The 72089-nt window shown below is 31.7% G+C and overlaps 4 protein-coding genes across 4 annotated transcripts; 2 read left to right on the plus strand and 2 right to left on the minus strand.

Annotated features, from left to right (window-relative positions):
• Positions 1–35140: 35140 nt before the first annotated feature.
• Positions 35141–36772, minus strand: LOC129919240 (uncharacterized). Its single transcript, XM_056000094.1, has one exon. The coding sequence runs from the start codon at positions 36770–36772 to the stop codon at positions 35141–35143; it is 1632 nt and encodes a 543-aa protein (XP_055856069.1).
• A 597-nt stretch (positions 36773–37369) lies between these two features.
• On the plus strand, positions 37370–48362 carry LOC129919241 (uncharacterized). The gene is made up of 3 exons (XM_056000095.1): positions 37370–38488; positions 48040–48144; positions 48207–48362. Exons 1-3 carry the CDS (start codon positions 37370–37372, stop codon positions 48360–48362), a joined length of 1380 nt encoding a protein of 459 aa, XP_055856070.1.
• A 3217-nt stretch (positions 48363–51579) lies between these two features.
• LOC129919242 (uncharacterized) lies at positions 51580–56714 on the minus strand. The gene is made up of 4 exons (XM_056000097.1): positions 55340–56714; positions 54807–55282; positions 52149–52498; positions 51580–51745 (listed from the first exon to the last, which is right to left on the minus strand). Exons 1-4 carry the CDS (start codon positions 56712–56714, stop codon positions 51580–51582), a joined length of 2367 nt encoding a protein of 788 aa, XP_055856072.1.
• Positions 56715–69518: 12804 nt separating this feature from the next.
• LOC129919642 (plasma kallikrein-like) lies at positions 69519–70694 on the plus strand. The gene is made up of 2 exons (XM_056000595.1): positions 69519–69782; positions 69842–70694. The coding sequence occupies exon 2, from the start codon at positions 69895–69897 to the stop codon at positions 70633–70635; it is 741 nt and encodes a 246-aa protein (XP_055856570.1). The 5' UTR covers positions 69519–69782; positions 69842–69894; the 3' UTR covers positions 70636–70694.
• Positions 70695–72089: the final 1395 nt, after the last annotated feature.

Genomic DNA, 72089 nt, shown 5'->3' on the forward strand with positions numbered 1-72089 from the left:
TATCCTTTGCACTATAGAAAATATAGTGTGTTGTATTTTTTGTTTATTTACTTTATGTACGTATTCCTGTTTTTTTTTTCTTAGTTTGACGATAACCGAAAATGAATTGCCTCACTCATCACGCGTATCTATTAGTACGGTTCAATTACCTTACAAAAGATATTTATCTTATATTTTTTTTTTATTTATTTTTTTTTTTTTATTTTTACCCTCGACCACGGTTATAGATGAAAGGGACACGCATAGAACCATAAAACATGTGTGCATATGTGCATTTGTGCATGTGTGTATGTTTAGAAGAGAAGGGCTAGATAAATTTATATAGAAATTAAAAAGTACTCCAACAATTCACTTGACAAAGGTTCTCGGTTCTCGTATTCAGAATTAGCTCTAGTGCCAATATAAACTGTGAACTATAAATAATGCAAACAAAGACAAATAACAGTAAAAAAAACCGCGCGCGATTCGTCAGACACGAAGAGCGAACGCGAAAAAAAGAATGAATGATGCAGTAGCGGCAGGGATTGAGAGGATGAGTCGCATCAATTAATGCGAATCAACTTGCCGGCTTTTGGATATAAAATACCGCCACGGCCGGCCATAAAGTTGATTAAGATTGTTTATCTTTTTTATATAGCTCTCTCATTCGAAGTTAAACTCACTCGAATGGACAAAGTTTATTGATGTTTGACCAGGTAAAAAATTATCTGATCTATCAGATTATTTATTTCTTGATAAATTCCAAAAAAATATATATTTTTGATTGAAACCGCAACTAAACTCTCATATGACCAACCGTATCCGTGAACCGACTCAAAACAACTAAAAGATTGGGATTTGAGATTCTTGTAAAACGGGAAGAGTATAACAATATTTCGAGTTGAATTTTTGTATCCCCATACAAAAAAAAATTCCCTGTTTTCCTTGTATTTGTGTGTTGGGAATTGGAAAAGTGAGTGAATATAGCGAAGGGAATGCATGCGTTCCCGATATACCTTACCTATTCCCTGCTTCTGTTTTTTTTGTAGATTGGTATTAGTGTTGACTTTCTGGTTTTTGATTTGTATTAGTTTAAGTCTGTTGTGAGTGAGTTCAATGGGTCTATTATATGAGTTCTTGCTTGGGTGTTGGGTTTAGAAGCGAGTGAAATGGAATGAGGATTCAAATTGAGTAGGTATTTTTTTATATTTTTCTTTTATTGTTTTGATTTTTATGCAATGCATATTGAGTTGTTTATTTTTATGTTTACATTTTTTTTTGTATCCGAGTGAAAATGGATAAAAACAGAAATGAGTGTTTTTTTTTTTTTTTTAAATATGGATGCATATTTGCATTTTTAGATTTTATTATAGAAGTTGAAGATGCACTTCAACTTGAGTGAGTTTGATTGCGTTGCCGTTGTGTTGTTAGGGTAGGTCTTTTACTATGATTTATGTCGAAGGTAGGTAAAAAAAAAAACATTGTTAAAATATTTCCGATGGTCATCAAGAATAAAAAAGGATGGGTGAAAGGTGTTTTTTTGTCTATTTAACTGAATTTATATTGGATTTTATGGGTGGATAAAAACGCCTTGTCACTATGTTGCCATGTCGCTATGTCGCCATGTCACTATGTAGGCATGGCGCTATGTCGCCATGTCGCTATGATGCCATGTCGCCATGCCTCCATGTCGCTATATAGCTATGTCGCCATGTCGCTATGTCACCATGTCGCCATTTCGCCAAGTCGCTATGTCGCGGTGTCGCTATGCTGCCGTCATGTCGCTATGTCGTCAAAGCTCAGCGCACAAAAAACCATTAGAAAAATATACTTTGATTTCTATAAAAAAAAACTTTTTGACTAGTGAAATCGAATAGGGCAGAAAAAATCGAATGCCTTCTTCAATTTCAATAGTCAAAAAGTTTTTTTTTTATAGAAATCAAAGTATATTTTTCTAATGGTTTTTTGTGCGCTGAGCTCGAATCTGAAGTCAGAAAAATTCTATCACATCACGTTTTTGACATATTACCATGCCAAAAATCAGAAAAATAGTATTTGCGACGTTCAAGATTTAATATCTCAAAAACTTTGCACGTTAGAGCTATTCTAGTGCTTGATTCAAATTAAAAAGGTCATAACCATTAAAAAAGTATAATTTGGTTTCTATGGGAAATTATTTCTCACCAATATTACTGTCATTTACGGAAAAATCAATTTTAAAAATCGTTTTTTTTTGTTTTTTTTTTCAATTTTTCTCAATATTTTCTAAAACAAAAGTATAGTTTTTCAATACAATCTTTAAAAAACGGTTTTAAGCTAAATAATTGCATTCCAAACTTTTCAAAAATCAAAAATTTTTTCGGTAACTTTTTTGATTGAAAAATAGGCTATTTTTTCAAATTAAATTCGTCAATAATCCAAAAATTAACTTTTTGCTCAAAAAACATTTTTAATAGATAGAAAACATAACAAAGTAATTTTTAAAAAAGTTTTGTTAAAATCCAACTATTTTTGTAAAAGATAAAAATAAAAAATAAAAAAATCGTATTTTTGCATTTTTTTTCAATATTTTTGAGGTTATAGAAAAAAATTGTTTGATTAAAAGTTGTAGACATTTATACTACCTACAACTTTTGCATTCGACTTTTTTCGATAGGACGTCTAATTTTGACAGAAATCGTAAAAAACCATGATTTTTGACACCCACCCCACTTTTTCGCCCACCCACCCCCTTTCCCCAATTTTTTTGTGGGCAATTTATTTTTCCCCTTTCATATACCATTTATCCTAAATTTTCCCACCACCCATATGCTGCTAATAATTTTTTTTATTTTCAAAAATTATTGGCACTGGTCTATTAGGAATTTGTGTGTGTATAAAAATGACTTTTCTCCCAAAAGTCCTTTGAAGTGGACCACTGAAATTCTTAGGTTTTAACATGAAGACTTATTGGGACAATAATTTTGCTCAAGATTTTGGTTCTTCAATAAATTAATGAAAAGTAATAAATCTTGACAAGAAATACATAAATTTATTTTATTAAAATTCATATACATATATTATAAATTATTTAAAAACAAAGTAAAATTTTTTTTTAAGGATTAATAGTATAAATGACACTCTCAATCCATGGCAAATACTCGGCAATATTTGTATAAACTGCAGGTTTAGAACTACTACAATCATTCAACAAAACTGAGTAAATTCCAATTAATTTAGAATCACCTGGCCATCCAACAATCAAGCCACTTCCATAATTTTTACAAGAAATACTATCATAATTCGAGGGAATCCAATCCTCGGTACAAATTTGTAGAAATTCATCGAATTCGTTATTATTAGATTTGCATTTGTTATTTGATAGAACTCGAAACATTCCATAGATAAGTTGTTTTTGTTGTTGAGGGGGATCAAATGAATAAGGAGATTTTCGTGAACTAACATCACGTTGAAATCTCGCAGGAACTGGCGTTGTATCTTCAGTGGTGGACCATTCAGTTGTTGTTGGGGATGTTGAGTCATCTTCAGTAAACCATTCGGTTGTAGATTTAGATGTTATGCTGGTTGTTTCAGTACTGCTCCATTCATGAGTTGTATTTGTGTCACTTACTGTTCCCTCAGGTTCTGACGTAGTTGTTGTTGTAGTTGTAATTGTCGTTGTTGTAGAAATTGGTTTCCTTCGAACATCAAACCCTGGAACCACAGCCAGTCGGCCTTCTAATAGATTCACAGGACTCGATGAAATACTGACCGGTTTCAAGGTATCGGAGAATATTAATATTATCGGTAACCGAATCAATGCAATGTCATAGTAGAAAGTCGGATGCATATGAATCTCATCTTTATTCACCACAATTGTAAACGAACCATTATAAGAATGATAATAGAGCTTCTCAAAATGTAATTGCAATCGATCACTTCCGGTAATGCAAAAAGCTGACGTCACAACCCATTGCTCATTCAAAATCGATCCACCACATATTCGATTTTCATCTTCATTCCAATTGAAATCATCGGTTTCGATTGTAACATGATGTGGAAATCGTTTTAAGGAATCAACCAAATGACCATTATAAGATTGTGCCGACACCAATGCACTCACAAAAATAAGGGAAAAAACCAAAGGTATCATTTTGAATTCAAGAGGTATTAGTTCTTGTTGAAATTCGTTCACAAACTAAAGTTGTTGGCTTGAAAAATTATACGTTTATAGGTAATTTTGTTTATTTGTTTCTATTTTTTGTTTGAATTTCTTATCAGAGTGCAATTAATTTGCAATCAAAACTGATTTGCTAAACTTCAAAAGAATTTAGATAAGATTTTTAAATCAAGTCTATGAATATACGGGAAATTTTCAGTACACGGAGAAAAAGACCACCTAAAATTAAGCGGATTTCTACATTGTTTTTTGCTTAAATGACTTCCACCTTAAATTAAGCCGAAACTCAATTAATTTATAATAAAAATTGTCTTATTATCATAAAAATAAAAATATTTTCATCTTAAATTAAGTGGATTTCCGCTTAATTTAAGACGGAGAGTATCTTGGCAAAAAAAACTTATAGAAAACGAGATTTTTATCCTAAATTAAGTGGATTTCCGCTTAATTTAAGACAGGAGTTTTTTGGGCAAAAAACAATGCAGAAATCCTCTTATAAAGACAACCTAATTTAGGGGATTGGTTATTGCTTAGATGACTTCCGCCTTAAATAAAGCAGAAATCCCATTAATTAAGAATAAAAATCTTCTTATTGTCATTAAAATAAGCTTAATTTAAGACGGAGGACATCTTGACAAAAAACATGCAAAAATCCGATAAATTTCAAGTGGTCTTTTTCTGTGTAGTTGCTGACAAAATCAATGAAACACAGCCCTTAGGCTACATTTGAGCCTTAAACTATCTATCGGAGAAAGAGACCATCTAAAACTGTGCTAATATCTGCAATCTTTTTTGCTTAGATGACTTCCGCCTAAATTAAGCAGAAATTCCATTAATTTACGATAAAAATCTTCTTATTGTCATAAAAATTAGAAGAATTTCATCTTAGTTTCCGCTTAATTTAAGACGGATGGCAAAAATTCCGCCAAATTTAAGGTGGTCTCTTTAACCGAATTTTTGCCTTATTATTTGCGAAGAAGACTTCCGTCTTAAATTAAGAGGAAATCCACTTAGTTTAAGATGAAAATCTTCTTATTTTTATTATAACAGTAAGTCGATTTCCGCTAAATTTAACGCGAAAATCATCTTGTCAAAAAACCATGCAGAAATCCGCTAAATTTAAGGTGTTTTTTAAACAGGTTTCTGCATTGTTTTCTGTCTTCAATTAAACGGAAATCCTCTTAATTTAAGTTGAAAACCAACTTATTTTGATGATAATAAAAAGTTTTTATTCTAAATTAAATAGATTTCCGCTTAAGGCGGACAAAAAACAATGCAGAAATCCGCTTGATTTAAAGTGGTCTTTTTCTCTGATGGAAAAAGAAATTCAATTACCAAAGAATACAATCAATTTAATCAAATGTACAACTCGGTCGCTCGTACTCGTTTATAAAATTAAGGCTGCTTTTAGTACTTTAAAAATAGTATTTAAGGTCCTGTTTTTTTGCTGCTACATAATAACAATTACTTCCTTAACTCGCGCTAACAGAAGAGAGAAAATTTCTCTTTCAAACATTTCTAATCTCTCATTACAAGTTTCTATGTAAAATGAGTTTGTTTTTCATCTGTACAACTCACTCAAATTCTGCTCATATCCTTTCAAAAAAAAAAAATATTGCGCATGTCCGCAAAACAAATATAAAAGCAAAAAACACCATTCTTCTGAATTTCAACCCGGCTTAACAATTATAAACTCCCCCCAAAAAATGTGGAAACCCCAAAAACAAGCGAAACCTTATACACCATGTTGCTACAGTAGGATTACATTTATCCTGGATGTCCTGGTTCCTAGATACTTTTTTTTGTCTGTTTGGTACTTTGAACAAGATAAAATGTTGGTTTTATTCACACAAAAACAAAGAAACAAAAAAAAAATATGCATGATAAAAATAAACTGACACTGAGTATCTTTTATCCATATAACAGACACATACAGAAACTGTATTTTATTTTTGAGTATGTATATTGTTTAAAGAGGATGCATTTTGAAAGTAGTATAGGACCTTGACTTTTGATGATGTTGCTCTTGCTATGATGTTTGGTGGTAGACTTTGATTAAATTAAATAAATATATCTATCACACAATGCAGTAATTTTCATAATGCAAAAAGGGGTGCATTCAGAAATATCATAGAATGTAAAACGTTCTTTGTTTTTATCAAGTTGGAGCAGTGTTTACAAGTAGATAATAATTTATAACAAACTGATAGATCATAGAAAATATTCATTATCAGTATTATTATTTTGATGATAGTAGAGTAACTAAAGCAAATTATTAGGGAACCCGGCCGAACAGCTCTGATTTTGACGATTTTTTTTTTCAAACGAAGGTAATTAAAAATACTTTAAAGTCTATAGATTAAAAATTGCCGGTGTTGCCGTATTGTTTTTTAAAATTAAAATAAAATTTTTTTTTAACAAAACCATTTTTTTTGCTTAAATTTCATAAAACAAATGATAGCAAAAGATTCTCTAGGTAATTTAAGGAAAATATATAAAAGGCAGTAAGGGACAATCTTCCATCGTTTAAGCGATAAATGCAATTTTCTAACATTCTGACCTCAAACACAAAAAAAAATATTTTGAAAACAACGGCAACACCTACAATATTTTAAAATACATTTTTAAAAAGCCAGAAGCTCATTCTTATCTCTTAAATTTAAATCCACTAAATTTAATCAAGACTTTTTGAAAAAATGGTCCTCAAACTCAGAATTAAAAAAAAAAATGTTATATTAGAAAAATTTAAAATGACTTTTTCCCAAACTTTTTCTAATAAAATATGAATTTATTTAAAAAAAATTTTTGGCCATAAATATTATCAGTTGAATTTCGAAGCAAAAAAGGTAAAATATATCACACTTTTGAAAATAAAAATGAAAAATTACTTCAATTTCAATGGTTTTTTTTTTTATTAAAACTGAATTTTTGCATTGAAATAATTAATTTTCTCAAAGACTGTGGTAAATAGGAACTTTAAATTTTTGGTATTTAACTTTCAACAGTAAGGGTTGTTAAATGAATAAAAAATAATTTTATGTTTAGATGTTGAACTTTAAAAAAAAAATAAGTTACATTTTTTTTCAAAACTTTTATTAAATAAAATGAACGACTGGGGTCGCACGTACTTGCTCTTATGCTTTAAGTTACTCTAATGTTAAAGCTTTTTATTCAGGAAAATTAAGAAATTTTAAAATTTGATATTTTCAAGAAATTAAAAAAAAAAAAATAAAATGTTTTTTATAATTAATTAAATATCGTTTTAAATGATCTTTCACAAAAAACCAAGTATGCCAGTTTACTTCTTGTATCAAAGGGAATTTTTAGAAAAAAATTTTCGAAAATCGTTAGAGCGTTAGAGAGATTTTCTATAACATTTTTCAAAAAAAAGTTGGTATGCCATTTTGAAGTAATAATTTATTTACGCATAAAAACGAAATTTCAAAATTTTTCAAAAAATTGATTTTTCAAAAAAAAATTTTGAAATATTTTTTAAAAATCCAAAAATGAGTTTTTTTTAAATTTTCTAAATTCTTAACATTACCTTTACCTAACCAATTTTGTATATAAATTTTCGTTAAAATCGGGATATTCTTGAACGAGATATTCATAAATCAAAAAAACCGTTATATGACAGGTACCGTTAATAACGGTAAAAAAAACATTTTTTTTATTTAGAAAGTTGGCTCTTATGTGTACTACTACACTCAAAAATTTTAATGAAAATCTTTAGAGCCGTTTTTAAAAAAAAAATTTACTTTTCTATTTCCGTTATATGACAGGTACCGTTAGTTTTGGTCCTAAAAAAAAAATTCAATTTGTCCTTTAGGGAATCACCCAAAATTCTTTACTACCAAGTTTGAACAAAATCACTCGAATAGTTTAGGCTGTAGCTCGAGGTACATACAGACAGACAGACAGACGGACAGACAGACAGACAGAATTGCCGGACCCACTTTTTTGGCATTCTCCATCATCGTAATGTCATGTAAAATTGTTATATCGAGTTCGATTTTTTTTACGAACCCTAAACTTGCCCTATAGTACCTATATCCGAAGTAAAAAAGTTCTTCGAAAATGAAATACTTTTTAATTTTTTTCATAAACCGTAATACTAATTGACATTTCCTTTTATAATTTGAAATCATAATAAATGCGGCCAAAAAAATTTGAAAATAAATGCATTTTATATTACGACCAAGTTTAAAAAACGACATGTTAAAATTTTTTCAAATTTTTTTTTTTTTCAAAAATCTGAGTTCAATTATTACCATTCTTTCAAAAGCCGTTCATTAAATTAACTTAATTTTAATTTTACATATATGACTAAGCTTCTAGCTTTTAAAAAATGTATATTTGAATATTGTAGGTGTTGCCGCTGTGTTCAAATATTTTTTTTTGTGTTTTAAGTCAATTAATAAGAAAATTGCATCTATCGCTTGAACTATGGAAGATTGTCCCTCACTCCCATATATTTTTTTTCCTTGAATTTCCTAGACAATATTTTGGCATCAATTAATTTATGAAATTTCAATATAAGCATGTAAGTTCGAAAAATCAATAAATAAAAGGAATTTCAAAGGAATTTCAGAGTGATTGGCATAAGATGTTGTAAAAAGCTCTAAGAGTAGCTTGGGTTGAGACAAGAAAAAAATCGCATAGAAAGAGGGGGTCTATTCCCCCCGTTTAGCCAAGGAGGGGCAATTCTCTAGAAAAATTGACTTAATTTGGGAAAACAAAGTTTTAAATCAACGGTTACACTTACAATAACGTGCTATAGCTTTTTGTGAAGCCAAAACCGTCGTCTTGTATCTTGAATTAAAAAAAAAGCTGTTTTATGAAAAATTAATTTTCAAAATCAAAATTTTGAAAAAAATGAGAAAAAAAATTCAAACGATTTCTTTTTTCAAAAAAAAAATACCATCAAAAATTAAAAAAAACTAAATTGAGATGTTTAAATTTCCTATTATGTATAGTTCCACAAAGGTTCCAAACCAAAACCAACCTAATTCAAAGTACCAACTTATTTTACAAAATAAAAATAATAATAATGACTCAATACATTATCGTGCTATAGCTTCTGCCTATGCACATAATTTTAAAATGATTTTGCAACTCAATCTGGCTTTTAATTTACCAACCGCAAAAAAATCACTACGTATAAAAACCACCATCACGCAAAGGATGCATCACGTGATCATAAAGCTTTTTAATAATCAACTCTTCTGTATTTAAAACCCACAATGTGTATTAAAGGTTTACATTATACAAGTATTATATGAGCACATAATAGAGGTAGAGATATTTCGAGTTTTAATATTGTATATGTATTTTTGTTTTTGAAGTTTTACTTCTTTTCCGGCGGTGGACTGTGAAAATTTACTTTTTGACAAGAACTGTCAAAAGGATTAGCAAGTAGCGCCACCTAGCTCTATTACAAGTACCAATCTTAAATAACTTAGCAGCTACATGGGCATAATTATTGCGCACATTATAATAATTAATGTTCACACGGTAGAAAGTGAATTTCTGGCCAAAAGTCCAGTATACAAATCGCGCTTTACTAAATTTTATCTCTACAATTGTAAATCGGAAATGCAAACAATTTAAAGATGATAATTTCGTTCAATTTTCTCAATTATATTTAACAATTAGATATTTCTTTATTTTTTAAATGAATTCAAAATTTGTTTAAGTTTGTGCTATTTGGTGTGCTTTTTTGTTTTTCTATACCTATAGAGTTTTGCTCAAAAAAACGAAATCGAGACATTTGAAATCAAGACAATTTACGCATTAAAAACAACAACAACAACTTTAATTGTATAAATATTTGAAAAATCCAGATCATTATCCAGATTTTACTATTATCTCGATGAAAACAGTAGTGCCAAGATACTTTATTTTTTGTTACACAATACCCAACTAAAATTTCAGCTTCGGTTAAGATATTACAAAAGCTACATTTCAGCTTCTTTTAAACTTTAGTAAGGTTGTTGGGCATGGAAAAAGGAGAACGTTATACAAGTTTGAAACTCTTTAAGAAGTTTAAATGAAGCTTTACCGAAGCTGTGAGATTTGACAGATAGCTTCGGAAGAACTTGTATAGCTCTTTAATACATGTCTTATCGAAATTAAAAAAAAAAAAAACAACTACAAAAACAAAAAAGAATTCTTTTTTACTTTCGGCCATCCTAGTATATTCATTAATGAAATCAAAAACTTAATCAGTTCAAATATCAGAAATTTCAAAAAAAAATGTCTGAGCTAAGTTATTCAATGTCAAAACCAAAAAGTGTCCGAACTAGATTATTCAATATCAAAACCAAAAATCAATTACTAAACTTGGTAATTTCTGTAAAGCTTGTATAAATTCATTAAGCAGGCTTTTCCGACAACAATTTTTTTTTTCGTTTAAGTTTCTTTAACAGTATTTTAACAACTTATTAGAAGTTGTTAAACAAGTTCGAACTTCTATAAGAAATTAAATTCTGAAGCAAGCTCAATACAAGCTGTATAAAAAGTAGTATTAGTAGTAGAGATCTCAATTTATAGAAGCTGTTGTGCTAGTTGGGCCTAGCTCCTCAGATAAACTTTATAAAAATAAATTAATACTTAAATAAAAATCAACATAAATGCAACACAATTTAATTTCTTTTTATTTCTCCTCGTTTTATTTCCACTCCTTTTATATCCTCACTCACCTTTTATTTCTCCTCCACTTGCGTTTGTTGATGACAAACTTTACAGTAGTCTTACAGTGTACTTCTTCCCACACTTATAGGATCGAATACCACTTTCGGCTACTGATGAGAAACTTTACAGGAGTATTTCATTGCACTTCTCATAAGTTTAATAGGAGTGAAAAAGGGGGCCTTTTTGATGATAAACAGGGTTATATGAGTCTTTTAGGTGTGAAATTAGTCATGACGAGAAGCTTCTCACGATCGTTATAACATCGAAATAGTTAGTTGGGTGGCCTTCGGATGTGTGTTCCCATTATCAAAATACTATCCGATCAGACCAAATGGCAGCTAGTCTGTCCGGTAAGTTGGTCAATGTGAACCCCCCTATTATGACATTTTTTTCATAAGTTGTCAAAAAAGAAAATGAGTGCGTTCAGCACATCAAAATCTGTGTGTTTGGGTATGTTTGATTTCCTCATTTTCGATTTCGATTATAAGGCCGTGTGTGAATTGGGTTAAATATTTAACCTCTGTTAAATTTTTGACACTATTGAGGTGAATAAAAAAATTTTCAGTTGTATAGCTTATTGTTTAATATTTTTCTCTGCCTCTTTCTACCATGATACTACTCCTTTTCAATAAAAAAAAAAAACATCTGCCAACAAAATTTAACCTGGTCCCAGAGCCCATTAAATTTTTAACAACTTAACATTTTTATTCACCACAATAGTGTCAAAAATTTAACAGAGGTTAAGTATTTAACCCAATTCAAAAACGGCCTAAATCTTGTTTTGGGGAGATTTAAAGGCTTGGCCACACCGAAGGGTACATGCGGTAGCGGTACGGGTATTTGTATGAAAGAAATTCCACATCTGAACGTTGATGTGTCAGTTTGGAATTTTGTTCATACAAATACCCGTACAGCTACCGCATGTACCCTCCGGTGTGGCCAAGCCTATTCCCCCTATTCTGGCAAACCTCACAAGTCACAAAAACCTCACAAGGTGATCATAACTCGATTTTGTAAAAATTTATTTCTCACAAACTTCTTACTAGCAAAAATCCAACTTGTGAGTTGTGACCTCCTTCAGAGCAGATCACAAATTCGAAAGTTTTTGTGACGCGAAAACCTCACAAAATCAAAATCAGCTCACCTTGTGAGGTCCTCATAACTTGTGAGGTTTGCCAGAATAGGGCCATTAGAGGCCGTAGGCAAATCACCCAATTTTTTAAGATTTTTTCGGAAAAATAAATTTTTTAACTCACCACAGCTGTAAACCAAAATCGAAAAAGTGAATACGGTGGCACTACGGTAGGGAAAAATTCCAAGCCGGAACAGTTCCACACGGGAAATTGTATGAAAAAAAAATCCAAACCGGTGATTTACGTCAACGTTCACGTAAGGAAAAATTCCAAGCTGGAACGGCGACGACCGACGTTTACATGAGAAACTTTTCCACACGTGAACTTTGACTTTCTGGTTTGGAATTTTTTCATACAACTACCCGTTCCCGTAGGTACGCATCTCTTTCTGGTGTCGTCATTCCATTACTACTATTTGCCAAAAGAGAAAAGTGCAAATTTACAAAGTCATTTTGTGACAAAATTTTAAACAAAGATGCAAAAAACATAAAATTGGTTTCAAAACCATTTTTATATTTTTCTTTAAACATAAAATGAAAAACAAAATACGCAGAAGTAATTCTTCACGTATGATAACCCTAGACGTTCTTCACGTGTGAACAGGCACAATAATGCACACAAAAATAATGCACATGTAGCTGCTGAGTTATCTACGCTATAGGAAAATGTCATTTTGACTTTTCCAGTAGTGTTTTTTTTTATTTGAATTTTGACATAAGATTCTTGTTTCTTGTATGTCGTTTTCCAAAATTATGGGAGTGAATCACTCCTTTTTCGTGCAATTTTGGAATTTGTTCACGCAGAATTTGACAAGTGGAGTGATTTGACGTTTGCTTTGCATGTGTTTGTAATACGAAATAATGAATAAAATAATAACACAATCTTTTAAATTCACTTTTAGTGATTTTTTACAATACTTTATTGAATTTTTTTTGTAAATAAATATAATTTCCTTCACAAAAAAAAGTTAAAACAACCACCCAACAATTTGACAAGCAGTCCATGAAGTCAAATGTAGAAGTATTGGTAATCACTCCGTCACTCCTTCAAAATTTTGGGAGTGAAGAATTCACTCCAAAACTTCACTCCTTTTTCAATTTTGGAATTTGAAATCACTCCTTTTGGAGTGATTATATAGCTAGGAGTGTCACTCCTTGAATTTTGGAAAACGACAGTAGTTTATTTGAAAGTACACACAAGTTGTTGTTGTTCACTCAAAACCTTCAATATAAATTGATTACATAGGCAGCTTCCCTGCAAGAATGAAAAGCCATATGGGTAATTCCATGAAAAAGTGGACACGAATTTTGAACAAATTATGCAGTCATTTTTACTTTTTTTATTAGAAAATTACTATTTATAAATAGCAACATAAAAATTCAGGGAGTTTAATAATCTTAACTGGTAGACCAGAATGTGTGTCTGTGGCTTGTGTCTTGTGTCGCTGTCAAAGTTAAAAAGTATGAAATTAGTATATTGGTGCCAGAATACGTAGCTGTGGCTGTGGCAAGGAAATTCGCTGTGGTACAAGTCGAGTCGACTTTTACTTCAAGCTACAAGCGGAATGACTTTTGACGTTTCTAATGTGGTTACTCAGTTAAAATTATTTTTTTTCAAGGCAATAGGGGGGTTCACATTGACTAACTTACCGGACAGACCAGCCGCCATTTGGTCTGATCTGATGCTGTTTTGATAATGTGAACACCCATCCGACAGCCTGTCCGGTTTGCCGGATGGTTTTCAAAAAATTTTGATTTTCTTGGTGGTCGGACGGACATGTTAGTCAATTAAACGACATGTCTGTCCGCAGACAGTGATAATCCATTCTCTCTTATTTGAGAGCAGAATAGGGTAAAGATACATTAAAAATAAGCTGAAAAATGGGTTTTGATGAAAATTGTCTGATGAGTGTGAACGAAAAATATAATTCGGCCATCAGGCCAAATGACAATCGGTCTGTCCGGTAAGTTGGTCAATGTGAACCCCCCTAATTGACATTTTTGTACGCCACATAATTCTGTTCATCTTTTCTACATTTTGAGCGAATTTATTTGACATCTTGTACCACGACGTTTTTCTTTGCTACAAGCGAATTTTCATTCTGTTCAACCAGTAAAGCATTTTTATAGCATAAGCTTGCCAGCAACAGAAGAATTTCACATGAAAATGACGGAAAAACAAGCAAACTGAAAATATGATGAGTCTAATAGTGACGATGACAATATCCCCTGGTGAGTGCTAAAATAAGTTAACATTTAAGCAAGCTTCGTTACACACTATTCGATTAAAACAAAACTTGAGTGAAAATGCATCTTTTTTTTACTTTTGGAACCACAAATCGCAGGTAACATGAGTTACCAAAATAATGTAACGTGAGTTACCTAAATATTTAAAAATTTTTCCTTGAAATATTGAAAAAATGTTTGGTTTTGTCACTAATATTAAAAGCTTGTAATTTTGTATGTATGGAATCTTCATTGAAAACAAATTAAGATACTTAATTTCACATAAAAACTTCATACTGTCGGACCCTTAAAATTCGTGTCCGATTTTTGTAACGTGAGTTACCATCAAACTTTTATTTTTCCCAAGTAAATGTTAAAAATAAAGACAATTTTTTTAGTGAATTATGAAAGTAATAGTTATGCTCCATTCATGGATAGTAATTTCGTATCAATTTACATTAAAATTGAAAAAAAAAATTATTTATGTGTTGGAAATTTTTGTGAATGTAACGTGAGTTACCATGGAATTGCCCATACACAAACTTCTTCTAAAATCGAATTAAAATCGATCTCATTGCGTTTTACTTGTCGTAAATAATTCGCGAAGTCTGTTGTACTGAACAAAAAATCGATTCTTTTTTAATCTACATAATTATGTGAAATAAGATGTGAAATTTTTGAAGAGCCTAGTCGGCTTTCTTTAATCAGAATGGTATTGTTTTCTATTGCAATATCATTAGTCCTGAACTTATTAGGTAGGGTAGAGTTGCCTATTTTCGGCCGTCTCCAGTTTCCGGCCACCTTTTGGAAAATCGTTATAGCTAGGGATTTCATAGGGTTTATTCCAAAATTTTGTTCTTATGCTGTTTTCTTATTTGTTAGAACAGCATACGAGGGAAAATTTGGAATAAACGCCTTCGAAATCACTAGTTATAACGATTTTTCGAAAGGTGGCCGGAAACTGGAGACGGCAGAAAATAGGCAACTCTACCCTATGTTATTAGAAATTAATGAATGTTATTAGAAATAAAATTTGTAGTTTTGCAAAAAAAAAGTGAGAAGTAAAACTTCAGTCGCGTGTACATGTGTACACACACGTTTTTTTTTATTTCTTTAGTTTTAAATTTTTTTTGTTTTTGTAACAAATTGTTTACACCCAATGGTTTTTATGCTTGGCATCACAGATCCACATCGTAACACAGGATTTTTATATTGTGCAACCACAAAAAGGGCTATCCTTATACGTCCCCCCCGAACTCCAACATGTGTGTAGTCTGTAGTGTGTATGCTTACCATAAATGAACTCATAACATGTCCTACATTATAGAGGAAGATTAACTTCCAAATTTATAGAATAAAGTCATAAAAAACTTATACTAAACTAAAATCCACCATTTACCACCAACATTGTTTGTACGCTACGTACGTACACAACCTCATTGTTTGGTGTCCTGAAACGGGAACCTACACTCGACTTTCTTCATCCTCGTCCGTGTCTTAATGTCTTCATCATGCCACGCATGTTATCCTTTTGTATAAGGATATGCTTGTTGTTTCGTTCGGTTTCTTTATTTTTTTTTTACTTGCAACAATTTAAGTAAATGTCCGGATACCTTTTCTTAAGGTAAGTTATCTGCTTTATTAAAACAAAAATCAGATCAAGGCTTTGAGGAAAAGTTGTTAAGTCGTCGATTTCGGCCTTTAACCAGTGGTTTAACTTTGGTTTAAACATTTATCTGAGCTATTTTAATATACATATATGAAGCTTTAACGAGAGCTAAACCTCAGCTAAACCGTAGCTAAACCTCTGATTTCAGAATATTAAACTATGAACTGGTCCTGACAGATTCAGTGCATCTGTTAAATCTAAAACTTCAAAGCTATCTTTGTAAACGGGTTGATCAATACCGGTAAGTATTAGCAGAAGGCTGCCAAAATGTCGTGATATTCCGGAACCCTTTATGAACTTCTTAGTGAATTTTAATTTTTTTTTAATATTCAAATAAACTCAGGTATATGCGACCGAGGCGTAGATTTAACTCTAGTTTTTTTTTTATTTTTCTTTAGAAAATGTTTAAATCCGTAAACATCAAAGAAAGGCAAAGGTCTTCATGGACTTGGAGGAGTCTTGGATATGTTGGACTAAGGAACTTTCTTTCTTCCTCTTTTAATCTAATATGCATTCTCTGTTGTTCGTGGTAAAGATTGTTTTTGTCATTGTATATATATTTCTATAGTACTATCATGAAGTCGAATTTAGTATTAGTTCATGTCGCCACTTTTTTGAGGTGGCGCTCAGTGTGTTTTTTTTCATACAAATTCTGATTTTTCAAGTCACCACTAGAGTTCCTAAGATCGTTTTACTTCATGATAGTACTATGGAAATATATATACAATGGTTTTTGTTGTATATTTTTTTTACACCATCATCACGGATGGTGTATTTTTATGGGGCACCATGGACAAGTTTATTTTTATTATTTTTGTATAGGTAGTTCTTATCACAGAAGCTGGTGTAGGTTTAGTCTTTTTATAGTCTACATTGCGTTTTTATGATCTTTTAAGGAAATTAATTTCATTTTTATTACAGAAACTAAAAGAAAAGAGTTCTTTCTTGTATGCATGTGTGTGTGTTTTTTTTTTATTATTTTCTAATTTTGTGATGATTATGATGTTGGGTTGGAGTGCGTTTTACTTTGTTGTATTTCTGTGCTTTATGGACTGTTTAGTCTAAAGTTCTTGCGGTGGCACTCGGTAAAATGTCGTAAATTTTTTAATGGAATTACGTTGAAATGGAGACTGTTGAGGGGAATGGAATTGTTCATGTAAGATTAGAGTTGAGCACTGTCGTAAGCCCAAGCTGGGTATATGCTTCCAAATACGCATATGCCAAGCTGGTTCAGGTTCTTCTCAAGTTCAGCATTATATTAAAAGCAGAAACACAATCACGCTTTGCCGTCGATTTTGACAACTGCGAAAAGTTCAACTATAGGAAATCTGTGTAACCTCACACAATGACGCTTTTTCTACGTACGCTTTTTTTGACAAACGTAAGGAAACGTAAGAAAGCGAGCAAAAGTTCAACCAGACTGAACTTTGGCTCGCTTTCTGACATTTATCAGACATAGTTACAGTCACCCACATAATTATTGGGCCAAATGTGAATAAAAAAAAAATAAATTATTACAAAACTGTGTGTGTTTTTGTTTCTCTATATAGATTTTGCACAAAAAAACGACATCGAGATATTTTAAATAAAAACAATTTACGTATTAAAAACAACAATAATTTAATGATGCTGTAGACTGAGGTTTGTTGTTTGTTCTGTTTAAAAAAAAAAAACAATTTATTTTAATTGGTTTTGTTTTTATAACTATAGGATCAAAGAATAAAAAAATTTCTATGCATTTTTTAAACACATTAATATCCTTCTTCATTTTTCCACATTTAAATCAAGATAAAGACTTGGTCCAATAATTTTGTGAGTGACTGTGTTTTTTTTTTATTTGACAGCAGATTTTATGTTTCAATCACTTGTTCGAAGTCAAAGTGACAGAAGCGGGCTTTGAGGATTTCTCAACGTAACGCGATGACGCGTCTGGCAAAGCGTGATTGTGTTTCTGCTTTTAGCCTGTCTTGGTATTTATTGCAATGGGACATCCTTTTTATGTATGTAACGAGAGAACATCTTTAAAGCTGAAACACAATCACGCTTTGCCGTCGATTTTGACAACTGCGAAAAGTTCAACTATAGGAAATCTGTTAATCCTCACACAATGACGCTTTTTCTACGTACGCTTTTTTTGACAAAACGTAAGAAAGCGAGCAAAAGTTCAACCAGACTGAAATTTTGCTCGCTTTCTGACATTTAACAGACATAGTTACAGTCACCCACATTATTATTGCGCCAAATGTGAATAAAAAAAAATAAATTATTGCAAAACTATGTGTGTTTTTTAATTTCTCTATATAGATTTTGCACAAAAAAACGACATCGAGATATTTTAAATCAAAACAATTTACGTATTAAAAACAAAAAATAATTAATGATGTTTTAGACTGAGTTTTATTGTTAAAAACAATATATTTTGATTGGTTTTGTTTTTATAACTATAGGATTAAAGAATAAAAAAATTTCTATGCATTTTTTAAACACATTAATATCCTTTTCCACAATTAAATCAAGATAAAGACTTGGCCCAATAATTTTGTGAGTGACTGTGTTTTTTTTTATTTGACAGCAGATTTTATGTTGCAATCAGCTGTTCAAAGTCAAAGTGGCAGAAGCAGGCTTTGAGGATTTCTCAACGTAACGCAACGAAGCGACGCCCTAAAGCGTGATTGTGTTTCAGCTTTAAGGGCTTCCATTGACACATTATCCAAAGGGGTTAGACTAGTTTTAAGTAGGGACAGTCAGGCCCGAGTAAAAATAGAAATTAAATTTTTAAATAAAAAAAATCTTGACCGCCGCACCACAGCTGCACCAGTCTGCACCACGTCTGCACCATTTCATTTTGTATAGAAATTCGCTGCACCATGATACATAATTTTGGATTATTGAAAAATAAAAAAAATGGAATGGCACCACTTTTTGACCGCCGCACCACCGCTGCACCATTTCATTCCGCACTGGCAATTTCGCTCAAGTTTGGATTGTTAACAAAAAAACATTTTAAAAGCCCTTTCCTTTAAAAGGTTTAATGAGGTTTTTCTGTATAATCTTCCACTATTTCTATTGTCCTAAATCCCTAATCCTAATACTTATAAAGTTTCTAAATTTGCTTCGGATAATGATGATAGTCTTACGATCCAAATTTTTTCTTCCACAACTTATCTTTCATAAATATCCTTTCTTCACTCTCGCTGACTCATAAAACTCCCCCCCTACTTTAAACTTTTCATCTAAATTACACAATTTTAAATAGATTTTGTCTCATTACCCTCTCTATCTCACTTCAAAATTTACCCAACCAAACAAACCCATGCATAACAAAACACCAATCCGGTCGAACTGCCCGAAATGGTAAAGAATGTTAATCAAAATCCATGGAAAACACTGAGGACACATAAAATAAAATCCAGAGGTCCTTTCAATTTTTATATCAAAAAAAGGGAGCAAAATAACACGCAAAACATTGAAGGACATAAAAATAATAATAACCACCCTCCCGCACCCCAATAACCCCGCCGCATAGATATAGACTTTCTCTAGTCACTGGATTTTTTCGAGTGTAAATTTGATAGCTGTTGCAACTTGCACCCTTATAAAACTCCACGATACGGACAGGAAAACCTACCTCCTGAAGTAAAAAGTATAAAAAGTAATAATATTGAAAGCCATATCCTTGTGCAACTGCTTAGCTAAGCGATCGCTTCGGCTACACTTCTATAAAAATTTCCCATTTTCTATTGTGTGGCTGCATGCATCTGGATTTTTATGATATTCCTGATGATTCCACACTATACCTATATTGAGTGTGCATAGCATATTTAGGGTGAAAGCAGGACACCACAATTCAGAGTTCTAGAAAACATCATCACGAATGGTATGGAAGCCAAAGCCAAGTCAAACTTATAGACAGACGCTAGACATAAATCTTCAACTTTATGGCATCAATAAATGTCGAGGCAAAAACGGTTTTCCACCCTTCGTTTCTTCGTTTATATTCGTTAATAAAAATGCTGCACGCCAGAAGAAAGGATTTTTTTTCCATTCCATAACAACGACGACGAACGATAACCAGAACCACCCCAATGGCCAATGACAATGTTAAGATATAAAACCGAACCGAACCGAAACACCGAACACAAAAAACCCCGCTACCATCATGATATCCTTGGTGCTCCTGCTCCTGTATGTTTTTTGTTTTTATTTGCTCTGGAAAACTTCTCTATCGCTCGAGAAGCTAGCCACTGTCGGTGGTAAAAGCTATAAGTTTTAAGGACGAAAAGTGTATGGGTTGACGGTTGACGTGGTCGTTGTCGTCAGCTAGAACGAACGTCATCATTGTTTGTTGGGTCGTTCATTCGGGTTGGAAGAACACAAACTGCGTTTATTTTTCCAGTAGGTATATGCAGGATTAAATCTATATGATCCCCTTTTAGTTTGTTTGTTTGTGTGTGTGTATTTTTTTATGGGACACTCATTTTCACCTATAATAGAAAAATTACTCGACTGAACGTCACAACGAAAAATCCAAACAAAAGTTGAAGAGTTGCTGGAAGAGGGTTTTTAGTTTTTAGATTAGCTTTAGTGCTAAAATGCAGAAGAAAAGGGGGAGAGTTGTGTTGTCGTCGAGCTTCAGATTCCAAAAATGTTATAATCCCTTTAGCAGAACTCTCTCGTGGATAAGGATAATAAAAGTGTAGTCTATGTGGGCCCTTTAGGCACACTGGGAACTGACAACTGTAGTGGTGGTATGGAAATAAATAGCGCACTCTGCATGAATGTTATTAAAAGTTTTAATAGTAGCGGGGCTATTATAGATACCTACAATTTACAGGTTTTCCTTTTTCTCCCCTTGGAAGTAGATACTACTTAGAAAGGATTAGAATATCAAAAAAAAAATTGTTTTGTTGGTTAGTTTATATAAATTCATGTTTCATGTTATTATTGGGAGAAAGTTATCTTGTTAAGTTCTTGATTATTCCATTTTTGTTTTAATTTAATGAAAGATATTACACACTTTGGAACATACTAATAAAGAAACAATTAGAAAAATGTGAAACAAAAGAATTAAAATCAAAAAATATGCAATCCAAATCTGTAACTCAATGTTCAATAAAACTGAGAACTTATTTTTTCGGGAAACCAAAATCCGATGTCAAAAAAAATCTATGACCTCACGTTGCATAGTTAAAAATTAAGTTTGAACTACTTATATTTCAAAATTGTAAGGTCATAGATTTTTTTTGACATCGGATTTGAATTAATACAAATTTAGGTATGTTTATTGTAGTGGTCAGCAAAGTTTGAGCATTATGAAGAATTTAAGTGATTAAAAAAAATAAATTCGAACTTAGCTGATAAGATGGATTTGCAATTGGTATTGGTATAGTAGACAAATTTATTGCGAAACAGAAGAACCGAGATAAGTGTGATAGTGGTCCTGAAAAATATTTTCGTTTGTCGGCCTATATGTTCCGTTTTTGAACCATTTATGAATAGGTACCGCTAAAAAATCGATCCTCGACAATGGAGAATTGAATTCTGAAATTCAAAATATTTTGACAGAATAATCATTTTTATCAAAAAACAAAAACAGACTTCCATGGATCAAAACATGGGTTTTATTGTTTTTCTAATAGTTCCTATGGCCAGAAATGAACGAAATTGAAATGGGACCACATTGCAGCCACCAGCTTTGAAATACAAAGTCCAAAGTTATGAGGTAACAAACACAATTGTTCTAAGTCACAAAAAGTAAATTTTACAGAGCACGATTTTTAAGTTTCAAATTGGTTTAGAACGACAATTTTCTGCTCTTTTGCCATTCAAGTTATGTTTTTTATAAAGTTTGTTCTTTTTTCTTGAATAAAATATACAAGTTTGCCTCATTAGTAGATGCATACTATTTTTAAATATTTTTTAAAACTAAAAACCCAAAATTGGACATAGAACAATTCCAAGTAATACAAGTATGTTTTTTTTTCTTAAATTAAAAGTGAACAATCAAGAATACTCGGGCTCATTTTCAAAAGGCTACTTCCCTGTTTTTATTGTTCTATGTCGCATTAAATTATATTATCTGCGGAATGAAATTTTTTGACAAAAACGGTTTTCAAATTCGGAAAGAGCACCCTCAAATTAGTAAAACTGCATCATTAACTCATTTTCGGTAAAGCCTGGTACGCTGCTCGCGCTAAATTTTAGCCAAGATAAAATTTCCATACAAGTTATCATTAATTTGTATGGGACTCATTTTAGCTGAGATAAAATTTTCGATAATTTGTATGAGAGCTAAAATTTAGCGCTAGCTGCGTGCCAGGCTTAAAAAGTGGATTTAAATAGTATTTATTCGAATGAATAAATGAATGAATGAACTATTCGATAGTTCAAATCATTCAGTTACCAACTATCGATAGTTCCCATCACTAGTTTTTTTGATTTCAAGTTTATGCATTGAATTTTAGTTCAAAGGTAAGCAAATCGTTAAAATTTGAAAGGTCTCATAATTTTTTTATCTAGCTCACTTTTCTTCTTTTCTTTTTTTTTTTTGTGAATGTTAAAATTAAAGGGCAATCAAATTGACGCTAAGACCATTAGGCTATTAACATCCACAAAAAAAAAATGCGAAACAAATGATGACAAAACAATTAATATCGAAGTAACTAAAAACAACTTAATTCCAAAACGAAATAATAACCATAAAATTCGTTTTTTAAAGCAATAAAACAACTTCCAAAATCAAACTGCCCTCCAAAACAAGTATGCAGTTTTATATGATATATTAAGATGCATTTTTAGAAAAAAAAAATTTCGAAATCGTTAGAGCCGTTTTAAAAAAAAATGTATGATTTTTTGGAAAAAATTTTTTAAAATAGAATTGGTACGCCATTTTGTAGAAATTACTAATCAACATCTAAAATTCCAGAAAAATTCAATGTAACGTTTTTGAAAATTTGATTTAAAAAAAAATTTCAAATTTATAGAAATGCTTTTGTATAAAAAAATTTCGTTGAAACACAGTTAACAATTTGGTAAAAATCAGATTTGAAAAAAGCAGTCCCGTGAATAATGATTTAAACAAAAATGCATTCGTAATTTTGTACTTCTCGAAAGTCCACCCATAAGTCAAGCGCCCTCGTTTCAGGAATATTGAATCTTTACTAATAAATTGGCTCTATCGTCAGCAAAGAAAAACTGCTGAACTTTTGGGTCCGTCACCTTGCCATTAAGCAGGAATCAAGAACAGTAAATAAAGAGTAGAGGACTCAAGACGCTTGCCTGAGGAACACCTACTCTGATTTCGAATTCTTCGGTGACTCCAGTTGCCACGTTTTATTTATTTATCTAATTTTTGGAACAGTAATAAAAAAGCACTTTAATTAATTCACCAAATAATCTAACAGGATTTCTCATAATAATTATTATATCCTTCCGTATAAGGTGCTGAAACACATACAAACACCCACCTTTATACAAATGTCTACACCTATAATTTGTGGCCTCACAAAATACCACAATCTAGCACTTATTATAGACATCATTTATACCTATTCTGCGTATTATAAACTAAAAAAAAAAGTTAAAAAAAAAAAGAAAACATTCGAGGTTTTGCTTGCTTTCATGGATCAAGACCTTCTTCGTTGACAATACTCATCAACCATCATCAGCTGCGTTCTAGTCTTCAAAACAAACAAAAAAAAAACATAAATTCCATAACATATAGAAAGAAGCAAAAACTTGCACTTTATATCCTTGCAGCAAAGCATCATCCTTCAAAACATTCTTAAGAGCATTGTAAATTAGTGTGGTACGTTTTGCATATACAACATCTATAGAACCTAACTGCATGATGATGGTGGTGAGGAGGTTGTAGAAGACGCGATGGATGAAGAAGGAAATTCGAGGAGGTCTCCCGCTGTCATTCCACCATCATCCCACAGCAACAGAGTGACACCCATATTCTAAGGTGAAAATTACTGCGTTCCTGCATCAGGAGTATCAGAATCTCAATGGTTGGTGTATATTGCTGAGAATATACAAGTTTATATTCAAATATACAGGAGAGGTATAGAACCGATGTGATGCGATGGATTCTGAATCCTGAATCCTGGTGTGCCCCTTCAGCTATTTGCCATTGTTGGTGCTTGAAATTACTTTTCCTTCTACGAGTTTTCCTGTTTTCCTCTTTCTCTCACTGAATGGGGATTTTCTTCTATATTTTTTTTTTTTTTGTGTTGCTATTTTGTACCTATGTTTATTTCGAACGAAGGACATTTTTATTTTCAACATCACAACGTACATATATGTATAACACAGTTGTTGTAGTCGTATACAACAAAACTCACTCCTGCTGGCTGTTAAGTGTCATGTTTTTCTAGCAGGCCCGTTAATAAAAAAAAGGAACATGAGATAATCGGCTACCACAAAATTAGGCCCCAGGGTAAGACTCCTAAATTAAAATTGCATAAATTTCTAGAGAAAGTAAGACCCTAATAAAATTATATAAAGAATTAGGCTATGTTTTGTTTTGGTTAAATATTAAGGATAATCAATTTCGTGATATGTAGTTTTTGGTTCTAGTTTCTTAAATAATACCTAATCGAAATATCAGAGATTTACGCTTCTAGCGGTAAGCTAGTAAAAATATGATCATGACAAATTAAAATTTATCATTATCTACAATACTCGAGTTTATTTTTTTTTTTTTCTTTAAAATTATAAATAAGTAGTTTTGAATCCTCGTTTCCGATCTATCAAGTATTCGAATAACAAGAGATCAAAATTTGTATTGAGTCAAATTTTCTCAAGTGGGCCACCTAAAACAAACTTCTTGATTCTTGAATTTGATTCCTTTTTTTTTTTTTGAATATATTAGAAGACTTATTCATTAAAAATAATATCCCAAATTATTTGTTAAAAATTTCAATTCTGTTAAAAGTTATGCACAAATGAAATTTTTTACATCTTTTTGTTAAAATCACGATATCTCAGAAATTAAAAATTAATGAAATTCGGTACACATTTATTACCTGACGTACACACAACAATTTACTTAATCAAAATTTCAAAAAAAAAACAACAAATTATTTTTAAATAATTGATTTTGAAAACAAGTTATGGATGCTTAAACGTTGAAAAATTTCATTCTTTTTTACATTGGTACGATTAAATTTTGTAAAACTAAAATTATACGTGGTTGTCTGTAGAGTCAGTATATGGACGATAATTTTAAGTGATAACATCATACAGGTTGTGTGAAATAATTTTTTGAATCCAATCATAATTTACACGAAAAACATAAAAGAAATACCTTTTTTCTTTTCTTATTAAAAAAAATTTGTATCATTATTAACAATTTTGGCCTATTTATTAAAATTAACACTTTAACTACTAAATAACCAATAGATTTATCAATGTAACATAAAATCGAATGGTTTTTGAGTAATTAAAGTGTTAATTTTAATAAATAGGCCAAAATTGTTAATAATGATACAAATTTTTTTTCGAATTTAAGCTTTTTTCATTTTTTGCATTTTCCGATAATATGTACTTTGGTATACTAATGTAAAATTATGTTTACACCATCAGAAAGAAGACATTTTAACGAACAAATTACCCACCGATTTTTTGAAAAAAACTGATATTTTGACCTTTAATTTTTATCATATTCACCTCCTTTTCCAATGGGTTTCATCTTACTATGAATTTTTTTGGTTTCAAAAATTATCGACCCTGGTCTATACGTAAAAAGAATGAAAATGATTTATTGAAAACAATAATTTTTATGAAAAAGGCAACAAAATCAAACTTTTCTTTCCTCCATCACCCTTAAATCCATTTTTTTTTTCTATGGTAGCCTTAAATAATTTTAATATCATATTAAAAGTTATTATTTCAGCTAAAAATATTCACCTTATTTATGTTTGCACGATATCTACAAAAAGGATTGGAATTTTTTCAATGCAATCACTTTTCATAAAAAAGAAAACCCAGAAAAATCAAACATTTTTTCTTCCAACACTGTAATGTCCCTTTTTTTATATCACAACCTACAGTAAATTTCATAACATCTGAAAGCTTATTATTTCGGCTTTAATAATATGGTGGTTGCGGTTTTGTGAGGTTAGCACCATAATTTTTTTTCAAATCTCCCTTGTTTGATTGCCCAAGGTTAGCCCAGCATAGCCCAAGATTTTTTTCGCCCAACCTTTAGTTCTGAAATTATAACGGAGTAATTTTTTTTTACCTCAAAAATCACAAAAAAATAATTTTTAATTAAAAAAAAAATTCTTTTTTGTTTTCTTTCAAAAACTGAAAAAATTATTATCTTTATTTTTTACTGTGAAAAAATCGTGGTTTACTTAACTTGCCCAAACTTTATTTTCGCTATCCTACTCTTAGTTTAAAAAATTATAAAAGCATTATTTTATATTCACCTCAAAAAAAAATAGTACGCATACACCATAGTGACCTTTTCAATTTTAAATTTAGAAAAAGTAAATCCACTTTTGTGGACACTGCTCCTCAAAGGGTTTTTATTTGACTTAGAATTCTAACTTGATTGAATGTAGTTATAAATATCATTCATGTTAGAAAGCTTAAGTTGATTTGTTTTATTTCACCTTAAAAACCACAAAATACAAATATTTGTTTACAAGTGTAAAAATCATTGATTTTTTGGTTTGCCATATGAGCACCTAGAAAAGCTTCATGCTAAGTATAATCTAACCAAACTTTTTTTCTTTCTTTCTGTTTTTCTTTTTTAGTAGTACTTTCTCAACTAACGATGGTAATTCTAAGAAATTACATCACTTTTTTTCGTTAGCCCAATCTTATTTAAAAAATTATGACAAAAAGATATTAGATATGTTCTATAAGTTTGAAAGTTTTTAAATGCTTGAAAAAAATCCTAAAAACTAAAAATACAACTAAAAAAGGTATTAAGCCCCTAAATTTTTTTTTCAATTAACTTTCCATTGGTATAAATCAAATTTCTGTAAAAAATAATTCTCCTGCCTATAATAACCACTTTGTCAAAGATCTACCTAATGTTTTTGTTTTAAAAAACCCTTCATACACTGATTTAGAATTTTTTTTTTTCAAGTTTATCAACATTATGCTGACTTTTCAAGAGTCGATTTTAGCCGTGCAGAGAAGCTTTTCCGCGTAAGCCGCAGCTGAATAAAGTGAGGAAGTGAATCCTAGTCGACTTTAGCCGTGTGACATATCGTGCGGCTAAAATCTACTGGTGAAAAGTCGGTATAACAATAAATTTATCTATCAATTAAAAAAAATTAAACTTTATACGACAACGTAGAGTTTAGAAAATAGCGGGAGAAAATGGCGTCACTCTTTCGTCGATTCATCGATTTTTAAAACGTTATCACGTCAAAAAAATATCGGTTATTTATGAAAAATAATCGATATTATAATAAATCGATATATTATAATATTTGTAGATATATTGAAATTTTTATTATTTTTTTTTTTTCGTTATCGAACACACAATCGAACCAAATATTCCTCATAGAACTCTTATACATAGTCTAACATAAAACGCTTAAAAAGAGCCCTTTTTAACAAGTCTTGTCACACCCGTCCCTGAAATTTTACACAAAACAGATGATGACTGGGTTGTTGGGTATTTGTTTTATTTTATTTTTTTTATTTTGGGTCTAGATCCCGTAGATCCTGGGTAAGGATAATATGCATTAGTAAGAGCGCCTCCCAGGAGCAACTCCCAGGCATTGCAGCAAATGCATGGTGAATAATTTTCTTGGAATTTTCATTCAGCCACCAACTCCATCAACATCATCTACCAACCTCATATAAAGCTCCCATATAGTCGTCTTACTCGTCGTCATCGCAGTATACTGTATACCAACACCATAACCACCTTTCTCATTCACCTTTGTTTGTTATTTGCATCCTTAATGTGAAAAGGAATCGGTTGGGTAGAAATCGTAATGAGGGTCTACCCTGGCTGAATGCCATTGCTGTTATATTGCTCGTCGTCTGGTGCTGGTCCTGGTCCTGGCCGGGTTGAGCTTGGGGTTGGCATGGTCTCTTCACGCTCAAGTGCAGAAAAATACACATATTCGCCCTAACCGCGAGCGTTATTTGTTTGCTTCCAATTGTATGTGTTTTATGTTTTTTTTTTTTGTAGGTGGATATATGTGTAAATGTGTGTGTGAAGCAGGTGCAGTAGGTGGGTGGGTAAAAAGTGTGCTGGTAAATAATTTGTTGAGCCTGCGAGTCCTGGGCGCAGTGATTACTTAACGAGGATGTGATGTACAATTCAGCTCATAATTTTTTTTTTTTATTTCTTATTTTTTTGTTTCGTATTTTTTTTTTTTTTTTTTTGTTCTCCTGCGAATTTATGTTGACTTTTCACCCTGAAAAGCCCTCAACGTTTTGGAGAGCGAGTGAAGGGCTATTGGGTGCGATGCATCAGATCAGTTTTCACAACACGGGCAGAGAAGTGCTTGTTAAAATATATATATAGTTATAATGTATACGTGCATAAGCAAACACACAAAATTCATTACGAAATTTTACTTGAAAACTTAGGTTTATGATGTTTGACAGTTTACTTGATACCTGGGTCCTATTGCACCAACTACACTTTGTACTTCGCAATTTTTGATTTCAACTTTGCAAATTTCGTTTTACTAAACCCCAATTTTCAGAGAGTAATAATTTTATTATTATTTTTAAAGTAAAATAAAAATTCCTTCTTTGCAAATATTGTTTCACCAACCACAAATCTGCAAAGTGAAAAGTACTTTTTTGAAAAGTGCAAAGCCTTGCCAATTTGCAAAGAATTTTTTTTGACTTTGTCACCAAACAAAAAAACTTTACACTTTGCATATCATATTCTTCAAAGCTTTTTAATAATATACAAAGAAAATAAAAAAAAAAAAAAAACAAAAAAACATAAGCATAAACAAAGACAATTTAACTATAATTCAGTGTTTAAATTAATTTCATTGTATTTCAACCAAATGAGTTGAAGCATTTAAATTGTTTCATTTTGCAACTTTTCAAATTACCATTAAATGTAAAGTTTTTTTTTAGCTGGTGAAACGCCCGCACTTTTTATTTTGCTTTTTACTTTGCAGGAAATTATTATTTTGAAAAATTAAAAAATGCAAAAGGGCTTTGTTGTCATAACTCATATTTTTTTCTTATTCTAGTAGATAGTAGTTTACAAATTCAAACTTCTATCGAACTCGAGGTATAAACTGCTGAATTTGTGTTAAACCGAGACTCCACAGAAACCAAAATGTGAAAACGCAGTATTGTAGCGCCATGCGTTCTGATAACGAACTTCGGGGAATTACAATAAAGCAGTGTTTTTCATCCATCTGGCAAATTAATTCATCCAATGGCAAGAAGAATTATGAATTACTGGTGGTGCACTCGTCAAATTTATGGACAAATCAAACTTTTTTTTAAGGGTACGTTCCTCAGAAACAAGGTATTATTAGAAGGGAATGTATTGATTCATTAAACTGTCGAAAGATCCGTGAAGCCAGAATTGCGACCTCAAAATTTCTGATCCAAACTCTAATTCATTTGTACACCTTTTTTCCATGTTTGCCAAAAAAACATTTTTTTTTTCAAAATTTTTTTATAGCAAATTCTTTTATTTTATAGTCTAACAAATAAAAAATCTTCTAAAATACTCAAATTTTAAGGTAAACGTATAAAACTAAACTACTAAAAAAAATTTTAAAGGTCTTCAAAAAAAAATCCAAGCATTTAAGCACTTAAACGTTAAAAAAATAAGAACTTTAAATATTGTATATATATTAGGGTGCTTCTTAAAAATCAATTTTCGAAATTTTAATGGGACACCCTTTCATTTTGCTCTTCCTGCCTTAAATATAAATTGGGTAAAATTTGGTCCAGTTTAAACACGTTCTAGGGGTCGCTACCACAATTCAAAGTTCTGAAAAATACACCAAATTTTGTTTTTTTTTTCTCAGAAAATTTTAAAATTTGTAATCAGAATTAAGTACTTTATATTAAATCTTTAACTGTTTTGAAAGAAATTTTGATAAAAATACAGCGGAATAAAAATGAAGTTTAATTTTGAATATTTTTGAATTTGACATTTTTTTTGTTGTGTTATTCTGTAGAATAACTAACTGAGTGATCTTTCTTAACTGAAAAATTCAATGATTTTATCTGATTGTTTATGAGCCTAATATCTTTATTCGACAGACAGTTAACTGACTATTTATTAGAAGATTGAAAAATCGGGTCTTAAGCATACTTTGTATTGTAACAAAAAAAATTTTGTTGAAATTGATCTTTTTTTCAGCCCTATGATGGTAGCCGATCGGAAAAATATCCGATCGGAGAAAAGTTCCGATCGGAAGATTTTTGTATTCACGGTACCCGAATTCGACAAGAAAAAATTAACTTCCAAACAACGCACTCATTTCCCATCTTTTTTGGTTTTTATATTTTTCGGATAATATTTCACGTTTGGATTTGTGTCGGGAAGAATCGGAAAGAAAAAACAGCACAAATCACAACCCGTCGCAAATATTTTGACAGTTCACTGCATAGCATCGCATTTATTTTAAATTTTCAACGCGCCTAAGATTTTTTTCGTAAATCTGTCCGATTTTACAGTCGGAAGGGTAAAAATCATATGAAAACTGAAAAATTCGTACAAATCGGATACAAATCTCTTCCGATCGGCTACCATCATAGGGCTGTTTAACTTAAATCTTTAGTGAATGGTAGCGACCCCTAAATTTTAATATTAAAATCGGAAAAAAATATCATATACTATGCTTATATGGTAGAACATAATGCAGGGGTGTCCCATTAAAAAATCGAGAAAAAGATTTTTTCGACAATATAAGAAGCACCCTAATATATACATATACAAAATAGAGACGAGATTATATTTTAAATTTTTATGATTTAAGGTGTTTTTTTTTTTTGCGTATGAAAAAGCAAACAAATAATGAAACTCTGTGTCAAAATGAAGACTCTACAACCGCATAATTTTCGGTTAGTAAAAGTTCAAAAAAATTAAAAAAAAAAGAGTCACTGTGGTGTATGAGTAACTTTAGTAGTATAGACTAGAGGGTTCTGGGCCACCGGTGTCACCGGTGTCACCGGTGTCAGCGGTATCACCGGTATGGGTTTTGACATATGCTATACCGCTATACCGGTATGGATTCTAATCTATGCTATACCGGTATGGGTTTTGATCTGTGCTATACCGGTATGGATTTTGATATATGCTATACCGGTATGGATTCTGATCTGTGCTATACCGGTATGAGTTCTGATTTATGCTATACCGATATTATTTTGGGGTTCTAGACCATGCTTAGCAAACGGTAGAACGCAAAAAAAACGTAAAATTCGCGTTCACGTTAAAACGCAAAAAACGTAAAATTCACGTTAAAACGTAAAATTCGCGTTCACGTTAAAACGCAAAAAACGTAAAATTCACGTTAAAACGTAAAATTCGCGTTCACGTTAAAACGCAAAAAACGTAAAATTCACGTTAAAACGTAAAATTCGCGTTCACGTTAAAACGCAAAAAACGTAAAATTCACGTTCACGTTAAAACGCAAAGACGTAAAATTCACGTTCGGAACGCAAAAATCACCATCATAGGAAACTAAACAAAATCATGAATAGAACATGATGTTTAAGAGTAAAGTTTTCAGTTAAGTCCATTTGAGCGAAGAGAGAAAAGATTAGTTAAGTAAAAAAAAAAAACAGACATGGTAATTTTTTTAATTTTTTTTTTTATTTTCTAATTATAGTAGTTTTATATTAATTAAAAATGTTATTATATCTGGTAGGGGGCTTACATCAAACCCCCCATTCATTGCAGCATACCGGTATGAGTTCTGATTTATGCTATACCAATATTATTTTTGGGTTCTAGGCCATGCTTAGCAAACGTTAGAATGCAAAAACGTGGTATCACCGATATCAACCATCGGTTGGGAATAATTATCAGTGGTTGGATTTCTAACACCATATATATTTTTTACATTTCAACATTAGTTGTGGGATTGGATTTTCAGTGATAAATTGGTTGTGGGATATACTTTCATAGTTGGATTTTTTGAATAGCACAACATTAGCACCTGCACGGCATGCAATATAAAATTGATGTGTGCATTGGATAAACATATTCTCAATAGGATGTCCATATGCTTAAGATCAAATAAGAACTAGCATTCCAAAATACTTAACTCTGTTGGTTGTGCTGCTTAGAATTATATACAATGCAAGAGAATTTCAGAAGAGTTTGATTAAAAGACATATTTTTTTTTAATATTTATTTTTATTTAGATCAGTTTTATATGTCATTTTCAAGTTCTATTCGAAAATGACCCCAAGCTAGTGTATTTACATTATTGCTACATATAAATCTTTTGTTATCAGAAGAACTTAAACTTAATAGTCTAAGAGCCAGGAGCAGATTTCTTGCGTGAGAGGTAACCGATTCATATGAATGTCAGAGGTAGCGTGGGTCATGGTGATGACGAATACCTTAGTCTGCCTGCATTTATTTGGGCCGTTGTCGAGAAAAAGCGCATCAAAAGTACCATTTTTCTGAAAATCGATTAAGTGAGGGTAACCACTTAAAATTTATTGATAACCAACGCCACATACTCACTGATAACAAATATACCAATGGCAGACATTTTAAGTGTGGCCAAAGCCCCGGCAGACTGTCCCGAAAATGCGTTTTTTTTTGGCGTTTTTAGACTTTGGGGTAACCACCTAAAATTAATCGCATCCTGTAGCGGTGGACTCCCTGATAACAAAAATACCCATGGCAGACATTTTGAGTGTGGCCAAACCCTCGGCAGACGGTTTTGAAAATGCAGTTTTTCTGAAAATTGATTTATTTAGGGTAACAACTTAAAACTAGTCGCATCCTGTAGCGGTGGACTCCCTGATAACAAAAATACCCATGGCAGACATTTTGAGTGTGGCCAAACCCTCGGCAGACGGTTTTGAAAATGCAGTTTTTCTGAAAATTGATTTATTTAGGGTAACCACTTGAAATTAGTCGCATCCTGTAGCGGTGGACTCCCTGATAACAAAAATACCCATGGCAGACATTTTGAGTGTGGCCAAACCCTCGGCAGACGGTTTTGAAAATGCAGTTTTTCTGAAAATTGATTTATTTAGGGTAACCACTTAAAACTAGTCGCATCCTGTAGCGGTGGACTCCCTGATAACAAAAATACCCATGGCAGACATTTTGAGTGTGGCCAAACCCTCGGCAGACGGTTTTGAAAATGCAGTTTTTCTGAAAATTGATTTATTTAGGGTAACCACTTGAAATTAGTCGCATCCTGTAGCGGTGGACTCCCTGATAACAAAAATACCCATGGCAGACATTTTGAGTGTGGCCAAACCCTCGGCAGACGGTTTTGAAAATGCAGTTTTTCTGAAAATTTATTTATTTTACTTTTTCACATAACTCGCGTATTATTGGACCTAGCAGAAACAATTGTATAGCAATCTTAAAGATAATTGAATTTCCTACAGAACATGTTAAATAAGTTTTTTCGATTAAACCTTCGGTTTAAGAGTTAGGGTGGTTTTTTTGAAGCAAGTCAAAGGGTGATTTTCTTATTTTTGTCATATCTCTTTTATTTGAGCTTTTTTAAAAATTAATTTGAAGTAAAAGTTGTAGATCTTTTTATTACCTTCATTTATTAAATTAACGGTTTTTCGATTTGACAGACCGTTTTCGATCTGTAGGAAAAAAACTTCAAAAAGTTTTTATATAGGAAAAAGGTTCTACATAGTAGGTACATGTAACAAAAAACCTAGGCGTGTAGGTTGCACTCAGGCAAGAAAAAAATTATATAGTTTTAGGCGGGGAGGGGTAAAAAGATTGCAATTTTTTATATAGGAAAAAGCTATATAAAAAATTGCAAACTTTTTGAAGTTTTTTTCCTACAGATCGAAAACGGTCTGTCAAATCGAAAAACCGTTAATGTAATAAATGAAGGTAGTAAAAAGATCTACAACTTTTACTTCAAATTAATTTTTAAAAAAGCTCAAATAAAAGAGATATGACAAAAATAAGAAAATCACCCTTTGACTTGCTTCAAAAAAACCACCCTAACTCTTAAACCGAAGGTTTAATCGAAAAAACTTATTTAACATGTTCTGTAGGAAATTCAATTATCTTTAAGATTGCTATACAATTGTTTCTGCTAGGTCCAATAATACGCGAGTTATGTGAAAAAGTAAAATAAATAAATTTTCAGAAAAACTGCATTTTCGGGAGCGTCTGCCGGGGGTTTGGCCGCACTAAAAATGTCTGCCATGGGTATTTTTGTCATCAGGGAGTCCACCGCTACAGGATGCGACTAGTTTTAAGTGGTTACCCTAAATAAATCAATTTTCAGAAAAACTGCATTTTCAAAACCGTCTGCCGAGGGTTTGGCCACACTCAAAATGTCTGCCATGGGTATTTTTGTTATCAGGGAGTCCACCGCTACAGGATGCGACTAATTTCAAGTGGTTACCCTAAATAAATCAATTTTCAGAAAAACTGCATTTTCAAAACCGTCTGCCGACGGTTTGGCCACACTCAAAATGTCTGCCATGGGTATTTTTGTTATCAGGGAGTCCACCGCTACAGGATGCGAATAATTTCAAGTGGTTACCCTAAATAAATCAATTTTCAGAAAAACTGCATTTTCAAAACCGTCTGCCGAGGGTTTGGCCACACTCAAAATGTCTGCCATGGGTATTTTTGTTATCAGGGAGTCCACCGCTACAGGATGCGACTAGTTTTAAGTGGTTACCCTAAATAAATCAATTTTCAGAAAAACTGCATTTTCAAAACCGTCTGCCGAGGGTTTGGCCACACTCAAAATGTCTGCCATGGGTATTTTTGTTATCAGGGAGTCCACCGCTACAGGATGCGATTAATTTTAGGTGGTTACCCCAAAGTCTAAAAACGCCAAAAAAAACGCATTTTCGGGACAGTCTGCCGGGGCTTTGGCCACACTTAAAATGTCTGCCATTGGTATATTTGTTATCAGTGAGTATGTGGCGTTGGTTATCAATAAATTTTAAGTGGTTACCCTCACTAAATCGATTTTCAGAAAAATGGTACTTTTGATGCGCTTTTTCTCGACAACGGCCCAAATAAATGCAGGCAGACTAAGGTATTCGTCATCACCATGACCCACGCTACCTCTGACATTCATATGAATCGGTTACCTCTCACGCAAGAAATCTGCTCCCGGCTCTCGGTCTATAATTTGTTTATACATTCAGTGTATATAGTATGATGTTTAGATCTAAAGTTCAACATTTTACTATAGAAGTTTTGTTTGCAAACAGTCTCTGTAATTTTGTAAAGACATTTTTTTACAGCTGATGATTTAACACCCTTAGCCTTTTTTATTAGAGCTGCATCTTCTATGTCTATACTATACATTTTAGCTCTTAATCCTATAAATTCCTTCATTATTAGACCATTATTTTCATCCTTCATAAATCCTAACTTTTTAACATTGAGCTGGGCAATACCGTAGCGGTTTTGGGGTGGATAGTCTGAAGTATCAAATTTATCTATTATATCATTTCTTATATCATTATAGAAATCATCTGTTCTTATTTTATAAATAAATGAATCGGTATCCATGTAGGCCAGATGTAGGTTGTCATTAAATTTAGGTTTCATGTATGCATAATGAAAGTCGTACATTTTATACTTTGAAATCTCCAAAACACAAAAACCTAAGTATATAGGCTTATTATATACACTGTGAATTCGTTTTAACTGAATAGCAGCCATGGTTTCCGAAAATTCTAATATACTATGAAAATTAGGTTTAGCTATAAGAGCGCGACTACCGAGATGGGTACCTTTGCTTTCTAAAGAATCGACAATTCGAAGATCTTTTCGTTTGTCTACATTTTCCATAGTTTTTCCGAATACAGCATTATTGCAAAGTTTACGCTGATCCTTTTCAAACTTTGTGGTGGCTTTTTTTCTTAGTTCATTGTTTAAATCAATATATTTTTTAAGCCATTGAGATTGTTTGAATTGCATCACTCTATGAATTTTCTTAAGCACCAAACCATTATCAAGGCATTGAATTAATGTTTTGTAATGAATTATATAATTAACTTTATTATTCAAATCAGCAATTAATTTTTTATCGGATTTACCAGACAATGAAATGTTTGAAGGACAGAATGGAAGATCATTATGATTATCATGTATTTCTAGGGGGTACTCGAGATCCACTTCTAAAACATAACCAATGTTTATATTTGAAATTAACCAGCCTTTAATATCATCTAAATTAGTTGGAGGTTCAACCCATTTAAAGTTTGAATGTGGGAGGTAATCAGACATGGCCCAACCGTATAGGTTATTAGCATCCAAGTACATTAAGTAATCAGATGGTTTACTTGAATCATAATCAACCATATATTTATTATTTGCTTTACAATGTCGCAAGCTACATTGTGTTAAACCTCCTCTTATACCCTTAGCGAAAAAGTTATACATGTTGATGTCTGTCAAAAGTTCAAGCTTAACACCTGTTTCTTTCAACATAGCATCCCACGAAAAACCTGGCAATGTATAATAGTGACAGGGATCTAGACCATAAATTGTTCTAGAATCAATTCTAAATTTTTCAAAAATGTCTGATAAAATTAAGACGTCTGTAATTAAATAGTGTTCAAGATATTCTCTTAAATTACTACATTTAAAATGTGACCAAACTTTCTCAGCATGATTATAATCATCTTGGTTACAATCCTCTTCAACCAAAGAATTTCTAAATGATTCTATTGGAGGAAGCTCCGTCTCACTTAATTTTTCTATAGAATCTAAATAATCATAGCATAAAACACCCTTACGAGTCATAAGTTGAATAGATTCATCATCTTTGAAAAATGTTGATAAAATTTTAAAATTTTTTTTTTCATCAAGAGTTTTTGTTACGAACTTGATTGAAGACTCCAAACATATTCATCAACATCATTTGAGTAAGAAGATTAAAATTAACATAACACCCCAGGATGAAATAAATTTCAGCAGACAACAAGATGTCATATTTGTAAGAAGTCAGTATGGGGCGATGTAAAGGTACGAGATCATGATCACTTGACTGGTAAATTCAGAGGAGCAGCGCATTCAAAATGTAACTTAAACTATAAGATACCTAAATTCATTCCAATTTTTTTCCATAATTTAACCGGTTATGATTCTCATTTATTTATAAAAGAGCTGGGTAATATCAAAGGGTTTATCAATATTATTCCTCTCAATAAAGAGAAATATATATCCATATCAGCAAAACTATTAATAAATAGTGAGCAGAGCGAGTTTCTAGAATTACGGTTCTTAGACTCATTTAGATTTTTACCTTCAAGTATAGATAAGATAGCAAAAACTCTTGATGAAAAAAAAGATTTTAAAATTTTATCAACATTTTTCAAAGATGATGAATCTATTCAACTTATGACTCGTAAGGGTGTTTTATGCTATGATTATTTAGATTCTATAGAAAAATTAAGTGAGACGGAGCTTCCTCCAATAGAATCATTTAGAAATTCTTTGGTTGAAGAGGATTGTAACCAAGATGATTATAATCATGCTGAGAAAGTTTGGTCACATTTTAAATGTAGTAATTTAAGAGAATATCTTGAACACTATTTAATTACAGACGTCTTAATTTTATCAGACATTTTTGAAAAATTTAGAATTGATTCTAGAACAATTTATGGTCTAGATCCCTGTCACTATTATACATTGCCAGGTTTTTCGTGGGATGCTATGTTGAAAGAAACAGGTGTTAAGCTTGAACTTTTGACAGACATCAACATGTATAACTTTTTCGCTAAGGGTATAAGAGGAGGTTTAACACAATGTAGCTTGCGACATTGTAAAGCAAATAATAAATATATGGTTGATTATGATTCAAGTAAACCATCTGATTACTTAATGTACTTGGATGCTAATAACCTATACGGTTGGGCCATGTCTGATTACCTCCCACATTCAAACTTTAAATGGGTTGAACCTCCAACTAATTTAGATGATATTAAAGGCTGGTTAATTTCAAATATAAACATTGGTTATGTTTTAGAAGTGGATCTCGAGTACCCCCTAGAAATACATGATAATCATAATGATCTTCCATTCTGTCCTTCAAACATTTCATTGTCTGGTAAATCCGATAAAAAATTAATTGCTGATTTGAATAATAAAGTTAATTATATAATTCATTACAAAACATTAATTCAATGCCTTGATAATGGTTTGGTGCTTAAGAAAATTCATAGAGTGATGCAATTCAAACAATCTCAATGGCTTAAAAAATATATTGATTTAAACAATGAACTAAGAAAAAAAGCCACCACAAAGTTTGAAAAGGATCAGCGTAAACTTTGCAATAATGCTGTATTCGGAAAAACTATGGAAAATGTAGACAAACGAAAAGATCTTCGAATTGTCGATTCTTTAGAAAGCAAAGGTACCCATCTCGGTAGTCGCGCTCTTATAGCTAAACCTAATTTTCATAGTATATTAGAATTTTCGGAAACCATGGCTGCTATTCAGTTAAAACGAATTCACAGTGTATATAATAAGCCTATATACTTAGGTTTTTGTGTTTTGGAGATTTCAAAGTATAAAATGTACGACTTTCATTATGCATACATGAAACCTAAATTTAATGACAACCTACATCTGGCCTACATGGATACCGATTCATTTATTTATAAAATAAGAACAGATGATTTCTATAATGATATAAGAAATGATATAATAGATAAATTTGATACTTCAGACTATCCACCCCAAAACCGCTACGGTATTGCCCAGCTCAATGTTAAAAAGTTAGGATTTATGAAGGATGAAAATAATGGTCTAATAATGAAGGAATTTATAGGATTAAGAGCTAAAATGTATAGTATAGACATAGAAGATGCAGCTCTAATAAAAAAGGCTAAGGGTGTTAAATCATCAGCTGTAAAAAAATGTCTTTACAAAATTACAGAGACTGTTTGCAAACAAAACTTCTATAGTAAAATGTTGAACTTTAGATCTAAACATCATACTATATACACTGAATGTATAAACAAATTAAGTTTAAGTTCTTCTGATAACAAAAGATTTATATGTAGCAATAATGTAAATACACTAGCTTGGGGTCATTTTCGAATAGAACTTGAAAATGACATATAAAACTGATCTAAATAAAAATAAATATTAAAAAAAAATATGTCTTTTAATCAAACTCTTCTGAAATTCTCTTGCATTGTATATAATTCTAAGCAGCACAACCAACAGAGTTAAGTATTTTGGAATGCTAGTTCTTATTTGATCTTAAGCATATGGACATCCTATTGAGAATATGTTTATCCAATGCACACATCAATTTTATATTGCATGCCGTGCAGGTGCTAATGTTGTGCTATTCAAAAAATCCAACTATGAAAGTATATCCCACAACCAATTTATCACTGAAAATCCAATCCCACAACTAATGTTGAAATGTAAAAAATATATATGGTGTTAGAAATCCAACCACTGATAATTATTCCCAACCGATGGTTGATATCGGTGATACCACGTTTTTGCATTCTAACGTTTGCTAAGCATGGCCTAGAACCCAAAAATAATATTGGTATAGCATAAATCAGAACTCATACCGGTATGCTGCAATGAATGGGGGGTTTGATGTAAGCCCCCTACCAGATATAATAACATTTTTAATTAATATAAAACTACTATAATTAGAAAATAAAAAAAAAATTAAAAAAATTACCATGTCTGTTTTTTTTTTTTACTTAACTAATCTTTTCTCTCTTCGCTCAAATGGACTTAACTGAAAACTTTACTCTTAAACATCATGTTCTATTCATGATTTTGTTTAGTTTCCTATGATGGTGATTTTTGCGTTCCGAACGTGAATTTTACGTCTTTGCGTTTTAACGTGAACGTGAATTTTACGTTTTTTGCGTTTTAACGTGAACGCGAATTTTACGTTTTAACGTGAATTTTACGTTTTTTGCGTTTTAACGTGAACGCGAATTTTACGTTTTAACGTGAATTTTACGTTTTTTGCGTTTTAACGTGAACGCGAATTTTACGTTTTAACGTGAATTTTACGTTTTTTGCGTTTTAACGTGAACGCGAATTTTACGTTTTTTTTGCGTTCTACCGTTTGCTAAGCATGGTCTAGAACCCCAAAATAATATCGGTATAGCATAAATCAGAACTCATACCGGTATAGCACAGATCAGAATCCATACCGGTATAGCATATATCAAAATCCATACCGGTATAGCACAGATCAAAACCCATACCGGTATAGCATAGATTAGAATCCATACCGGTATAGCGGTATAGCATATGTCAAAACCCATACCGGTGATACCGCTGACACCGGTGACACCGGTGACACCGGTGGCCCAGAACCCTCTAGTCTATACTACTAACTTTTGTGTGTGTTACAATCTTAACGAAAATATTTGTATTTAATAATATTTATATTATGTAATTTGTTGGAATTACCACGATTTATTGAGAAAAAGTGTAAAAAGGACAATTTTTACACATTTTGATTTTAAGAAGTGTAATTTGGAAAAAAGTTTTTTTGTCATAATTTTTTAACTAAAGGTGGGCAAACGAAAAATTATAATTGGCTAACCTGGGATAACCTTAGGCAAAGAAACCATAATGCAAAACTAACAAATTTTACACTAAATGCAAAAAAATTTTTTTTTTGATATTTTTGACTCGAAAAAAAATAATTCCGTTATAATTTTAGAGCTAAGGGTGGGCTAGCGAAAAATAAAAATTCGACTATCCTTGGATAAACTTGAAAAAAAAAATTAAAAATCTTAGAAACTTGGACTGTAAGAGCAATTTCGTGCGTGTCCAGAAAATTACCATTAATATCCCAACTCGGTTATCAGAAGGACCATCTTTCTAGACACGTCAATATTACCACTGACTACCTCGAACGTTCTAACGACCTTTGTTTTTTACGGGAAAATTCCCGATCAAGATCACTCCCAGTATTTCCTCGAACTTATTTTTTATTTGAGTCTTGTTTAAAGTTATCAAATCATTCAGAAAAGTGTTTGGATATTTAGGGTAGAAACCTACTCACTGCCAGATGATACTTCGTTGTTAAGAGTTGGATTCGTTTAGTTTAATTTCTCATTTTTATTTAAGGGTCTGTTACTTTAGAACTCGAGCTCAAACTTTTTACTAAGCATTAACTAAGAAGTAAAAATTATTTGAATGTTGTGCCCATCAACGAGTAACTTCCTGCATCCATTATAATCCTTCCCACTTAACAGTTTGCTCCTTCATTACATAAAAACGAACAAAAAACACAACAACAACAGCAACAAAAAAAAGAAGTAAGAACTGAGTTAAAAAAAAAATATATACATATATCACCCACTAAAGTCATGGCATTGTTCAATCTCTCGACAAACCCAAACACAAAAACTGGTGACTCTAGAGAGTGTTTCAACACAAAAATATCCTTCGGGCGATGATTCTCACCACACGTTGTCGTCGACTACGTCATATACGCCACGTCACATCCCATAGTCATATACAACATTCCATTTGTCAACACTGCTCAATTCAACTAAGCGCGACTATACCAATGAAACGATATGACGAAAACGCACGGAGGAGGTCGTAGGTATATGCAGGATCACCCACCTAACACCCAAGAGTGAAGAAGTATAGTGACTTATGTTCTCCTATTCATTCACAAAATTGCTTTTTCAACGTTGATACTCTCCTCCGCTCCGTTTGGAAAAAGGACATGTACCTACTCGCATAGTAATCGTTCCTTTTCGTTCGCGAAAAACCCATCATTCCTGAAGAGTATATAAGAAATACCCCTGGATCCACAGCAACTCTTGGCCGCGTATAGTAAATTCATACTCCTGCTCCTGGGGTGTATGTATTTCTTGTCATCAATTGGCACTTAACGCACATTGTCCTCGCGCTAAAGTGGATGTGTGGATATACTCTGTTCCCTATTCATTCATATATCCTGAAAAGAATACCCAATGCGAGAGATGGTGGTGTCCTGTAGAATAAATTTACACAAGTTTCTCATTTTCGTTCGGTTTTTCTTTTTAATTAATTTAAAAGCTGCTGGCTGATTGCTGCTAACTGCTACGCTGCTGCAGCAATTCTATGCATATCCCCGTAACCGTGGTTTGGTGTGGTTGACGTATATCCTCCTGAAAAGGATTCATTTGGCACGGGTCCATTTCACGAGTTTTTTTTTTTTATTTAGGAAATAATGCGGGAGTGATGGGAGAGGAATCATGCATTTAAACCTGGCGATGATGTCGACGACTGCTTGTTTACTTGTTTTTTTTTTTTTGTAAGTTTTGTATCCAGGATGCAGTCAACTGGCGCGCCTAGAGAGAGAGAAGATCCACCAGGACAATTATTGTGCCAGGATACTGCTGCTCTTGTATGATATAGTCTCATTCTCCCGGCTCCACGTGCGCCGTTGCTGTGTATAAGAAAAAATTGCAACAACGAAAAAAAATTTAAATTGCATGACAGCCATGCATTCTAAATAAGTTCATCATTCTTCGTGCCATGACTTGAGAGTTGAATTTCTATTCTATATAGTATGTGCTTCCTTGAGTGCTGGGTGTTGTTGATAGCTGAATAACAACAACAGCCAGATGAGGCACATGGTTTCCAATTCGTCGGGAATAATAATTTCTGGTAGATAAGCACACTTGGTACCTGTTTTGTGTATAGGTATCCACTCTGCCCACTCAAGCAATTGGCAATTGCCAACTGAAGTAATAACAAATCGAGATAGATCCTTCATATTATTCAAGAGATGATGACGAGGATGATGACGAGGATGACGACGAGGATGATGCTCTCTAAGGATGTATAACTTTTTGCAATGTCCTGCGGGATAGCACTTCTATATAATGGTACCACGCTTGCTAGCTCGCGAGATTGCTATGTAAGAGTATTCCACACACGTTAATTAGCAAGGACATGGTATAATACTTAACTATACTTGCATTAGAAATTGTTATTTGCTTCGCAGGACGATACTACGACGATGATGACGACGTGCGTTTCTATAATAAAAGCACCTCAATATACCTACTATATAACATGTGTATATCCTTATTGTATATTTTTCGAAATGAGTTTTCTGCACCTTGGAGGCGTAGATGCATGATGGCAGTAATCGTGGATTTTAATTTTCATAAATTACACGGACGTGATGCGGAATAAATGCAACCATGTTCAAGAATTACCTACGCCATTATAACTGCATAAATGCGAAAAGGAGTTTGAAGTTTGGGGTTCTCATATGAATGGCGAATATATACGAAACCTTCATCTAGAAGTAATTAAGAGCTTTTTTCTTCCTTCTTATTTGTTTTTAATTTTTTTTTTTTTGTTTTTGTTTTATTTTTGGAAATTGCTTCGTAGTGAGTCATAACTTATTGAAAAGTAACAAGACATAGGTACATAACATATATTTAATATAGTATGTTCAACAGCCTTTAAGTTTGAAGAAGATGCTGAATTTCGATTTTTTTTTTAATATCTCACATAGGCATATAATTATTATGTAATTTTATAAAGAGAAAACATTTTGGGTTTTTAGTTAAAATTTCAAATAATCTATAAAAAAAAAAAAGTACATTCATTTTCAATCAAAAACTAAAGCAAAAAACCCTTATTTTTTCCACTTTACACTAAGAGAAAAAAAATAGTTATTTTATAACTACACTTAGGAGCAAAAAAACGGAATCAAATAAATTATTTATTTTGAAAAAAAAAAAATTGCAATGGATAAAATAATGTTTCTTCGAGTCTCATGGTCTCATTTAAAAGCTTGAATTTTTTACTTTGAATTGTTGGTAAAAACATAAAAATGCATACGATAGTATCATCGCTATCTGTCAGTAAATTGCACTTCATTTTTTTTAAATGTTAAATTTTCTTAAAACTCTCTGCTTCAATTTCAGTCTTTTTTTCCTTACGTTACAATTGACGTTATCTGTCAATAAATTGCACTTCATTTTTTTTTAAATGTTAAATTTTCCGGATACTCTCTGTTTCAATTTGAGTTATTTTCCTTGCATACTTCATTTATGTTGTTTGGATCTTTATAAAATGAACGGGTTTTTAAGTTCCTAGCATTGATTTAAAGCTTTTGTTTCAAGCTTTTTAATGGTGCAATTAACGTTCATGTATGTCAATTACATCCTGACCAATTATCGTTTTTACAGAAAGCAAAGTTTGATTCCAATTTTTTTGCTCCTAAGTGTATTATTTGCATAGTCACTTGATAGAAATCAATGAAATTTTGGAATATCTACTTTGGAACAGAAAAAAGTTACAAAAAATAGTTAAAAATTACTATTATAATATTCACCTGCCACCATAAAATAGTTGAAAATAACTATTCAAATACATAGTTAAAATTAACTATGCCGTAGTATTAACGTAACTATTAAAATAGTCATTTTAACTATTGTGCTTATGGTTAGAAATAACTATTATGAGTGGTAAACATAATTCAAAATTTTTTTTTTTCGATTTTCATAGTAGGTATTAGGGTGCTTCTTATATGGTCGAAAAAATCTTTTTTTCGATTTTTTAATGGGACAACCCTGCATTATGTTCTACCATATAAGCATAGTATATGGTATTTTTTTACGATTTTAATATTAAAATTTAGGGGTCGCTACCATTCATTAAAGATTTAAGTAAAAAAAAAAAAGATCAATTTCAACAAATTTTTACTTGCGATATAGGTACTATAGGGCAAGTTTAGGATTCGTAAGAAAAATTGAACTCGAGATAACAATTTTACATGACATTACGATGATGGAGAATGCCAAAAAAGTGGGTCCGGCAATTCTGTCTGTCTGTCTGTCTGTCTGTCTGTCTGTCTGTCTGTCTGTCTGTCTGTCTGTCTGTCTGTCTGTCTGTCTGTCTGTCTGTCTGTCTGTCTGTCTGTCTGTCTGTCTGTCTGTCTGTCTGTCTGTCTGTCTGTCTGTCTGTCTGTCTGTCTGTCTGTCTGTCTGTCTGTCTGTCTGTCTGTCTGTCTGTCTGTCTGTCTGTCTGTCTGTCTGTCTGTCTGTCTGTCTGTCTGTCTGTCTGTCTGTCTGTCTGTCTGTCTGTCTGTCTGTCTGTCTGTCTGTCTGTCTGTCTGTCTGTCTGTCTGTCTGTCTGTCTGTCTGTCTGTCTGTCTGTCTGTCTGTCTGTCTGTCTGTCTGTCTGTCTGTCTGTCTGTCTGTCTGTCTGTCTGTCTGTCTGTCTGTCTGTCTGTCTGTCTGTCTGTCTGTCTGTCTGTCTGTCTGTCTGTCTGTCTGTCTGTCTGTCTCTATCTGGAGCTGCAGCCTAAACAAGTGAAGTGATTTTCTTCAAACTTTGTAGTTAGCAGTTTTTGGTGATTCCCTAGAAATTTTGAATTGAAATTTTTTTTATGACCAAAACTAACGGTACCTGCCATATAACGGAAATACAAAAGTTAATTTTTTTCAAAAACGGCTCTAACGATTTTGATTTTGATTAAAATTTTTGTTTGTAGTATTACACATAAGAACCAACTTTTAAAATAAAACAAATATTTTTTGTAGCGTTATTAACGGTACCTGCCATAGAACCGTTTTTTTTCGTTTCTGAATATCTCGTACAACATTAACCCGATTTTAATGAAAATTTTTATACAAAAGTGTTTAAGTAAAGGCAATATTAAAAGGAGATGGGGCAAAATTATATGGGACTTGGGCCATGAGCGTACATTAATGAGACTAGTCTCGAATTGAAGCTGGAGCTTAGTATATTCAATATATGAAGTTTTTTTTAAAATCGAAAGTCAGGGTCCTGAGATATAAGGCTCCAAAGTTCGTTCTGATAACCATTTTCTGTCCCTTTTATATGCAAATATCATTAGAACTATAAGAGCTATATGTATGTTTTTGATGTCAAATGAAAGGTTGTTTTTGTGCCTTTTCAACAATATATAACACATATTACACATAAAAAAGAAACGGCGAAAAAATAAAGAAAAAGTAAAATATTAATGAAAAAGAGAGTAATCCTGAACAAGTTTAAGGTTGACCTGAAAAAAACGACAAAAACTAAGGATGAGGCTTTGTTCCTGAAAGCCTCTGCAATAATAATCCGCTTTTACCAAAATCGGATTAGATATTTTTTCGAGATATCCCCATAAAAGGGTTTTTTTTTGTGAAAATTCATACCAAAGCAAGGCACGAGTACGATAACTTAGGCGCCGAGAATTGACAACGGCTATTTGTAGAGGTGTTCAATACAAATATTTTTTCTTACGGGAGGGGGGGTCAATGTCCCTCCTTTTAGGCGGGAGGGGCAATTTTCAAAAGAAATACTTGAAATCATAAAAAAATTATTAAAAAACAACGGCAACACTTACAGTTATCAATGATACTTTTTTCAAAAGCTAGAGTTATACACTTGATTTTAATTTTTAAATCAAACATTTCAATCAATCGTTTTTGAAATAATCGATTTCAAAATCAACATTTGGGAAAAATAAGATTAAAAAAATACATTGGATACTATTTTTGTCAAGTTTTTCAATGAGAAATTGATTGATGAGTAAATTAGTAGGAAGGAGTGTACTTCAGACCAACGACCGTTAAACGGTTGAATAGATATTTGAATATTTGAAATTTGAAAAATGGTAAAAGGATTTAGTTAGTAAGTTTCAAAACCCAATGTACGATGTTGTGGACTTGGGACCAACCGACCGTTAAACGGTTGAATACATATTTGAAATTTAAAAAAGGTCGTCTTTTTGTTAGGTATTGCATTGATGTATCTTCCTAAATAAAAAATATTCTTATCTACGATCCGTTAAACAGTTGAATACATATTTGAATATTTTGAATGAAGGATAAATCAATAGAGGATTTTGATTATAAAACTAAATGAAAAAGGTGGAAATTTTTATAGAAAATCCAATGTAAGAGGTGCAAACGTCTAAACGTGTGTTGTATAAATAAAGGATTTTATTAGTAAATCAAAAACAAAACTCAATGTACGATGTTGTGGACTTGGGACCAACCGACCGTTAAACGGTTGAATACATATTTGAAATTTAAAAAAAAGGTCAATGTAAGATCTGCGAACGTGTGATGTATAAACAAATGATTTTATTGGTAAGCCCCGAAACCCAAAGGATCTATGCGAATGGTGTAGTCGTCTCAAAACCCAATGTACGATGTTGTTTATGACTCTGATCTGTGGACTTGGGACCAACCGACCGTTAAACGGTTGAATACATATTTGAAATTTAAAAAAGGTCGTCTTTTTGTTAGGTATTGCATTGATGTATCTTCCTTAATAAAAAATATTCTTATCTACGATCCGTTAAACAGTTGAATACATATTTGAAATTTAAAAAAAAGGTCAATGTAAGATCTGCGAACTTGTAATGTATAAACAAATGATTTTATTGGTAAGTCCCGAAACCCAAAGGATCTATGCGAATGGTGTAGTCGTCTCAAAACCCAATGTACGATGTTGTTTATGACTCTGATCTGTGGACCTGCTCCTATGGTTGAATACATATTTGAAATTTAAAAAAAGGTCAATGTAAGATCTGCGAACGTGTGATGTATTAACAAATGATTTTATTAGTAAGTCCCGAAACACAAAGGATCTATGCGCATGGAGTCGTCTCAAAACCCAATGTATGATGTTGTTTATGGTTGTTTGTAAAGGATCGATGCGACACATGCATGGTGTCGTCTTTTGATAGGTATTGCATTGATGTACTTCAATAAGATTATTCTTACTGATGTATAAATCAACAGAGGATCCTGAATATAAAACAGGTAAGGGAATGCTATATTTTCTTGAAGGGGAAAGACAGGTCAAATAATGCACTGAGTGTCAGGAGTGATAATTTTTCGATTTTTTCTTAATTTCATATTAGGGGAAATGACCAAAATATTCGTCAGTCCATACTATAAAAGCAATAGTTGTCTGAGTTTTTGAATCAGTTCTAAACAACGACAAAAATTAACAGCGGTACAATTCTCCCACGTCACATCATGTCAGTATTACCATTCAACCTACCATTAAACACAAAACCTTATAAGGGTTTATCGAAGCTAGAAAAAAAAAAGAAGTATAGAATTCTGGCAGCCAGAAGAGTACTTACCCGTTATGGTAATAGAATTGATTTGGAGTTGGAGGACGTTAAGGTAAGTTTTTTAAAATAGTTTTTTTTGTAATTGACATTTTATTTAAAAATTTTATTCTTTAGGTTTTCTTGCCTCAACAAATAGAAGAACAAATGTGGGAAGAAGGTGTAGCTGAACTACATAAGCTCTGCCTGGAGGTGGTGGAGCCGTACGGTTCCTCATTCCGCGTCGAGTTTCACAAAGATGAACAGCTTGAACAGCAACAACAACAACAGTAACAACAACAACAACAACAACAACAACAACAACAACAACAACAACAACAACAACAACAACAACAACAACAACAACAACAACAACAACAACAACAACAACAACAACAACAACAACAACAACAACAACAACAACAACAACAACAACAACAACAACAACAACAACAACAACAACAACAACAACAACAACAACAACAACAACAACAACAACAACAACAACAACAACAACAACAACAACAACAACAACAACAACAACAACAACAACAACAACAGCAGCAGCAGCAGCAACAACAACAACAACAACAACAACAACAACAACAACAACAGCAACAACAACAACTACAACAACAACAACAACAACAACAACAACAACAACAACAACAACAACAACAACAACAACAACAACAACAACTACAACAACAACTACAACAACAACAACAACAACAACAACAACAACAACAACTACAACAACAACAACAACAACAACAACAACAACAACAGCAGGAGCAACACCAGCAGCAGAAACAACAACATCAACTACAGCAGCAACAACAACAATGTGTGTTTGTTCGTGTAAAAAAATAAAATAATAAAGAAAATTCTGTCAATTAGATTTTTTAAATTTATTTCTTTCATTTTATTCCATACATTTTATAGGATTTCGTTTTTATTTATCCAGGAGTTGTGTTCTGTTGGAAATCCCAACCACTTAACAAAAACTTTATTGCCTTTTACAAAAACTTTATTGTAGAACTTTTTCTACCAGAAATACATCTTCACTTTTTGATTTCATTAATTCTGCATCATAGAAACCGCCTTGTACGGGTTTTCCTTCAAAATCTTTAAGAAGATATGTTATAGGGTTAGTTTCTTGGATTTTTCTTATTTTAAAGATCTCAGTTGTCCAGTTCGGGGGTGTATCCCTTTTCAAATACATGTTAATATTTGCTGATTCTTACTTTATCACCGACCTTAAATTTTTGTTTAATTATTTCTCTTTTCTTGCTTTTGAAAAGTGGTAATATAGATTTTTCTTCGTTACATCTGCGGGATAACATTTAATGGTCTTATGAAAAGAATGATTGTAATCATGTAGTAATTTCTTATAAATATTTATCCATTTATAGCTGCCATTGAAACTGAATTCTTTCCACATTTTTTCTTTTAAAGTTCTATTAAATCTTTCAACAATAGAAGCCTTTAAAGAACTTAAAGTAGAGTAATGGTTAATTTTAAATTTTCTCATTAAGCTATTGAACGTTTTGTTGAAAAATTCATTTCCATCATCCGTTTGCAAATTTTTTGGGGTTCTAGAAGAATCCATAAATATTTGTTCCATTCCTTTAGCAACAGTAATTCCTTTTTTGTTTTTCATTGGGATGGCCCATGCGAATTTCGAAAAAGTATCGATGACTGTCATTAAATAATTAAACCCCTTGTTTTGAGAGCTATAGGGAATCATTTCAACAAGATCAGCCTACCATAAATCATCATAACCTTTAATGATAACATGACGTCGTTTGAAATTTCTACGGGCAGACTTATGCAACTCTTCCACAACCTGTCGTTTACTCATATTTGTAAAGAGTGAATTCATCAAAACAAAATAAGTCTTTTATAGGTATATAGTATGAATTAGTTTTTATTTATTTTATTCCAATTTTTATAAAATAACATTAATTTCTTAATTCTAACTAATCGATTTTCTATCATGTAACAAGCACATGTATCCGGTCCTAGTTGACATTCGTTTGATGACCAACAGCAATTGGAGTAATGGTGACATGAATCGAGTCAACGTAAAATTCGTTTTCGAATCTTTTAAGAAATGATATAGAACTTATAAATTCTTCATGATGTTCATTTAATATTTCTCCATGATTTTTTAAGAAATCACAAATGTCTTTTATTATTTTATATGAGTCCATTTTAAGTTCCTTGTTGTTTAAGTTTTGAATGCTAACTAACAAATTTAATTTTATTTATGAAAATTGAAAATCTTATCTTCATTTTCACTTACATGTAGGTACATATGTATATAAGATACAGATATATAAAACTAATACAAATATAACAACATTTTTTCACTTATTTTCATCTAGTGGGCTTAAAAACAAATGTTCAACTTTATTTCTTATTTTCCCGTCAACATACTTTTCTTCTATGGAGTCTTTAAGTTTTGAGAAACTAATTGCGATGCCATGTTTTCTTGTTCCATATTTTTTATTGTTTTCTTTATCGAAGAGTCAATGTGGGTTTTTAGCATTTGAATTTCTTTATTAAAAGTGGATAAAACTTCCATTAAAGAAGAATTTATGTGCTTTATAATGCTTGTTTCCTTAAAATTTATTTGATCATCAACATATCCTCTGCAGACAGCTTGGTGTGGAAATCTAGGTTTTTTTCCTATGTTGTTTAAATATCTATGCCCCATATCAAAATCACCCGATGGTGAATTCTTGATAATGTTCATCTATCAATTCATGTTTGTATGTTTGTGGAAAATTACAAATTTTGTAGGGGATGTTGATGATGAGACTGTTGAATGCTAACTGACAAATATAATTTTTGAATGAATAATAAATATAAAATGTCTAAAATAAAATATTTATAAATGTATGTATACATTTGTATGTATTTATACAAATTAAGCCTAATATTCTATAGTATCAATAACTGATGTTGGGATTTTCCTGATAGAATTGGAGAATATTTTTCTCTCTTCTATTAACTCAATAATTTTTTTTTTAATGTGCTTGTCAAGATACGTTTTTACGAGAGCCTCCGTATAATTTTTAGGATCATGAATTTCAATAAGAAGGTTTATTTTATCATCAACATATTCTTTAGTGGCTGCTTGATGTGGTTCCTCAGGTCTCGCAATATTGTTTAACTGTTTATTTTCTATGTTATAATCACCAGATGGTAAAAGTTTGAATCCAATACCAGGCGGGCCTGCAGCTCCTTTGGTTTTTGAAAGTGTCTTGGAATTTCTACCGAACTTGTCAACACTCATTTTTAGTTTGAATAGTTTTTAGTTCGGAAAGCTACTAATATATGATGTTTGATTCCTTTAGTTCTTCAATTATAGAACTGATTTCATTTTGATGATTGTTATTACCAGCATTTTGGGATGCTATTAAAAGCTTTAATCTATTCACCAGCTCATTAGGATCATTCCAGTAGACGTATTCAATATTCTGATTTGTGTATTTCATTTCGGTTATTTCAAAATAAGATTGACATTTCGATTACAGTCAATTTCTTTGCCATTCAGTTCATATCGTATTTCATCAAAGAGAAAAGCCATTGCATTATTTACAAGTTTTGTAGTGAGTATCTCTTTTCCATCAGCTTTTGAAATTGTTCCTTCAACATACAAAAACTTTCTGAAGGAAAAACATTAAGATTTTGATGTTGTATAGAAATCTGAATGATGTCATTGCGATCAAAATTGTTTTGATACGGTGAATAAGCATGATATTCGTATTTTGAAATACTTTCATTTATCTCCGGTTCTTGAAAAATGTTAAGCATATTTCTTTTTTTTTGTTTTGTTTTTAATGTTTTAATGTGTATCCTAATGATAATACAAAGTCCTGATTGTCTTTAGTAAGAAGAGATGTTACCGCAATTGAGTTCGAAGATGGATTAAGTATTAAATTATTTTGTGTGTTGTTTTATTGATTTTATTATATGATCATATACAATCATATTTCCGGTTTTAAATGTAATCGGGCAGTTATTTTTTCTCCTCTGAAATTGATATCTTTTCCGTCTTGATCAACAAACTTTAAACACAGTGATGTTATCCGCTTGACGTTCACAGGTAAATAAATAACATTCCTCGGAGCTTCAACGATTTTATAGCCTGGACTTACTTTAACAGCAAATTCATGTAAGATGTGTGCTGTTTGGCTATTAATATACGTTCCTTCTATGATATTGCATTCAATGCGGACAGCATTTACTCTATTAATATCAACATAAAGATCTGATTCATGATATACATTTGCCTCAAGAATTTTTTTGCTAAACCCCAAAATAGCTCCAATAGAATTTGGTTTAGAGAAGTCAATGTCTTCTGAGCTAATCACTTCACATTTTAAAGTATTGTTATTTGCCTTGAGTTTAATTTCACTCTTTTTTGAACCACTTTTCTTGTTTTTATTAATTTCAATAATTTTTGTTTGTATTAAATTATTAATATCTTCTATCTCATAGGAACCAATAGGAAACGTTATAACATTATCTCCTACATGTAACAAGTTATTAAACTCATCTACATTTGGTATAGAGTTATATGTTTGAAAATCTATAAGCCCACATACATAATAAATAGACTTCAGTACAATTGGTGGAAAATACTCAGCATTCAGAGTTGATTCATTTCCACTCAAGGTAAGTGTCGACATCTCGATTAAAAGACAAATGATACAGTTTTGATTTTTCTACGTCATTTTATTCCATTCTCATTTAAGTTTTTAAAAAATAATATTACATTGTTCCAGCAAAAATCTTAAACATAAGTGACCACATATAAATGTATCGAAGTCTTGTTCTCGGATATAATTATAATTTAATTTACTACCAAGGTAGCTTATAACCTCAGTTGGTGGTAGCGTTGCCAACCCATTCAGTCAAAATTATGCCTCACTTGAAAAAAATTATGCCTTTTCAAATAAATTATGCCTCAATTTAAATTTCTTAGTTTATGCTTAAATATTATATACAAAAAGTACACAAGTACACAAAACGAAATGTTTATTTAATCAATTTATACATTAAGGGCCAATTTTTCAATAGTCAGATAAACCTCAGATAGAGATTATTCCTAGGAATAAAATTTTTTATATTGAAATTTATTCTTCTGATAGTCTAACTCACGATTGAAAAGGCAACTTATTTGTCACGTAACGGAAACTTTTTTTCTTCGAAAAGAATATTTCAAGACGTTGCTTCATATAATTGGAAGAAATTAGCGCCCCAATTTTTTTCACCAATAAAAAATATTAGCCTATTTGCAAGCGTTTTAGATCTTTTTACAGCAACAAAATTAGATTCTTTTCTAGTAAAAGTGATTAGTGTGAACAAAATTCTTCGAAAAATTAAACACTACCAAGAGCTAAATGGTAAAAACAAATTCTGTATATAAAATTTCGAACAACTTTTATTTAAAAGATATAGAAAATATAAGTTTTTAGTCTTTTTATCAAAATATTTAAAAAATTATTAGAAAGTTTTAAAATATAAATCAAGAGTAGAAAGAAAAAAATTATGCCTTTTTGGCAAAAAATAAGCCTCAATGCCTTAGCTAATAAAATTATGCCTAAAAGGCATTATTATGCCTCAGTTGGCATCGCTGGTTGGTGGTCTCAAATTTCCAAAACTACCAAATACTTAATAACATTTTTTAAAAATAAAAAATATCTGCTGACCCTACAATTTTTGATCACTGTGATCTAACAGACTTAAAAGTTTATCTAAACTCCGATGTCTACCCACATGAAGACCTAAATATATCGTTTGAAAGAAACAGATACAGCTTGTTGTACAGAATGTATACCGATTTTCAGAAAACATACTATAATAAATCTAACATCGAACCATTACTTTCCTGGGAGCTATTTAAATCGCATTCCCCAAATGCTGTTATAGACTGCAGACATCAAAACGAAACCTTAAAAACAGGACCTGTCGACATACGCCTGGAGATGAGAACATCAAAAAATATACCAGCAAACACATCAGCTTTCTGTCTTATGCTCCATGATCGTATAATTGAATATAATCCACTTGATCAAGTAGTCAACAGAATTGTTTGAATTCAGAAATGAAAAATGTGAACATGTTAAATTAAAATAAATAAATTTTGTTATCATAAAAACAGTATTTTGTTTTTCTTTTAACGCTAATTCAGGTTCTCAATGGTTGCGCTAGTTGTTTTGATATTTTTTGTTATTGACCTATCGAGCTCCGAAAATTTTTATGAAATAAAAACAACATAGGTACATTTTTAACATTTAATTTTTTCAGAACAAGTTTTTCATACATTTTTACATTTTATTATAATTTTACAATTTTTGACATAATTAATTTTTTTGTTTTACATTTTTACACAGATTTGTATCGTTGTCTTTTAAATCCATATGGTAGCGAACTATGGTCGTCAAGAAAACGACGTTTTTCAGATTTAACGCTGTAGGTTTTTATCTCTGGAATTGTTATCACCTGATGATCTTTCGTCCGTCGAATGTTTTCTGATCTAATTAAAATTTTTTCACTGTCTGAAGAAGATGAATTTAGTACAGCTTCTTTGATTGAGTTAAAATTAATTTGTTTAGATGCGGCATAATTCAGAAAAATCCCTTTCACCTTGCAGACAACGTATTCCATATTATCTCTTGCGCTTAACACTTTATACGAGTAATTCTTAGGCCCTCCACTAACGAATTCTGTTATATAGCTTCCTACTCCGTAACTTTCCAATTCGTCTGTCATATCACCGATGAATTGTCCAGTAGGAGGTTCGAATTCTCCTTCACGGCTTATGTAGATAACAGAATCAGTATCGTAATACAAAACTCTTTCTCCTAAGCTCTCCAGATAGCTATATAGTTTGAGCCGTGCTAAAGTTGTAGTATAAGCAGCAACACAGACATTTACGGTGGCCAGAGAGTCGATAGCTTCTTCTTTCATTTCGAAGTTAACGACGACGTTTTCTTCATTCACAGGAAGAATGTGAAGCACTTCAACCGATGGATGCGTTAGCAAATGAAAGAAAGTTGAAGGGTTGTTCACAACAACAGTTTGAAGCTGATTTTCACGTTGCCCAAACTTTCCCCAAAACGAATTTAGTATCAGTTTTGCAAGCGATCTTTTTCCTGGATTATTACAAATCTCCGAAAATTCCAGTTGAATATTTTCTTTTACAAGAAAATCTGAAATATATTTTTCCTTTTCTTTCTGCGACGAACACTCACTTGGCCAGCCAGATGCTTCTTGTTTTATTTTAAGGAATTTGTTCATCATAGATGTGAACAGTCCATCATCTGAATTTTTATCCGGGTTATACTGGACTACATTATACTCCCATATTTCAAATATATTGAGTATGATGTATCCTTTTTCCACTGCTTTATTGACCTCGTCAATTACCCAAGTCCCAACCAACGCTCTTTGCTCATCAGTATGAGAACACAATGATTCTACATTTCTCTCATCACTACAGCTTCGACATAGTGAGAACATGAGCTTAGAATTTTGCTTTATTGGTAAAACTGGGTGAAGCAGGTTTTCCGGAGGTAAAATTTTACATTTCACGAGCCCATTCATTCCTTCCAAATTTGAAGTAGTTGAGCAGGCTGAATCACCAGTGATGTGAATCTTGGGATGTCCAATGGGGAATTTTCCATTCTTGCATACCCAAGGGTAGAGGGAACATATATCTATGTACCTTATCTTTTCCCCTTCTTTACACTTGTAGAAATCGACGACATTTCCGGTTCGGCCGCCATAAAAAGCATCGCGAGGATTTAGAGGGGAACTTTGAATAAGTTCGTGGTAGTTTAAGAAATCTCTGTCTTCTTTCTTAAACGACTTGAGATTCTTCCGAAACACACAAGACCACATTTCAATTACCTCGTAACCGAAATCCCTCAGTCTTTCTGTCCTCGCTTTTGTTGTCTCATACCTTCGGTTCAACGTGTCTTTCTCGTTCTCGTGCAGAGGATCATCCCGTTTATGCTTCAAGCAGAGAGGGTGACCATGGTAATAGCATCCGTGGTATTCAAAAATTTGATTGGTTTCTTGACAAAAACCATCAACTTTTACCCCGTTGATTAAAACCTCTTTTCCTTTATACGAATGTCTGATGTTTATTTTTCTATTACGTTCTTCCGAAATCATCCACTTGATGGCTTCTGGTGACTGATTGTCAACACATCTGTAACCGTTTTTCGGTATTAGTCCGATAGTGTCTGGTTTTAGAAAGTTTCGCCTATATAGCAAATTGCAAGCTGAAGCAATCGTTACCGATTCTATAAATGGCTCAACGTTACATTGAGTCAGAAAAAGTTTTCGGAACTCCAAGCACGCCCCTGTCAAAATTTTGACATCACTTTTGCAATATTCTACTAGCTCGTTCTCCATATCAAAATAATCATTTTTATGTTCTGAATACCATTTTAGGAAAATTGCACGTTCCTCCGTTCGCATAGTATCTGCACTATAATATTTCATTGGTGGCAATTTTCCAATATATCTCTCATTTTCTTTCGTATTGAAGAGATACGGAAAGTAACCTTTCTTTAAAGCAGAAGGTAAATCGAATGCTTTTGGAAGTTTCGATAAAGCCATAGGAAAATAATTTATGGAGTCAATAAATTTTATGTTTCCTATTTCCATTAATATTATTTTTGTACCACGCATTATTAATTCAGGGGATAAGTGCGTTTTTTCTAAAACATAGTTTAAAACGAACTGATGATCGTATGATTGACCGTTGTGAGCAACTACAATCACCTTTTTAAATTTTTTCCGAATTTCTAGTATATGTTGTATAAATTTAGGTACAATTTCTTCTCCTTTTATAACGTTCATTGACATTCCACAATATTGACAGAAATCCAAGTCAGGAAATTCTATACAGTGACTACATTTGTTTTGAAACACGCACAAATTTGGTTCATGTTTTTTTATTAAAACTTTTGATACTGCTGCATCTTCTTCATTCCAGATTTTCTCTCCAATTACCTTTTCTTGACGACTTTCAAGATCATAAAATACATATAAGTAATTTTCCAAATTAGGTGTTCTCGTATCAGGCAGAATAAAACACATATGGTCTTTGGGTACATGTTTTTTACAGTTTTTACAAAAGAACTCCCCACAAATGTGTTCTCGACTCCCTCCGTAGATTTTTAAACAAGCGAAACATCTTTTCATTTGCTCACATACAGATTGTTGTTGTACTCATGATGATGATGATGAAGGAGCGCTCAATTTGTGGTTGTCATAACATTCTGTTCCTTTAAAATTTCGATTGCAGTCGGGGCACACAATTTGATTCTGAGTTTCCTTACATATTGGAGATCTCTGACATTGCGAGCAACGAGCCAAACATCCATAATGTTTACTCTTTGTATTGTAGGGTACATGGCAAATCTCGCAGTAGAAAGAACAGCAAAATGCGGCAGTTAAAGATGTAATGACATTGAAATGATTATTATAATATAATAAATATATTTTTTTATCGTTGCTGTCATTTGAAACTCCTTCGTAAATTAATTTACGGCCTTTTGTTCTGTGTTCGTAAACAGTAATTTTGTAGTTTCTTAAATGTGTTTGAAATAATTTCAACTCATCAATTCCACAACCCCCTGGTGGAATTTGGATTCCAGTATCGCTCAGAAGCTTAAGCGCTCTCTCAGTTTGGATTTTACCTATATCTCTTCTTATACTAGCAAATTTGTGCTCCTTGTCCGTGTATGCCTTTGCTATAACCAGAGCTCGAGGCAAGCATAAGTTATCCGTATTTTTGACACAAATAATTCCTTTACGCTTGGCACATTCTTCGTTGAAAGAATTGTACATATAGGTAGGTTGTCTTCCTTCTCCAGCTGGCATTTGAACAGATGTTATAGATAAAGTAAAATCATCCGTGCTTAGGCCATCAGAATTACTTTGGAATATTTTGGAAATCATTTCCCAAACATCATCCATATTGAGCTCTGAACAGGTTTTGTAATTGATCCATCCACTACCTCGCTCATGAGCAAAACTTTTACCAGAAAACGTTATTCCCACCTTGTCGGATTCATTCAGACCTTTCACAGCAAATCGTACCATATCTTCAATCGCCTTTCTTATCCATGAAGTTGGTTCTTCATGACTTGGAATAGGGTTGATCTGAAAACAAATTTTCCGCCCATTTAAATTAAACCGCTTAATTTTGGTACTTAAATCTGTCAAAATTTTAATTCGCTGAAATCAAAAATAAAAACAAAGGAAAAATATTTTTTAAATTTTCATTTTATTTAAAAAAGTTTTTTTGCGAATTAAGTAATTCGTTTTGAGAATTTAAGAAGAGTGTAGGCAAAATATGTTCTACCTCTTCAATAATGACATCATGCTTTTGTTTCCTCCCTCTTCGGAGTTTCTGTTGGTGTTGTTGCTGTTCATGTTGATGTTGCTGCTGTTGAAGTTGTTCTAGTAGTTCTTGTTGATGTTGTTGTTCCTGCTGTTGGTGTTGCTCCTGCTGTTGGTGTTGTTGATGTTGATGTTTCTGCTGTTGGTGTTGTTGATAAACTTGTTGTTGCTGCTGTTGAAGTTGTTCTTGTAGTTCTTGTTGATGTTGTTGTTCCTGCTGTTGGTGTTGCTCCTGCTGTTGGTGTTGTTGATGTTGTTGTTGATGTTTCTGCTGTTGGTGTTGTTGATAAACTTGTTGTTGCTGCTGTTGAAGTTGTTCTTGTAGTTCTTGTTGATATTGTTCCTGCTGTTTGTGTTGCTCCTGCTGATGGTGTTGTTGATAAACTTGTTGTTGCTGCTGATTTTGCAACTGTCCTGGGTGCTCTTTGTCGTGGAAATCAATCACGAAGGAGCGATTCCAAGGCTCCACGACCTCCAGGCAGAGCGTGTGTAACTCTGCGATGTCCTCCTCATCCATTTGGTTGTTGCAACGCTTTGGCAAAGAAACCTAAAAATTATATATATAATATTAAAATGAAAATGCAAAATATATTAAAAATTTACACATACCAAATAGTCGTCAAGCTCGACTAAAATTTGCGGGCCGAAATTCCCAAATACCTTCTTTGCAGAAGTTATTGGGAACTTCTTCTTCCGTGTTAGCTTCGACAAGCTGAGGTACGGTTTCCGGGGTGAGACCGACGGCTCCTCTTTGGGCATGCTCACAGCAGCTTTCATTCTTTTTAAAAATCTTGACATTTTTTTATTTTGGTTGATTATAAGATTTGACTGAAGAAGTAAAACTGATTCAAAAACGCAGACAACTATTGCTTTTATAGTATGAACTGACGAATATTTTGGTCATTTCCCCTTAATATGAAATTAAGAAAAAAATCGAAAAATTATCACTCCTTACACTCAGTGCATTATTTGACCTGTCTTTCCCCTTCAAGAAAATATAGCATTCCCTTACCTGTTTTATATTCAGGATCCTCTGTTGATTTATACATCAGTAAGAATAATCTTATTGAAGTACATCAATGCAATACCTATCAAAAGACGACACCATGCATGTGTCGCATCGATCCTTTACAAACAACCATAAACAACATCATACATTGGGTTTTGAGACGACTACACCATTCGCATAGATCCTTTGGGTTTCGGGACTTACTAATAGTATCATTTGTTTATACATCACACGTTCGCAGATCTTACATTGACCTTTTTTTTTTTAAATTTCAAATATGTATTCAACTGTTTAACGGATCGTAGATAAGAATATTTTTTATTTAGGAAGATACATCAATGCAATACCTAACAAAAAGACGACCTTTTTTAAATTTCAAATATGTATTCAACCGTTTAACGGTCGGTTGGTCCCAAGTCCACAGATCAGAGTCATAAACAACATCGTACATTGGGTTTTGAGACGACTACACCATTCGCATAGATCCTTTGGGTTTCGGGGCTTACCAATAAAATCATTTGTTTATACATCACACGTTCGCAGATCTTACATTGACCTTTTTTTTAAATTTCAAATATGTATTCAACCGTTTAACGGTCGGTTGGTCCCAAGTCCACAACATCGTACATTGAGTTTTGTTTTTGATTTACTAATAAAATCCTTTATTTATACAACACACGTTTAGACGTTTGCACCTCTTACATTGGATTTTCTATAAAAATTTCCACCTTTTTCATTTAGTTTTATAATCAAAATCCTCTATTGATTTATCCTTCATTCAAAATATTCAAATATGTATTCAACTGTTTAACGGATCGTAGATAAGAATATTTTTTATTTAGGAAGATACATCAATGCAATACCTAACAAAAAGACGACCTTTTTTAAATTTCAAATATGTATTCAACCGTTTAACGGTCGGTTGGTCCCAAGTCCACAACATCGTACATTGAGTTTTGTTTTTGATTTACTAATAAAATCCTTTATTTATACAACACACGTTTAGACGTTTGCACCTCTTACATTGGATTTTCTATAAAAATTTCCACCTTTTTCATTTAGTTTTATAATCAAAATCCTCTATTGATTTATCCTTCATTCAAAATATTCAAATATGTATTCAACTGTTTAACGGATCGTAGATAAGAATATTTTTTATTTAGGAAGATACATCAATGCAATACCTAACAAAAAGACGACCTTTTTTAAATTTCAAATATGTATTCAACCGTTTAACGGTCGGTTGGTCCCAAGTCCACAACATCGTACATTGGGTTTTGAAACTTACTAACTAAATCCTTTTACCATTTTTCAAATTTCAAATATTCAAATATCTATTCAACCGTTTAACGGTCGTTGGTCTGAAGTACACTCCTTCCTACTTAAATTGTATCAATAATTTCCTAATCAAACACTGAAAACCATATCTTCTTATGCCTTGCTTCTATTTTTTGAGAAAAATGAAAAAGAGAAAAACTAATTTCTTAATCAGATTTTTATTTTCTTGGCTGTTTACCATTATCAAAAATCAGAAAAGATCGATATTCATACATAGAGTCAGTAAAGAGCTTTGTTCTTCTTAAAAAAAAAAACTAGATTCCCATTGTACGCTCACCGCAGGAGAGCCCTGATGGTGCAGAGAATAGTCCCCAAAAACTTAATCCACTGAAGGATTTGAAAAAAGTTTTCTTATTTTACAATTTTCTCAAAAACTAGAAAGCATAAGAAGATATGGTTTTCAGTGTTTGATTAGGAAATTATTGATACAATTTACTCATCAATCAATTTCTCATTGAAAAACTTGACAAAAATAGTATCCAATGTATTTTTTTAATCTTATTTTTCCCAAATGTTGATTTTGAAATCGATTATTTCAAAAACGATTGATTGAAATGTTTGATTTAAAAATTAAAATCAAGTGTATAACTCTAGCTTTTGAAAAAAGTATCATTGATAACTGTAAGTGTTGCCGTTGTTTTTTAATAATTTTTTTATGATTTCAAGTATTTCTTTTGAAAATTGCCCCTCCCGCCTAAAAGGAGGGACATTGACCCCCCCTCCCGTAAGAAAAAATATTTGTATTGAACACCTCTACAAATAGCCGTTGTCAATTCTCGGCGCCTAAGTTATCGTACTCGTGCCTTGCTTTGGTATGAATTTTCACAAAAAAAACCCTTTTATGGGGATATCTCGAAAAAATATCTAATCCGATTTTGGTAAAAGCGGATTATTATTGCAGAGGCTTTCAGGAACAAAGCCTCATCCTTAGTTTTTGTCGTTTTTTTCAGGTCAACCTTAAACTTGTTCAGGATTACTCTCTTTTTCATTAATATTTTACTTTTTCTTTATTTTTTCGCCGTTTCTTTTTTATGTGTAATATGTGTTATATATTGTTGAAAAGGCACAAAAACAACCTTTCATTTGACATCAAAAACATACATATAGCTCTTATAGTTCTAATGATATTTGCATATAAAAGGGACAGAAAATGGTTATCAGAACGAACTTTGGAGCCTTATATCTCAGGACCCTGACTTTCGATTAAAAAAAAAACTTCATATATTGAATATACTAAGCTCCAGCTTCAATTCGAGACTAGTCTCATTAATGTACGCTCATGGCCCAAAAACGCCCCATCTCCTTTTAGAAAATTTTCAAAAAACGCATTTATAAAAATTATTTTTTTAAAAACCGGCTCCTACAATTTTCTAAATTTTTTTTCTAAAAATACCTTTTTATACAAGAAATAAAATTTCATATTTGTTTTTTTTCTTAAGATAATTTAAAACGGAATTTAATTAATTATAAAAAACAGATTTAATTTTTTTATACTACTTATGAAATTTCTTCAAAATATCAAATTTTAAATTTCTTGAATAAAAAGCTTTAACATTATAGTTACTTTAAGCATAAGAGCAAGTACGTGCGACCCCAGTCGTGCAATATATTTTTTGTTACAACACAAAGTACGCTTAAGACACGATTTTTCAATCTTCTAATAAACAGTCAGTTAATTGTCCGTCGAATAAAGATATAAGGCTCATAAACAATCAGATAAAATCATTGAATTTTTCAATTACGAAAGATCACTCAGTTAGCTATTCTACAGAATAACACAAAAAAAAATGTCAAATTCAAAAATATTCAAAATTAAACTTCATTTTTATTCCGCTGTATTTTTATCAAAATTTCTTTCAAAACAGTTAAAGATTTAATATAAAGTACTTAATTCTGATTACAAATTTAAAAATTTTCTGAGAAAAAAAAAACAACATTTCGTGTATTTTTCAAAACTTTAAATTGTGGTAGCGACCCCTAGAACGTGTTTAAACTGGACCAAATTTTACCCAATTTATATTTAAGGCAGGAAGAACAAAATGAAAGGGTGTCCCATTAAAATTTCGAAAATTGATTTTTAAGAAGCACCCTAGTAGGTATGTATAATATTTTTATGCTGTTCAAAAAGATGTGTACATTTTTCATGTGGTAACAATGAAACCATTTCAAAAGTGTTCTTTGTTACTAAAACAAAACACCCTTTAGCCTGAAATATTTTGATGTGCATATTTTATTATTTTTTTCTTCTATGGTTAGGAAATGTCCATACAAAATTTTATCAGAGTCTACCAATTATTTTCAAGGAGTACTTGGTAACCTTTTGACTCTTGCTTTTTAAGTGAAAGGCTATTTATAAAGAGTGCAATTACGTTTGACATGATGGTCGAGACATTTTAGTATTAATTTTATTTGATCGGACGCCAAAAAATACCTCGAAATCATGTATCATTTATTAATAAAAATGTTTAATTACCTATACTATGTGCAACACAAAAAAAAACTCTTGTATCTACACTTCCGAATGGAATACAAAATGGCCCAATATCTCAAAATAACTCTAACATTGACTTCTACCAACGATGTAAATTTCATGCTTTTATCACAAAGCGCTCAATAAGCTTGTTTTTTAATACTTACCTGCTCCACTATAACCAATGTTTAAGTGAAAATGTTTCAGGAATTTTACGAGATTTTACAAGAACTGCATTTAATCGAAAAAAGTTAGTTTTTGGGACATCCTGTATAAAAACGACAAAAAAAAATCAAAGATTTAACTTTTTGTTGTAAAGAAAAAAATAATTCCAATTTTGAAAGATCGTCTTGTTTGGAAGTTGGAAAAACAAATATATCTTGAAAGGCCTATATAGTCTAAGATCCCGCCATAGGACGACCTACCCTCATCGTTATACCAGTTGAGACTTGAGAGTGTCTAAGGAAATAAATTGCACATGGGTTGCCTAGCGATATCCTGTCAAGGCATAGGGTTGCCAGGCCTTAAAGTTCATTTTTGCAAATTTTTGAATACGCGACCCTGCTTATATGGCAAGCCTAAGAGTTATAAAAAAAATATAGAATATCGTGTAATAAACTTTTTTAAGGCTTCTTTGGCTCTCAATTTTACAAATTTTTTTTTAGAAAAATGTCGGCCTTGAAGTAAAATTAAATTTAATTTAAAATGGTTATTTAAATAGTCATCTTTTAGGATAAAATTAGAAACATTCGATACTTTTTAGGAGGCAAAGAAGAAGAGATTATATTTATTACAAAAATTAACATAATATTGGTCTGCTGTTTTCAGTCAATACCATTATAATCTTTGCACAACAACAACTTTTTATAAAATAAAATTTCAACAGATTTGAGAAAAAAATTGTCCTTTATCTTTTTTGAGTTTTACTTCGAAGTTAGAACGCACGTGATATGCAGCTGTTTGTGTGTTTGGATATGACACAAGAATATAATTTTAAAATGCATACAAACATTTTTTTTAAACCAAAAATAAATACAAATATTTAATATAAAACGTATTCTTGAAAAAAATATTTAACTTTTCATGCAAGTAAACATATTTGATTATAAAAACAAAAAACAGAATTTTGGGGAATTATTTCCAAACAGTTTAAAGACAAATAAACAAATGAGAGGTGTTTTCTTTGACTTAATTAGATAAATAAAACAAAATGTGCCAACAGCAAGGTTATACAAATAAAACAAAAATGCCTCTTATAATTTATTTTTTTTTTTGTCAACTTTTATGGATGCACAAATGCACATGGCAAAATTTTCCATTGAAAAAAAAAATAAAATAAACTAAATTCTCACGATAAGGATGACATTGCTCTGATGAAACATTCTTTCCTTATTGATTAGAATAATTAGATTAAAAGGATTTATTTGGCCTCCAACATTGAAATGTTTTTTAGACACTGTTCCATTCATGTAATAACATTATTACAATTTATAAAGGTATAACTAAACTATATTTAGTATATTAAGTTCAAAACAAAAATATTACTTCACAATTTGTATATCTTTTCAATTAATATTATAATGCATATATTTTCTCTTTCACGAAAAGAAATAAAACCAATTCATTTTGAGAAAAAAAAGCCAACTGTGTCTCGTTTCGCTTTATTAAAGCGAAATAAGATAAAGATGGTTTTATATCATTCCAACTTTTCAAAGAATAAGTTTTATTTAAAATTTGTTTTATTTCAGATTTCCAACGAGTAAAAAAAACAACTCAAACTTCAAAGAGAATATTTTGCAAGTTTAATGTTTGTTCCAAAGGTATATGCTTTTGTTATAACTCGCTTAACGCGAAGCGGAAACAAATTTCTTGCATGCGAATCTCTTTAATTTGCAGAATCCAAACGCGAATTCAATTTGGGAAATCGTTTGGTTCCTAGGATCTTCAAGAGTTAAAGTTTATCACTCCTATTTAATGGTAGTATTTTTTTAGTTTTTCAAGTAATTGTAGGTACTTATCAATGATACATATATTTTTCAATTATGACTTAGAAATGTATTTAAAACTATTTTCAAGCTGTAAGCTTCTATTTCTTAATTAAAAAGCAAATCATGCAAGCAAACTTATGACAACTTATAAAAACGAGCAAAACTAAAGCGACAAGCAAATAAAAAGCATTACAAATAATTAAAACAAGAACGTATTCTTTAGAGATCTTTATTAAGACTTTACATTTCAATTAAACAGACTTATCTGTTGAAAATCTATATTAAGACTAACTTAAATGCTATTGCGAAAACATAATCAATAATCAAACATAATCAATGAAGCTTTGAAAAAGCTTTTAAAATAAAAAAACAATGCAGTTATAAAGTAAGCAATGAGCATAAGAAATAAAACAGTTTAAACTAATCATTCGATTTTTCTGTTATGTTCAAAAAGAGAACAGATAATACATAATAAAACATATGTTCAAAACGAATCATAATAAAAGCTTTCTTTTCGGACTCAATGCAAATGCATGATCGTAAAGAGTTGCCGTGTATGTAGAATTAGTATTTTACAAGTTGTATGGCAATATCGTAAGAGATGAAGTCTCTTACAACTCGATCATCCTGACTGTAAATCGTCCTCGATTTACGATTGCATGCATTTACATTGATTTACATTGAAACATTAAACAATTATTCTTTTTTTTTTTTGTATACAGATTTTAAATAAGTTATCATTTTTAAAATATATTTTATAACGAAATTACATAGTAATTATTTATATCTTTCACAAAATATTTTTAAAATTTATCGTAAATATACTTGTATGTTTTTATTTCTTTTGATTGACATGATTTTTTTTTATTAAACGGATTTAATAATTGTATATTTGAATTTTTATATTTTCTTTTTAAGTTGTAAAAACAAAAATTAAAAGTTTTTCGACATAAAATATTGAAATTTAACATGAATAATACAATAATAAAAATAAATTGACAGTTAATAATACTGGTATTTTATAAAAATAAAAAAATCATAGCAAAGATCAGATATTAAACTTTGATACATGCAACATGCAAAAAGACTTATGGTTGAACATAAGGCTTCATGTTCTCAGGAAAACATACTCCTTCATACGGCACGCGAGATATCTGTAAATTTTCTAAGTATTTTATGAGATATCGATCATTTCGTCTATAAGATTCTTGTTTAGTCCAGGAGTATTAACAACATTTTTAGTTAAAACATGGTCACCAACTTTGTATTTAAATGGCTTCTTATGGCGCTTATAAAAATAAATTTTGTTTTGGTTTTGACTCTCAACAGTGTTTTGATTTGCTTTTTTCCTAATCGAGTTCATATCTCGCTTCCAAATATCAAACGGATTATAGATGCTCAAATCATCTAACACCATTTTTAATTCCATTATATGAGCGTATGGAAGTCGCCTTGGTGGGCAACTGAAAAAACAGTTGAAGTTAGTCAAAACTATTTGCATCTCATAATCATCAGAATATTTGGAATTAGCTGTAATACTCCCGAAAACTAAACTTTTCAACTTTACTTTCTCATCATAACTTAAATTTTCATTTATTTTCAAAGAAATATTTTCATCGCGGCTATCACATGTATCAACTCTTAAAATCTTATTGTCAAATTCTAAATTTTCAAAATCATTATCACTTTCATTTTTATCAAATTTTAAATCATCATTTTCAAGTTTACGATCATAATCGAAATTTTTCAAATTATCAAAATTAATTTCATTTTCTATATTTTCTTTCACGTCAGCTCTTTTGTTTTCAATAAATTTTAAATTTGAATCTCCAATCATCAACTTAACATTTGTTTTACGCAAAAAATCTCGACCTAATATGATTGGAGTTTTCATAGTTTTGTCGCTTACGACATAAAGACACAAATTCACAAAATTTTCATAAAATTTAACATTACATACTAAATTACCTAAAATATCCAATTTGGAATCATTTATGCCAACGTAATTGGCAGTGGACGGCTTTACAGATGTCATCATAAACGGCAGCACATATTGTTGTTGGATGAAGCTTATGGGGCTTCCTGTATCGATCACAGTCATCGCTTTCATAGAAACTCGAAAGCTTTCAGCTTCACCAATCGCAGACGAAAACTCGTACTCCAGAACACCATGAAAATCAGTCAACAACGCAGACAATTGTTCTTTCGGTGGGCCTTCATTTTGAACAACGTGAACAGGTGATGGTTGGGGGCAATTGCTTACAACATGCCCTTTTTCCCGCAACGAAAGCATGAACCCTTTTCACGACGTGGTTTTGGACACGTGGTTGATATGTGACCAGTTTCGTGACAGTTAAAACACTTGACTTTGGTTTCAACTCGTGGTGAAGGTTTCGAATGTTGAATAGGTCTATTGTAACCAGACGTCGATGGTTGCAGTTCGGCTTTCATTTTCTTGTATTTGCGTAGAACAGCTTTCAACTCACTGATGGTATTCGCCGTTAACATGAGTTGTTTGTTGAACATGGAATCTGGGATTCCTCTAATAATGTAGGCGATCACATCCTGCTCATCGATCTCTGCAGACGACGCAATCTCCTGCATTGCCAGAATATATTGCTGGTAATTTTCATCTCGGCGCTTTTTTCTGTTTCGCAACGAATTGTGGACGTCTGTTGCAGTCGTGTGATGATGAAATTCGGACAACAGAGCAGCTCTAAGATCTCTCCAAGTTCGAAACGTCTTAGATCTCAGAAACAACTTCGCAGTACCTTTGAGAAGTCTTTTAAAATATATGTAAGACTCTGCCTCACTAAGATGGTATGTGACGATTGCATCTTCCACGTTTTCAATCCATTTCTTAATTGGATAATCATCGTCGCCAGAAAATGATGGCAAAGAATCCTCAATGTCACGTGACGAACATGTGGCAGAAGCGTGAAACTCTCGAACAGGGCTATTAAGTTCAGCCAAACGTCTCTCAAGGGCAAGAATTTCTTCCCTTTTCTTAACAACTTCACGGAGTCTCTCAAGACGTTGTGAAACAGCATCAACTTCATCATTCACGTCATCATTACCACTGTCGTCATCTTCCACAACAACATGACCATCAGGAAAAAATCGCTCAACTTCATTTTGCTCCAATGATTCGATCGCTTCACTTAAGCGAGCCTTAAGTGCACTCTTTGCACCAGTTGTAGCCAAATTCATTACAGAAAGCTTCTCTTTAAGCATTTGCACAGTAGCGTTTTGTAAAAAACTCCATGCACGTTCGTAAGCATCCATATTCATAAATATAGTTTTTTTTTACGAAAAATTAACAAAAAAATTTAGGCGTAAAATAATCGAACACATGCAATAAAATTCGAATTAAACCGAGTACTCTATCCCACTTCTGATAGTTTGTAAGCTTCTATTTCTTAATTAAAAAGCAAATCATGCAAGCAAACTTATGACAACTTATAAAAACGAGCAAAACTAAAGCGACAAGCAAATAAAAAGCATTACAAATAATTAAAACAAGAACGTATTCTTTAGAGATCTTTATTAAGACTTTACATTTCAATTAAACAGACTTATCTGTTGAAAATCTATATTAAGACTAACTTAAATGCTATTGCGAAAACATAATCAATAATCAAACATAATCAATGAAGCTTTGAAAAAGCTTTTAAAATAAAAAAACAATGCAGTTATAAAGTAAGCAATGAGCATAAGAAATAAAACAGTTTAAACTAATCATTCGATTTTTCTGTTATGTTCAAAAAGAGAACAGATAATACATAATAAAACATATGTTCAAAACGAATCATAATAAAAGCTTTCTTTTCGGACTCAATGCAAATGCATGATCGTAAAGAGTTGCCGTGTATGTAGAATTAGTATTTTACAAGTTGTATGGCAATATCGTAAGAGATGAAGTCTCTTACAAAGCCTTAGGTATATTTCAAATCAGAGAAAGGAAAATTAATTTTTTTTGAATCCCAACTCACCAAAATCTTTTTCGGAGTGACGTTGTCGTTAGAAGGGCGCGTGTTGAATATGTCACAAGAATATTATGTAGCTTTAAAATGCATACAAAAAATTAAAAAAAAAAAAAAAACAAATATTTAATTTAAAAGGTATTTTTGGAAAATAATTTTTAATTTTTTGCATGAAAAGTAAACATACTTAATTATAAAAGAAAAAAAAAACACAATTTCGGGGAATTACTTTGACGAAAATAATCAAAATTAAATTCTAAACAGTTTAAAGAGAATAAACAACAATGAGTGATGTTTTCTTTTGGGCTTAATTAGATAAATAAAAACAAAATGTGCCAATTGCAAAGTTCTAAATATAAAACAATAATACCTATTAGAGTTGTTTTTTTATGAATGCACATGACAAAATCTTCCATTGAAGATAAAATGTTACCAAAAATTGATATAAATTAAAGTCTCACCAAGGAAATCATACACAGTTTCACAAAGGTAACTTATCAAAATGGTGGCATTAAAAATCTTCGTTGTTTTGTTAGCTTTTTCAACAGCTTATGGACAAACTACGAGTACCACCACGAGTAGAAGTATAATAGCTTCCAGAATGCTAAATGGAATTCCAGCTGATACAATTAAAAAAATACCACATTTTGTATCAATTCAACCATTTTTCTCAAATGGAGATGGAACGAAATTGGAACCGTGCGTTGGATCGATTATCGCTGATCAGTGGGTCTTGACGTCAGCAGATTGTGTTAGCCAAGGTAACAGACTTCAACTGGACTTCGAAAAATTCCATAAAAATAGCACAGCTAAGTCATATGGTGCTGTGGTGAATAACGACGAGGATTGGGTTCACGTATATCCCACTTATTACGACAATATTGCTATGGTGAAAGTTCCATTCCAACTTAAATTTTCCAATTCATTGAAGCCGATTCGTGTTTCTTCAAAACAGCCTTCAGAAATGCTGAAAAAACTGGCTATTTTACCTGGTTATGATGGTAAAAAGGACGAGTTATCTTATGCTATGATGAGTATTACATCTAATGATGATTGCATTAAAGCGCATGGAAATTACGACGAATATCTAAATATATGTTCTAAGCCTTACATGAACAATGGCATTTCACCATGCCTTGGAGAATCTGGAAGTGGTTTGGTGACTGGCTGGCCAAAAGAGCCAGAAATAGTGGGAATCTTTACAGCTGAATCCTATGATTGTTACAGTTATAAACCATCAGTTTATGTTAATATTGTAAAGTACATCACATGGATTGAAAGCATCATTGGTTCCATCAATAGGGAAACATATACTACAACAAGTGGGCCTCTATATACATAAGTAGGTGCAGCATTTAGCTTGTTTTCAAGAAGCAACCTTTTAAGGTTCTTTCTGATTAAAACGATTAACTTATATAATAACTGCAAAATGTGTGTCTAATCATTTACTTACTGAGTTAATAAATATGTATAACTATACAAAGCAGCATTTAAATAATGTGTTTTATTAATTTATAATTATTTTCGTCCTCATAAAAAGCCTCCACAAACCTTCCACCAATTAAAACACTATCTTCTTAAATAACTTGTACGATCCTAACTTATTCTTTTTAAACTCTTTACTTAACATCTGGATAAAATGCATGGTTCTATATATTTTGAAGTCTTAGTATGCAAAATTTTAAGCCCTAAAGATTGTGCCTGTGAAGTCTCTGGGGTTAACATAGAAGCCAAATATCTAAATGGTTTCATTTGTGTCTGCTATTCTTCTTTCCTGGACTTTGAATGTGTTTTTCAAAATCGTACAATGTAATAACATTAATAAAATGAACATCAATAACTCTACAGATACATTCGAATACGTACAATTGTACAACTAAAACTGCATCAATATTCAAACATACTACATAGAAGAAACGCACGAAACGAAACACTGATTTTCATACTAAATCTCTAAATGCATCAAATCAAATCAACTCGAGCCGACTTGACTCAATTTGACTTAACTTTTATTAAGAAAAATCAACCAAATAAAAAGGTGAATTTCACAAATATTGTTTTATTGCATGTTTTTGAAGTCTATCTTTTTGCTATAACTATAACCTCAAACTATGATAGAATAACTTCAGTATAATGAAGTTTTATATTGATGTTCACTTATAAAATCTGTCTAACAGAGTTTTAAGAAAAAGGAATTTGTAAAGTTATTTAATAGTAAAATATATTGTATTTTCTTCTCCATAGCTTTCAGTGCGATTTTATACCCAATTTTAATGAAACAAAAATTTTAATATTCGAGAGAACAATCAGTAGAACATAATTGGTTTCATATTTTGTTAAAGCTAACAAAATTTCTATACATTTTCAAAGTTTACACTTACCTGGTCACTATGGCGTATGTGTAACTTTTTTTTAGTTTTACTGATTGAGAATATAATTTTTCTTTTAAACAAATAATGAAATCAGTTTAATTTTGCTAACCATTTTCTTAAGGAATACGTGAGAAGTGCTGATCCCTGTTAATTTTTAAAGAAGAAATGATATTTATGTATCAAATCTTTAATAAAAAGCTGCACGTAAAATGTCCTTAAGTTTGATCTTATTTTATGGCATCAAAAACCATTTAAGTTTTAATAATGAAACACTATTAGCAATAACCCTTGCAGGAGTTATCTCCTAAACCAAATAAAGCCTATAAAATTTGAATTCCAAGCATTTTTTTTTAATTATAACAAAATTAAATTGCCTAAAAGCTTTTTTCTAATTTAACGATTCGAATAATAGGCATGCATCAAG

The sequence above is a fragment of the Episyrphus balteatus genome, chromosome 4, assembly GCF_945859705.1.
Source record: "Episyrphus balteatus chromosome 4, idEpiBalt1.1, whole genome shotgun sequence".
Taxonomy (NCBI): Eukaryota; Metazoa; Arthropoda; class Insecta; order Diptera; family Syrphidae; genus Episyrphus; species Episyrphus balteatus.

Bases quoted from the DNA above. Each gene is read 5' to 3' on its own strand.
- LOC129919240 (XM_056000094.1), bottom strand. From the start codon at position 36,772: ATGACTCGTAAGGGTGTTTTATGCTATGATTATTTAGATTCTATAGAA.
- LOC129919242 (XM_056000097.1), bottom strand. From the start codon at position 56,714: ATGGCTTTATCGAAACTTCCAAAAGCATTCGATTTACCTTCTGCTTTA. The intron at 55,283-55,339 runs GTGAGTGTTCGT...TTCTTGTAAAAG, and splicing joins AGAAGCATCTGGCTGGCCAA to AAAATATTCAACTGGAATTT. The intron at 51,746-52,148 runs GTTTGTTGATCA...TTTTTCCTTCAG, and splicing joins ATAACATCACTGTGTTTAAA to AAAGTTTTTGTATGTTGAAG.
- LOC129919241 (XM_056000095.1), top strand. From the start codon at position 37,370: ATGACTCGTAAGGGTGTTTTATGCTATGATTATTTAGATTCTATAGAA. The intron at 38,489-48,039 runs GTATATAATAAG...AAACCTTATAAG, and splicing joins AGTTAAAACGAATTCACAGT to GGTTTATCGAAGCTAGAAAA. The intron at 48,145-48,206 runs GTAAGTTTTTTA...TTTATTCTTTAG, and splicing joins TGGAGTTGGAGGACGTTAAG to GTTTTCTTGCCTCAACAAAT.
- LOC129919642 (XM_056000595.1), top strand. From the start codon at position 69,895: ATGCTAAATGGAATTCCAGCTGATACAATTAAAAAAATACCACATTTT.